Here is a 70,927-nt window from a genome sequence, read left to right as displayed (position 1 = left end):
GTCGCATCTCAAGAGGAGGCGCTCTCCACAGGAAAGGCGAGAGGAACTCCAGGGTCGTGCCACCATTCCAAGAGTCCCCCAGATGTGTCACTCCATTCCAGAGGAACCTGTTTTCCCTGCACTGCCTTGACGTTCAAGCCGAGGATCGACTCCCACCACGTGTGCACGTGGGACAGCCCTGTGGAAAGCCTCGTGGGAAAGCCTCGTGGGAAAGACTCGAGGGAAAACCATAGATCGTTTGATCCATGCGGCGGACTGCGTGACACTGCTGCTACCGCTCTGGAGGAAAGCGCAAGTGCATGCCCGCATTCGAGACGAGGACTGACTCCCCTGGGGAGACTCCAGAAGTACCCCAAATCCATGGCAGCACTGGAGAGGATTCCTCAGGTTCCGGCCCCGACTCCACAGAAGGTCTTAGGCCCCAGCATCGACGGGAGAGGAATCCCGAGACGCCCCCGAGGAACTCGCATGGGGACTGGCCTTTCCTGAGGGAACCAGAGCGGTTCCCTGAGGTCCCCGTCGTAAGTCGAGAGCACCTGCCGCAACTCGAGAAAATCCAGGAGGTTTTGCCCTCCAGGCGAGATGAGGCCCATTTCCGCTGAGGCTTCTCGAGGCCAATCACATCTAACCACTGGAACTTCCAAAGGGTCCTTCACACCATTGCTGCAACTCAAGAAGTTCCCCGACATACCCGTCTCCACTCGAGGGAAAGCACGTGGGGTCCCGCACACATCCAGGGGAGCCCCGTTTCCGACTCCTAACTCGAGATGAGGGATCCTTTCCCTGTTTCGTAGAGAAAGATTTCCCGGCGTTCCCGTCGCATCTCAAGAGGAGGCGCTCTCCACAGGAAAGGCGAGAGGAACTCCAGGGTCGTGCCACCATTCCAAGAGTCCCCCAGATGTGTCAGTACATTCCAGAAGAACCTGTTTTCCCTGCACTGCCTTGACGTTCAAGCCGAGGATCGACTCCCACCACGTGTGCACGTGGGACAGCCCTGTGGGAAAGCCTCGTGGGAAAGCCTCGTGGGAAAGACTCGAGGGAAAACCATAGATCCTTTGATCCACGCGGCGGACTGTGTGACACTGCTGCTACCGCTCTGGAGGAAAGCTCAAGTGTATGCCCGCATTCGAGACGAGGACTGACTCCCCTGTGGAGACTCCAGAAGTACCCCAAGATCCATGTCAGCACTGGAGAGGAATCCTCAGGTTCCGGCCCCGACTCCACACAAGGTGTTAGGCACCGGCATCGACGGTAGAGGAATCCCGAGAGGCCCCCGAGGAACTCGCATGGGGACTGGCCCTTCCTGAGGCCACCAGAGCGGGTCCCTGAGGTCCCCGTCGTAAGTCGAGAGCACCTGCCGCAACTCGAGAAAATCCAGGAGGTTTTGCCCTCCAGGCGAGATGAGGCCCATTTCCGCTGAGGCTTCTCGAGGCCAATCACATCTAACCACTGGACCTTCCAAAGGGTCCTTCACACCCTTGCTGCAACTCAAGAAGTTCCCCGACATACCCGTGTGCACTCGAGAGGAAGCACGTGGTGTCCCGCACACATCCAGGGGAGACCCGTTTCCGCCTCCTAGCTCGAGATGAGGGATCCTTTCCCTGTTTCGTAGGGAAAGAATTCCCGGTGTTCCCGTCGCATCTCAAGAGGAGGCGCTCTCCACAGGAAAGGCGAGAGGAACTCCAGGGTCGTGCCACCATTCCAAGAGTCCCCCAGATGTGTCAGTCCATTCCAGAGGAAACTCTTTTCCCTGCACTGCCTTGACGTTCAAGCCGAGGATCGACTCCCACCACGTGTGCACGTGGGACAGCCCTGTGGGAAAGCCTAGTGGGAAAGCATCGTGGGAAAGACTCGAGGGAAAACCATAGATCCTTTGATCCACGCGGCGGACTGTGTGACACTGCTGCTACCGCTCTGGAGGAAAGCGCAAGTGCATGCCCGCATTCGAGACGAGGACATACTCCCCTGGGGAGACTCCAGAAGTACCCCAAGATCCATGTCAGCACTGGAGAGGAATCCTCAGGTTCCGGCCCCGACTCCACACAAGGTTTTAGGCCCTGGCATCGACGGGAGAGGAATCCCGAGAGGCCCCCGAGGAACTCGCATGTGGACTGGCCTTTCCTGAGGCCACCAGAGCGGGTCCCTGAGGTCCCCGTCGTAAGTCGAGAGCACCTGCCGCAACTCGAGAAAATCCAGGAGGTTTTGCCCTCCAGGCGAGATGAGGCCCATTTCCGCTGAGGCTTCTCGAGGCTAATCATGTCTAACAACTGGAACTTCCAAAGGGTCCTTCACACCCTTGCTGCAACTCAAGAAGTTCCCCGACATACCCGTGTGCACTCGAGAGGAAGCACGTGGTGTCCCGCACACATCCAGGGGAGACCCGTTTCCGCCTCCTAGCTCGAGATGAGGGATCCTTTCCCTGTTTCGTAGGGAAAGAATTCCCGGCGTTCCCGTCGTATCTCAAGAGGAGGCGCTCTCCACAGGAAAGGCGAGAGGAACTCCAGGGTCATGCCACCATTCCAAGAGTCCCCCAGATGTGTCAGTCCATTCCAGAGGAAACTCTTTTCCCTGCACTGCCTTGACGTTCAAGCCGAGGATCGACTCCCACCACGTGTGCACGTGGGACAGCCCTGTGGGAAAGCCTCGTGGGAAAGCCTCGTGGGAAAGACTCGAGGGAAAACCATAGATCCTTTGATCCACGCGGCGGACTGCGTGACACTGCTGCTACCGCACTGGAGGAAAGCGCAAGTGCATGCCCGCATTCGAGACGAGGACTGACTCCCCTGGGGAGACTCCAGAAGTACCCCAAGATCCATGTCAGCACTGGAGAGGAATCCTCAGGTTCCGGTCCCGACTCCACACAAGGTCTTAGGCCCCGGCATCGACGGGAGAGGAATCCCGAGACGCCCCCGAGGAACTCGCATGGGGACTGGCCTTTCCTGAGGCCACCAGAGCGGTTCCCTGAGGTCCCCGTCGTAAGTCGAGAGCACCTGCCGCAACTCGAGAAAATCCAGGAGATTTTGCCCTCCAGGCGCGATGAGGCCCATTTCCGCTGAGGCTTCTCGAGGCCAATCACATCTAACCACTGGAACTTCCAAAGATCCTTCACACCATTGCTGCAACTCAAGAAGTTCCCCGACATACCCGTCTCCACTCGAGAGGAAGCACGTGGGGTCCCGCACACATCCAGGGGAGACCCGTTTCCGCCTCCTAGCTCGAGATGAGGGATCCTTTCCCTGTTTCGTAGGGAAAGAATTCCCGGCGTTCCCGTCGCATCTCAAGTGGAGGCGCTCTCCACAGGAAAGGCGAGAGGAACTCCAGGGTCCTGACACCATTCCAAGAGTCCCCCAGATGTGTCAGTCCATTCCAGAGGAACCTGTTTTCCCTGCACTGCCTTGACGTTCAAGCCGAGGATCGACTCCCACCACGTGTGCACGTGGGACAGCCCTGTGGGAAAGCCTCGTGGGAAAGCCTCTTTGGAAAGACTCGAGGAAAAACAATAGATCCTTTGATCCACGCGGCGGACTGCGTGACACTGCTGCTACCGCTCTGGAGGAAAGCGCAAGTGCATGCCCGCATTCGAGACGAGGACTGCCTCCCCTGGGGAGACTCCAGAAGTACCCCAAGATCCATGTCAGCACTGGAGAGGAATCCTCAGGTTCCGGCCCCGACTCCACACAAGGTCTTAGGCCCCGGCATCGACGGGAGAGGAATCCCGAGAGGCCCCCGAGGAACTCGCATGGGGACTGGCCTTTCCTGAGGCCACCAGAGCGGGTCCCTGAGGTCCCCGTCGTAAGTCGAGAGCACCTGCCGCAACTCGAGAAAATCCAGGAGGTTTTGCCCTCCAGGCGAGATGAGGCCCATTTCCGCTGAGGCTTCTCGAGGCTAATCACGTCTAACCACTGGAACTTCCAAAGGGTCCTTCACACCCTTGCTGCAACTCAAGAAGTTCCCCGACATACCCGTGTGCACTCGAGAGGAAGCACGTGGTGTCCCGCACACATCCAGGGGAGCCCCGTTTCCGCCTCCTAGCTCGAGATGAGGGATCCTTTCCCTGTTTCGTAGGGAAAGAATTCCCGGCGTTCCCGTCGCATCTCAAGAGGAGGCGCTCTCCACAGGAAAGGCGAGAGGAACTCCAGGGTCATGCCACCATTCCAAGAGTCCCCCAGATGTGTCAGTCCATTCCAGAGGAAACTCTTTTCCCTGCACTGCCTTGACGTTCAAGCCGAGGATCGACTCCCACCACGTGTGCACGTGGGACAGCCCTGTGGGAAAGCCTAGTGGGAAAGCATCGTGGGAAAGACTCGAGGGAAAACCATAGATCCTTTGATCCACGCGGCGGACTGTGTGACACTGCTGCTACCGCTCTGGAGGAAAGCGCAAGTGCATGCCCGCATTCGAGACGAGGACATACTCCCCTGGGGAGACTCCAGAAGTACCCCAAGATCCATGTCAGCACTGGAGAGGAATCCTCAGGTTCCGGCCCCGACTCCACACAAGGTTTTAGGCCCTGGCATCGACGGGAGAGGAATCCCGAGAGGCCCCCGAGGAACTCGCATGTGGACTGGCCTTTCCTGAGGCCACCAGAGCGGGTCCCTGAGGTCCCCGTCGTAAGTCGAGAGCACCTGCCGCAACTCGAGAAAATCCAGGAGGTTTTGCCCTCCAGGCGAGATGAGGCCCATTTCCGCTGAGGCTTCTCGAGGCTAATCATGTCTAACAACTGGAACTTCCAAAGGGTCCTTCACACCCTTGCTGCAACTCAAGAAGTTCCCCGACATACCCGTGTGCACTCGAGAGGAAGCACGTGGTGTCCCGCACACATCCAGGGGAGACCCGTTTCCGCCTCCTAGCTCGAGATGAGGGATCCTTTCCCTGTTTCGTAGGGAAAGAATTCCCGGCGTTCCCGTCGTATCTCAAGAGGAGGCGCTCTCCACAGGAAAGGCGAGAGGAACTCCAGGGTCATGCCACCATTCCAAGAGTCCCCCAGATGTGTCAGTCCATTCCAGAGGAAACTCTTTTCCCTGCACTGCCTTGACGTTCAAGCCGAGGATCGACTCCCACCACGTGTGCACGTGGGACAGCCCTGTGGGAAAGCCTCGTGGGAAAGCCTCGTGGGAAAGACTCGAGGGAAAACCATAGATCCTTTGATCCACGCGGCGGACTGCGTGACACTGCTGCTACCGCACTGGAGGAAAGCGCAAGTGCATGCCCGCATTCGAGACGAGGACTGACTCCCCTGGGGAGACTCCAGAAGTACCCCAAGATCCATGTCAGCACTGGAGAGGAATCCTCAGGTTCCGGTCCCGACTCCACACAAGGTCTTAGGCCCCGGCATCGACGGGAGAGGAATCCCGAGACGCCCCCGAGGAACTCGCATGGGGACTGGCCTTTCCTGAGGCCACCAGAGCGGTTCCCTGAGGTCCCCGTCGTAAGTCGAGAGCACCTGCCGCAACTCGAGAAAATCCAGGAGATTTTGCCCTCCAGGCGCGATGAGGCCCATTTCCGCTGAGGCTTCTCGAGGCCAATCACATCTAACCACTGGAACTTCCAAAGATCCTTCACACCATTGCTGCAACTCAAGAAGTTCCCCGACATACCCGTCTCCACTCGAGAGGAAGCACGTGGGGTCCCGCACACATCCAGGGGAGACCCGTTTCCGCCTCCTAGCTCGAGATGAGGGATCCTTTCCCTGTTTCGTAGGGAAAGAATTCCCGGCGTTCCCGTCGCATCTCAAGTGGAGGCGCTCTCCACAGGAAAGGCGAGAGGAACTCCAGGGTCCTGACACCATTCCAAGAGTCCCCCAGATGTGTCAGTCCATTCCAGAGGAACCTGTTTTCCCTGCACTGCCTTGACGTTCAAGCCGAGGATCGACTCCCACCACGTGTGCACGTGGGACAGCCCTGTGGGAAAGCCTCGTGGGAAAGCCTCTTTGGAAAGACTCGAGGAAAAACAATAGATCCTTTGATCCACGCGGCGGACTGCGTGACACTGCTGCTACCGCTCTGGAGGAAAGCGCAAGTGCATGCCCGCATTCGAGACGAGGACTGCCTCCCCTGGGGAGACTCCAGAAGTACCCCAAGATCCATGTCAGCACTGGAGAGGAATCCTCAGGTTCCGGCCCCGACTCCACACAAGGTCTTAGGCCCCGGCATCGACGGGAGAGGAATCCCGAGAGGCCCCCGAGGAACTCGCATGGGGACTGGCCTTTCCTGAGGCCACCAGAGCGGGTCCCTGAGGTCCCCGTCGTAAGTCGAGAGCACCTGCCGCAACTCGAGAAAATCCAGGAGGTTTTGCCCTCCAGGCGAGATGAGGCCCATTTCCGCTGAGGCTTCTCGAGGCTAATCACGTCTAACCACTGGAACTTCCAAAGGGTCCTTCACACCCTTGCTGCAACTCAAGAAGTTCCCCGACATACCCGTGTGCACTCGAGAGGAAGCACGTGGTGTCCCGCACACATCCAGGGGAGCCCCGTTTCCGCCTCCTAGCTCGAGATGAGGGATCCTTTCCCTGTTTCGTAGGGAAAGAATTCCCGGCGTTCCCGTCGCATCTCAAGAGGAGGCGCTCTCCACAGGAAAGGCGAGAGGAACTCCAGGGTCATGCCACCATTCCAAGAGTCCCCCAGATGTGTCAGTCCATTCCAGAGGAAACTCTTTTCCCTGCACTGCCTTGACGTTCAAGCCGAGGATCGACTCCCACCACGTGTGCACGTGGGACAGCCCTGTGGGAAAGCCTAGTGGGAAAGCATCGTGGGAAAGACTCGAGGGAAAACCATAGATCCTTTGATCCACGCGGCGGACTGTGTGACACTGCTGCTACCGCTCTGGAGGAAAGCGCAAGTGCATGCCCGCATTCGAGACGAGGACATACTCCCCTGGGGAGACTCCAGAAGTACCCCAAGATCCATGTCAGCACTGGAGAGGAATCCTCAGGTTCCGGCCCCGACTCCACACAAGGTTTTAGGCCCTGGCATCGACGGGAGAGGAATCCCGAGAGGCCCCCGAGGAACTCGCATGTGGACTGGCCTTTCCTGAGGCCACCAGAGCGGGTCCCTGAGGTCCCCGTCGTAAGTCGAGAGCACCTGCCGCAACTCGAGAAAATCCAGGAGGTTTTGCCCTCCAGGCGAGATGAGGCCCATTTCCGCTGAGGCTTCTCGAGGCTAATCATGTCTAACAACTGGAACTTCCAAAGGGTCCTTCACACCCTTGCTGCAACTCAAGAAGTTCCCCGACATACCCGTGTGCACTCGAGAGGAAGCACGTGGTGTCCCGCACACATCCAGGGGAGACCCGTTTCCGCCTCCTAGCTCGAGATGAGGGATCCTTTCCCTGTTTCGTAGGGAAAGAATTCCCGGCGTTCCCGTCGTATCTCAAGAGGAGGCGCTCTCCACAGGAAAGGCGAGAGGAACTCCAGGGTCATGCCACCATTCCAAGAGTCCCCCAGATGTGTCAGTCCATTCCAGAGGAAACTCTTTTCCCTGCACTGCCTTGACGTTCAAGCCGAGGATCGACTCCCACCACGTGTGCACGTGGGACAGCCCTGTGGGAAAGCCTCGTGGGAAAGCCTCGTGGGAAAGACTCGAGGGAAAACCATAGATCCTTTGATCCACGCGGCGGACTGCGTGACACTGCTGCTACCGCACTGGAGGAAAGCGCAAGTGCATGCCCGCATTCGAGACGAGGACTGACTCCCCTGGGGAGACTCCAGAAGTACCCCAAGATCCATGTCAGCACTGGAGAGGAATCCTCAGGTTCTGGTCCCGACTCCACACAAGGTCTTAGGCCCCGGCATCGACGGGAGAGGAATCCCGAGACGCCCCCGAGGAACTCGCATGGGGACTGGCCTTTCCTGAGGCCACCAGAGCGGTTCCCTGAGGTCCCCGTCGTAAGTCGAGAGCACCTGCCGCAACTCGAGAAAATCCAGGAGATTTTGCCCTCCAGGCGCGATGAGGCCCATTTCCGCTGAGGCTTCTCGAGGCCAATCACATCTAACCACTGGAACTTCCAAAGATCCTTCACACCATTGCTGCAACTCAAGAAGTTCCCCGACATACCCGTCTCCACTCGAGAGGAAGCACGTGGGGTCCCGCACACATCCAGGGGAGACCCGTTTCCGCCTCCTAGCTCGAGATGAGGGATCCTTTCCCTGTTTCGTAGGGAAAGAATTCCCGGCGTTCCCGTCGCATCTCAAGTGGAGGCGCTCTCCACAGGAAAGGCGAGAGGAACTCCAGGGTCCTGACACCATTCCAAGAGTCCCCCAGATGTGTCAGTCCATTCCAGAGGAACCTGTTTTCCCTGCACTGCCTTGACGTTCAAGCCGAGGATCGACTCCCACCACGTGTGCACGTGGGACAGCCCTGTGGGAAAGCCTCGTGGGAAAGCCTCTTTGGAAAGACTCGAGGAAAAACAATAGATCCTTTGATCCACGCGGCGGACTGCGTGACACTGCTGCTACCGCTCTGGAGGAAAGCGCAAGTGCATGCCCGCATTCGAGACGAGGACTGCCTCCCCTGGGGAGACTCCAGAAGTACCCCAAGATCCATGTCAGCACTGGAGAGGAATCCTCAGGTTCCGGCCCCGACTCCACACAAGGTCTTAGGCCCCGGCATCGACGGGAGAGGAATCCCGAGAGGCCCCCGAGGAACTCGCATGGGGACTGGCCTTTCCTGAGGCCACCAGAGCGGGTCCCTGAGGTCCCCGTCGTAAGTCGAGAGCACCTGCCGCAACTCGAGAAAATCCAGGAGGTTTTGCCCTCCAGGCGAGATGAGGCCCATTTCCGCTGAGGCTTCTCGAGGCTAATCACGTCTAACCACTGGAACTTCCAAAGGGTCCTTCACACCCTTGCTGCAACTCAAGAAGTTCCCCGACATACCCGTGTGCACTCGAGAGGAAGCACGTGGTGTCCCGCACACATCCAGGGGAGCCCCGTTTCCGCCTCCTAGCTCGAGATGAGGGATCCTTTCCCTGTTTCGTAGGGAAAGAATTCCCGGCGTTCCCGTCGCATCTCAAGAGGAGGCGCTCTCCACAGGAAAGGCGAGAGGAACTCCAGGGTCATGCCACCATTCCAAGAGTCCCCCAGATGTGTCAGTCCATTCCAGAGGAAACTCTTTTCCCTGCACTGCCTTGACGTTCAAGCCGAGGATCGACTCCCACCACGTGTGCACGTGGGACAGCCCTGTGGGAAAGCCTAGTGGGAAAGCATCGTGGGAAAGACTCGAGGGAAAACCATAGATCCTTTGATCCACGCGGCGGACTGTGTGACACTGCTGCTACCGCTCTGGAGGAACGCGCAAGTGCATGCCCGCATTCGAGACTAGGACAGACTCCCCTGGGGAGACTCCAGAAGTACCCCAAGATCCATGTCAGCACTGGAGAGGAATCCTCAGGTTCCGGCCCCGACTCCACACAAGGTTTTAGGCCCTGGCATCGACGGGAGAGGAATCCCGAGAGGCCCCCGAGGAACTCGCATGTGGACTGGCCTTTCCTGAGGCCACCAGAGCGGGTCCCTGAGGTCCCCGTCGTAAGTCGAGAGCACCTGCCGCAACTCGAGAAAATCCAGGAGGTTTTGCCCTCCAGGCGAGATGAGGCCCATTTCCGCTGAGGCTTCTCGAGGCTAATCACGTCTAACAACTGGAACTTCCAAAGGGTCCTTCACACCCTTGCTGCAACTCAAGAAGTTCCCCGACATACCCGTCTCCACTCGAGAGGAAGCACGTGGGTCCCGAACACATCCAGGGGAGCCCCGTTTCCGCCTCCTAGCTCGAGATGAGGGATCCTTTCCCTGTTTCGTAGGGAAAGAATTCCCGGCGTTCCCGTCGCATCTCAAGAGGAGGCGCTCTCCACAGGAAAGGCGAGAGGAACTCCAGGGTCGTGCCACCATTCCAAGAGTCCCCCAGATGTGTCACTCCATTCAGAGGAACCTGTTTTCCCTGCACTGCCTTGACGTTCAAGCCGAGGATCGACTCCCACCACGTGTGCACGTGGGACAGCCCTGTGGGAAAGCCTCGTGGGAAAGCCTCGTGGGAAAGACTCGAGGGAAAACCATAGATCGTTTGATCCACGCGGCGGACTGCGTGACACTGCTGCTCCCGCTCTGGAGGAAAGCGCAAGTGCATGCCCGCATTCGAGACTAGGACTGACTCCCCTGGGGAGACTCCAGAAGTACCCCAAGATCCATATCAGCACTGGAGAGGAATCCTCAGGTTCCGGCCCCGACTCCACACAAGGTCTTAGGCCCCGGCATCGACGGGAGAGGAATCCCGAGACGCCCCCGAGGAACTCGCATGGGGACTGGCCTTTCCTGAGGCCACCAGAGCGGGTCCCTGAGGTCCCCGTCGAAAGTCGAGAGCACCTGCCGCAACTCGAGAAAATCCAGGAGGTTTTGCCCTCCAGGCGAGATGAGGCCCATTTCCGCTGAGGCTTCTCGAGGCCAATCACATCTAACCACTGGAACTTCCAAAGGGTCCTTCACACCCTTGCTGCAACTCAAGAAGTTCCAGGACATACCCGTCTGCCCTCGAGAGGAAGCACGTGGTGTCCCGCACACATCCAGGGGAGCCCCGTTTCCGCCTCCTAGCTCGAGATGAGGGATCCTTTCCCTGTTTCGTAGGGAAAGAATTCCCGGCGTTCCCGTCGCATCTCAAGAGGAGGCGCTCTCCACAGGAAAGGCGAGAGGAACTCCAGGGTCATGCCACCATTCCAAGAGTCCCCCAGATGTGTCAGTCCATTCCAGAGGAAACTCTTTTCCCTGCACTGCCTTGACGTTCAAGCCGAGGATCGACTCCCACCACGTGTGCACGTGGGACAGCCCTGTGGGAAAGCCTAGTGGGAAAGCATCGTGGGAAAGACTCGAGGGAAAACCATAGATCCTTTGATCCACGCGGCGGACTGTGTGACACTGCTGCTACCGCTCTGGAGGAAAGCGCAAGTGCATGCCCGCATTCGAGACTAGGACAGACTCCCCTGGGGAGACTCCAGAAGTACCCCAAGATCCATGTCAGCACTGGAGAGGAATCCTCAGGTTCCGGCCCCGACTCCACACAAGGTTTTAGGCCCTGGCATCGACGGGAGAGGAATCCCGAGAGGCCCCCGAGGAACTCGCATGTGGACTGGCCTTTCCTGAGGCCACCAGAGCGGGTCCCTGAGGTCCCCGTCGTAAGTCGAGAGCACCTGCCGCAACTCGAGAAAATCCAGGAGGTTTTGCCCTCCAGGCGAGATGAGGCCCATTTCCGCTGAGGCTTCTCGAGGCTAATCACGTCTAACAACTGGAACTTCCAAAGGGTCCTTCACACCCTTGCTGCAACTCAAGAAGTTCCCCGACATACCCGTCTCCACTCGAGAGGAAGCACGTGGGTCCCGAACACATCCAGGGGAGCCCCGTTTCCGCCTCCTAGCTCGAGATGAGGGATCCTTTCCCTGTTTCGTAGGGAAAGAATTCCCGGCGTTCCCGTCGCATCTCAAGAGGAGGCGCTCTCCACAGGAAAGGCGAGAGGAACTCCAGGGTCGTGCCACCATTCCAAGAGTCCCCCAGATGTGTCAGTCCATTCCAGAGGAACCTGTTTTCCCTGCACTGCCTTGACGTTCAAGCCGAGGATCGACTCCCACCACGTGTGCACGTGGGAGAGCCCTGTGGGAAAGCCTCGTGGGAAAGCCTCGTGGGAAAGACTCGAGGGAAAACCATAGATCCTTTGATCCACGCGGCGGACTGCGTGACACTGCTGCTACCGCTCTGGAGGAAAGCGCAAGTGCATACCCGCATTCGAGACGAGGACTGACTCCCCTGGGGAGACTCCAGAAGTACCCCAAGATCCATGTCAGCAGTGGAGAGGAATCCTCAGGTTCCGGTCCCGACTCCACAGAAGGTCTTAGGCCCTGGCATCGACGGGAGAGGAATCCCGAGACGCCCCCGAGGAACTCGCATGGGGACTGGCCTTTCCTGAGGCCACCAGAGCGGTTCCCTGAGGTCCCCGTCGTAAGTCGAGAGCACCTGCCGCAACTCGAGAAAATCCAGGAGATTTTGCCCTCCAGTCGCGATCAGGCCCATTTCCGCTGAGGCTTCTCGAGGCCAATCACATCTAACCACTGGAACTTCCAAAGATCCTTCACACCATTGCTGCAACTCAAGAAGTTACCCGACATACCCGTCTCCACTCGAGAGGAAGCACGTGGGGTCCCGCACACATCCAGGGGAGCCCCGTTTCCGCCTCCTAGCTCGAGATGAGGGATCCTTTCCCTGTTTCGTAGGGAAAGAATTCCCGGCGTTGCCGTCGCATCTCAAGAGGAGGCGCTCTCCACAGGAAAGGCGAGAGGAACTCCAGGGTCGTGCCACCATTCCAAGAGTCCCCCAGATGTGTCAGTCCATTTCAGAGGAACCTGTTTTCCCTGCACTGCCTTGACGTTCAAGCCGAGGATCGACTTCCACCACGTGTGCACGTGGAACAGCCCTGTGGGAAAGCCTCGTGGGAAAGCCTCGTGGGAAAGACTCGAGGGAAAACCATAGATCCTTTGATCCACGCGGCGGACTGCGTGACACTGCTGCTACCGCTCTGGAGGAAAGCGCAAGTGCATGCCCGCATTCGAGACGAGGATTGACTCCCCTGGGGAGACTCCAGAAGTACCCCAAGATCCATGTCAGCACTGGAGAGGAATCCTCAGGTTCCGGCCCCGACTCCACACAAGGTCTTAGGCCCCGGCATCGACGGGAGAGGAATCCCGAGAGGCCCCCGAGGAACTCGCATGGGGACTGGCCTGTCCTGAGGCCACCAGAGCGGGTCCCTGAGGTCCCCGTCGTAAGTCGAGAGCACCTGCCGCAACTCGAGAAAATCCAGGAGGTTTTGCCCTCCAGGCGAGATGAGGCCCATTTCCGCTGAGGCTTCTCGAGGCCAATCACATCTAACCACTGGAACTTCCAAAGGGTCCTTCACACCCTTGCTGCAACTCAAGAAGTTCCCCGACATACCCGTCTGCCCTCGAGAGGATGCACGTGGTGTCCCGCACACATCCAGGGGAGCCCCGTATCCGCCTCCTAGCTCGAGATGAGGGATCCTTTCCCTGTTTCGTAGGGAAAGAATTCCCGGCGTTCCCGTCGCATCTCAAGAGGAGGTGCTCTCCACAGGAAAGGCGAGAGGAACTCCAGAGTCATGCCACCATTCCAAGAGTCCCCCAGATGTGTCAGTCCATTCCAGAGAAACCTGTTTTCCCTCCACTGCCTTGACGTTCAAGCCGAGGATCGACTCCCACCACGTGTGCACGTGGGACAGCCCTGTGGGAAAGCCTCGTGGGAAAGCCTCGTGGGAAAGACTCGAGGGAAAACCATAGATCCTGTGATCCACGCGGCGGACTGCGTGACACTGCTGCTACCGCTCTGGAGGAAAGCGCAAGTGCATGCCCGCATTCGAGACGAGGACTGACTCCCCTGGGGAGACTCCAGAAGTACCCCAAGATCCATGTCAGCACTGGAGAGGAATCCTCAGGTTCCGGCCCCGACTCCACACAAGGTCTTAGGCCCCGGCATCGACGGGAGAGGAATCCCGAGACGCCCCCGAGGAACTCGCATGGGGACTGGCCTTTCCTGAGGCCACCAGAGCGGTTCCCTGAGGTCCCCGTCGTAAGTCGAGAGCACCTGCCGCAACTCGAGAAAATCCAGGAGGTTTTGCCCTCCAGGCGCGATGAGGCCCATTTCCGCTGAGGCTTCTCGAGGCTAATCACGTCTAACAACTGGAACTTCCAAAGGGTCCTTCACACCCTTGCTGCAACTCAAGAAGTTCCCCGACATACCCGTGTGCACTCGAGAGGAAGCACGTGGTGTTCCGCACACATCCAGGGGAGACCCGTTTCCGCCTCCTAGCTCGAGATGAGGGATCCTTTCCCTGTTTCGTAGGGAAAGAATTCCCGGCGTTCCCGTCGCATCTCAAGAGGAGGCGCTCTCCACAGGAAAGGCGAGAGGAACTCCAGGGTCATGCCACCATTCCAAGAGTCCCCCAGATGTGTCAGTCCATTCCAGAGGAAACTCTTTTCCCTGCACTGCCTTGACGTTCAAGCCGAGGATCGACTCCCACCACGTGTGCACGTGGGACAGCCCTGTGGGAAAGCCTAGTGGGAAAGCATCGTGGGAAAGACTCGAGGGAAAACCATAGATCCTTTGATCCACGCGGCGGACTGTGTGACACTGCTGCTACCGCTCTGGAGGAAAGCGCAAGTGCATGCCCGCATTCGAGACTAGGACAGACTCCCCTGGGGAGACTCCAGAAGTACCCCAAGATCCATGTCAGCACTGGAGAGGAATCCTGAGGTTCCGGCCCCGACTCCACACAAGGTTTTAGGCCCTGGCATCGACGGGAGAGGAATCCCGAGAGGCCCCCGAGGAACTCGCATGTGGACTGGCCTTTCCTGAGGCCACCAGAGCGGGTCCCTGAGGTCCCCGTCGTAAGTCGAGAGCACCTGCCGCAACTCGAGAAAATCCAGGAGGTTTTGCCCTCCAGGCGAGATGAGGCCCATTTCCGCTGAGGCTTCTCGAGGCTAATCACGTCTAACAACTGGAACTTCCAAAGGGTCCTTCACACCCTTGCTGCAACTCAAGAAGTACCCCGACATACCCGTCTCCACTCGAGAGGAAGCACGTGGGTCCCGAACACATCCAGGGGAGCCCCGTTTCCGCCTCCTAGCTCGAGATGAGGTATCCTTTCCCTGTTTCGTAGGGAAAGAATTCCCGGTGTTCCCGTTGCATCTCAAGAGGAGGCGCTCTCCACAGGAAAGGCGAGAGGAACTCCAGGATCGTGCCACCATTGCAAGAGTCCCCCAGATGTGTCAGTCCATTCCAGAGGAACCTGTTTTCCCTGCACTGCCTTGACGTTCAAGCCGAGGATCGACTCCCACCACGTGTGCACGTGGGAGAGCCCTGTGGGAAAGCCTCGTGGGAAAGCCTCGTGGGAAAGACTCGAGGGAAAACCATAGATCCTTTGATCCACGCGGCGGACTGCGTGACACTTCTGCTACCGCTCTGGAGGAAAGCGCAAGTGCATGCCCGCATTCGAGACGAGGACTGACTCCCCTGGGGAGACTCCAGAAGTACCCCAAGATCCATGTCAGCACTGGAGAGGAATCCTCAGGTTCCGGCCCCGACTCCACACAAGGTCTTAGGCCCCGGCATCGACGGGAGACGAATCCCCAGAGGCCCCCGAGGAACTCGCATGGGGACTGGCCTTTCCTGAGGCCACCAGAGCGGGTCCCTGAGGTCCCCGTCGTAAGTCGAGAGCACGTGCCGCGACTCAAGAAAATCCAGGAGGTTTTGCCCTCCAGGCGAGATGAGGCCCATTTCCGCTAAGGCTTCTCGAGGCCAATCACATCTAACCACTGGAACTTCCAAAGGGTCCTTCACACCATTGCTGCAACTCAAGAAGTTCCCCGACATACCCGTCTCCACTCGAGAGGAAGCACGTGGTGTCCCGCACACATCCAGGGGAGCCCCGTTTTGGCCTCCTAGCTCGAGATGAGGGATCCTTTCCCTGTTTCGTAGGGAAAGAATTCCCGGCGTTCCCGTCGCATCTCAAGAGGAGGCGCTCTCCACAGGAAAGACGAGAGGAACTCCAGGGTCGAGACACCATTCCAAGAGTCCCCCAGATGTGTCAGTCCATTCCAGAGGAACCTGTTTTCCCTGCACTGCCTTGACGTTCAAGCCGAGGATCGACTCCCACCACGTGTGCAAGTGGGACAGCCCTGTGGGAAAGCCTCGTGGGAAAGCCTCGTGGGAAAGACTCGAGGGAAAACCATAGATCCTTTGATCCACGCGGAGGACAGCGTGAAACTGCTGCTACCGCTCTGGAGGAAAGAGCAAGTCCATGCCCGCATTCGAGACGAGGACTGACTCCCCTGGGGAGACTCCAGAAGTACCCCAAGTTCCATGTCAGCACTGGAGAGGAATCCTCAGGTTCCGGCCCCGACTCCACACAAGGTCTTAGGCTCCGGCATCGACGGGAGAGGAATCACGAGAGGCCCCCGAGGAACTCGCATGGGGACTGGCCTTTCCTGAGGCGACCAGAGCGGGTCCCTGAGGTCCCCGTCGTAAGTCGAGAGCACCTGCCGCAACTCGAGAAAATCCAGGAGGTTTTGCCCTCCAGGCGAGATGAGGCCCATTTCCACTGAGGCTTCTCGAGGCTAATCACGTCTAACCACTGGAACTTCCAAAGGGTCCTTCACACCCTTGCTGCAACTCAAGAAGTTCCCCGACATACCCGTCTCCACTCGAGAGGAAGCACGTGGGGTCCCGCACACATCCAGGGGATCCCCGTTTCCGCCTCCTAGCTCGAGATGAGGGATCCTTTCCCTGTTTCGCAGGGAAAGAATTCCCGGCGTTCCCGTCGCATCTCAAGAGGAGGCGCTCTCCACAGGAAAGGCGTGAGGAACTCCAGGGTCGTGCCACCATTCCAAGAGTCCCCCAGATGTGTCAGTCCATTCCAGAGGAACCTGTTTTCCCTGCACTGCCTTGACGTTCAAGCCGAGGATCGACTCCCACCACGTGTGCACGTGGGACAGCCCTGTGGGAAAGCCTCGTGGGAAAGCCTCGTGGGAAAGACTCGAGGGAAAAAGATAGATCCTTTGATCCACACGGCGGACTGCGTGACACTTCTGCTACCGCTCTGGAGGAAAGCGCAAGTGCATGCCCGCATTCGAGACGAGGACTGACTCCCCTGGGGAGACTCCAGAAGTACCCCAAGATCCATGTCAGCACTGGAGAGGAATCCTCAGGTTCCGGCCCCGACTCCACACAAGGTCTTAGGCCCCGGCATCCACGGGAGAGGAATCCCGAGAGGCCCCCGAGGAACTCGCATGGGGACTGGCCTTTCCTGAGGCCACCAGAGCGGGTCCCTGAGGTCCCCGTCGTAAGTCGAGAGCACCTGCCGCAACTCGAGAAAATCCAGGAGGTTTTGCCCTCCAGGCGAGATGAGGCCCGTTTCCGCTGAGGCTTCTCGAGGCCAATCACATCTAACCACTGGAACTTCCAAAGGGTCCTTCACACCATTGCTGCAACTCCAGAATTTCCCCGACATACCCGTCTCCACTCGAGAGGAAGCACGTGGGGTCCCGCACACATCCAGTGGAGCCCCGTTTCTGCCTCCTAGCTCGAGATGAGGGATCCTTTCCCTGTTTCCTAGGGAAAGAATTCCCGGCGTTCCCGTTGCATCTCAAGAGGAGGCGCTCTCCACAGGAAAGGCGAGAGGAACTCCAGGGTCGAGACACCATTCCAAGAATCCCCCAGATGTGTCAGTCCATTCCAGAGGAACCTGTTTTCCCTGCACTGCCTTGACGTTCAAGCCGAGGATCGACTCCCACCACGTGTGCACGTGGGACAGCCCTGTGGGAAAGCCTCGTGGGAAAGCCTCGTGGGAAAGACTCGAGGGAAAACCATAGATCCTTTGATCCACGCGGCGGACTGCGTGACACTGCTGCTACCGCTCTGGAGGAAAGCGCAAGTGCTTGCCCGCATTCGAGACGAGGACTGACTCCCCTGGGGAGACTCCAGAAGTACCCCAAGATCCATGTCAGCACTGGAGAGGAATCCTCAGGTTCCGGCCCCGACTCCACACAAGGTCTTAGGCCCCGGCATCGACGGGAGAGGAATCCCGAGAGGCCCCCGAGGAACTCGCATGGGGACTGGCCTTTCCTGAGGCCACCAGAGCATGTCCCTGAGGTCCCCGTCGTAAGTCGAGAGCACCTGCCGCAACTCGAGAAAATCCAGGAGGTTTTGCCCTCCAGGCGAGATGAGGCCCATTTCCGCTGAGGCTTCTCGAGGCTAATCACTTCTAACCACTGGAACTTCCAAAGGGTCCTTCACACCCTTGCTGCAACTCAAGAAGTTCCCCGACATACCCGTCTCCACTCGAGAGGAAGCACGTGGGGTCCCGCACACATCCAGGGGAGCCCCGTTTCCGCCTCCTAGCTCGAGATGAGGGATCCTTTCCCTGTTTCGTAGGGAAAGAATTCCCGGCGTTCCCGTCGCATCTCAAGAGGAGGCGCTCTCCACAGGAAAGGCGAGAGGAACTCCAGGGTCGTGTCACCATTCCAAGAGTCCCCCAGATGTGTCAGTCCATTCCAGAGGAACCTGTTTTCCCTGCACTGCCTTGACGTTCAAGCTGAGGATCGACTCCCACCACGTGTGCCCGTGGGACAGCCCTGTGGGAAAGCCTCGTGGGAAAGCCTCGTGGGAAAGACTCGAGGGAAAACCATAGATCCTTTGATCCACGCGGTGGACTGCGTAACACTGCTGCTACCGCTCTGGAGGAAAGCGTAAGTGCATGCCCGCATTCGAGACGAGGACTGACTCCCCTGGGGAGACTCCAGAAGTACCCCAAGATCCATGTCAGCACTGGAGAGGAATCGTCAGGTTCCGGCCCCGACTCCACACAAGGTCTTAGGCACCGGCATCGACGGGAGAGGAATCCCGAGAGGCCCCCGAGGAACTCGCATGGGGACTGGCCTTTCCTGAGGCCACCAGAGCGGGTCCCTGAGGTCCCGGTCGTAAGTCGAGAGCACCTGCCGCAACTCGAGAAAATCCAGGAGGTTTTGCCCTCCAGGCGAGATGAGGCCCATTTCCGCTGAGGCTTCTCGAGGCTAATCACGTCTAACCACTGGAACTTCCAAAGGGTCCTGCACACACTTGCTGCAACTCAAGAAGTTCCCCGACATACCCGTCTCCACTCGAGAGGAAGCACGAGCGTCCCGAACACATCCAGGGGAGCCCCGTTTCCGCCTCCTAGCTCGAGATGAGGGATCCTTTCCCTGTTTCGTAGGGAAAGAATTCCCGGCGTTCCCGTCGCATCTCAAGAGGAGGCGCTGTCCACAGGAAAGGCGAGAGGAACTCCAGGGTCGTGCCACCATTCCAAGAGTCCCCCAGATGTGTCAGTCCATTCCAGAGGAAACTGTTTTCCCTGCACTGCCTTGACGTTCAAGCCGAGGATCGACTCCCACCACGTGTGCACGTGGGACAGCCTTGTGGGAAAGCCTCGTGGGAAAGCCTCGTGGGAAAGACTCGAGGGAAAACCATAGATCCTTTGATCCACGCGGCGGACTGCGTGACACTGCTGCTACCGCTCTGGAGGAAAGCGCAAGTGCATGCCCGCATTCGAGACGAGGACTGACTCCCCTGGGGAGACTCCAGAAGTACCCCAAGATCCATGTCAGCACTGGAGAGGAATCCTCAGGTTCCGGTCCCGACTCCACACAAGGTCTTAGGCCCCGGCATCGACGGGAGAGGAATCCCAAGACGCCCCCGAGGAACTCGCATGGGGACTGGCCTTTCCTGAGGCCACCACAGCTGTTCCCTGAGGTCCCCGTCGTAAGTCGAGAGCACCTGCCGCAACTCGAGAAAATCCAGGAGATTTTGCCCTCCAGGCGCGATGAGGCCCATTTCCGCTGAGGCTTCTCGAGGCCAATCACATCTAACCACTGGAACTTCCAAAGATCCTTCACACCATTGCTGCAACTCAAGAAGTTACCCGACATACCCGTCTCCACTCGAGAGGAAGCACGTGGGGTCCCGCACACATCCAGGGGAGCCCCGTTTCCGCCTCCTAGCTCGAGATGAGGGATCCTTTCCCTGTTTCGTAGGGAATGAATTCCCGGCGTTCCCGTCGCATCTCAAGAGGAGGCGCTCTCCACAGGAAAGGCGAGAGGAACTCCAGGGTCGTGCCACCATTCCAAGAGTCCCCCAGATGTGTCACTCCATTCCAGAGGAACCTGTTTTCCCTGCACTGCCTTGACGTTCAAGCCGAGGATCGACTCCCACCACGTGTGCACGTGGGACAGCCCTGTGGAAAGCCTCGTGGGAAAGCCTCGTGGGAAAGACTCGAGGGAAAACCATAGATCCTTTGATCCATGCGGCGGACTGCGTGACACTGCTGCTACCGCTCTGGAGGAAAGCGCAAGTGCATGCCCGCATTCGAGACGAGGACTGACTCCCCTGGGGAGACTCCAGAAGTACCCCAAATCCATGTCAGCACTGGAGAGGATTCCTCAGGTTCCGGCCCCGACTCCACACAAGATCTTAGGCCCCGGCATCGACGGGAGAGGAATCCCGAGACGCCCCCGAGGAACTCGCATGGGGACTGGCCTTTCCTGAGGCCACCAGAGCGGTTCCCAGAGGTCCCCGTCGTAAGTCGAGAGCACCTGCCACAACTCGAGAAAATCCAGGAGGTTTTGCCCTCCAGGCGAGATGAGGCCCATTTCCGCTGAGGCTTCTCCAGGGCAATCACATCTAACCACTGGAACTTCCAAAGGGTCCTTCACACCATTGCTGCAACTCAAGAAGTTCCCCGACATACCCGTCTCCACTCGAGGGGAAGCACGTGGGGTCCCGCACACATCCAGGGGGCCCCGTTTCCGACTCCTAACTCGAGATGAGTGATCCTTTCCCTGTTTCGTAGGGAAAGATTTCCCGGCGTTCCCGTCGCATCTCAAGAGGAGGCGCTCTCCACAGGAAAGGCGAGAGGAACTCCAGGGTCGTGCCACCATTCCAAGAGTCCCCCAGATGTGTCAGTCCATTCCAGAGGAACCTGTTTTCCCTGCACTGCCTTGACGTTCAAGCCGAGGATCGACTCCCACCACGTGTGCACGTGGGACAGCCCTGTGGTAAAGCCTCGTGGGAAAGAATCGTGGGAAAGACTCGAGGGAAAACCATAGATCCTTTGATCCACGCGGCGGAATGCGTGACACTGCTGCTACCGCTCTGGAGGAAAGCACAAGTGTATGCCCGCATTCGAGACGAGGACTGACTCCCCTGGGGAGACTCCAGAAGTACCCCAAGATCAATGTCAGCACTGGAGAGGAATCCTCAGGTTCCGGCCCCGACTCCACACAAGGTCTTAGGCCCCGGCATCGACGGGAGAGGAATCCCGAGAGGCCCCCGTGGAACTCGCATGGGGACTGGCCTTTCCTGAGGCCACCAGAGCGGGTCCCTGAGGTCCCCGTCGTAAGTCGAGAGCACCTGCCGCAACTCGAGAAAATCCAGGAGGTTTTGCCCTCCAGGCGAGATGAGGCCCATTTCCGCTGAGGCTTCTCGAGGCTAATCACGTCTAACAACTGGAACTTCCAAAGGGTCCTTCACACCCTTGCTGCAACTCAAGAAGTTCCCCGACATACCCGTCTCCACTCGAGAGGAAGCACGTGGGTCCCGCACACATCCAGGGGAGCCCCGTTTCCGCCTCCTAGCTCGAGATGAGGGATCCTTTCCCTGTTTCGTAGGGAAAGAATTCCCGGCGTTCCCGTCGCATCTCAAGAGGAGGCGCTCTCCACAGGAAAGGCGAGAGGAACTCCAGGGTCGTGCCACCATTCCAAGAGTCCCCCAGATGTGTCAGTCCATTCCAGAGGAACCTGTTTTCCCTGCACTGCCTTGACGTTCAAGCCAAGGATCGACTCCCACCACGTGTGCAAGTGGGACAGCCCTGTGGGAAAGCCTCGTGGGAAAGCCTCGTGGGAAAGACTCGAGGGAAAACCATAGATCCTTTGATGCACGCGGCGGACTGCGTGACACTGCTGCTACCGCTCTGGAGGAAAGCGCAAGTACATGCCCGCATTCGAGACGAGGACTGACTCCCCTGGGGAGACTCCAGAAGTACCCCAAGATCCATGTCAGCACTGGAGAGGAATCCTCAGGTTCCGGCCCCCACTCCACACAAGGTCTTAGGCCCCGGCATCGACGGGAGAGGAATCCCGAGAGGCCCCCGAGGAACTCGCATGTGGACTGGCCTTTCCTGAGGCCACCAGAGCGGGTCCCTGAGGTCCCCGTCGTAAGTCGAGAGCACCTGCCGCAACTCGAGAAAATCCAGGAGGTTTTGCCCTCCAGGCGAGATGAGGCCCATTTCCGCTGAGGCTTCTCGAGGCCAATCACATCTAACCACTGGAACTTCCAAAGGGTCCTTCACACCATTGCTGCAACTCAAGAAGTTCCCCGACATACCCGTCTCCACTCGAGGGGAAGCACGTGGGGTCCCGCACACATCCAGGGGAGCCCCGTTTCCGACTCCTAACTCGAGATGAGTGATCCTTTCCCTGTTTCGTAGGGAAAGATTTCCCGGCGTTCCCGTCGCATCTCACGAGGAGGCGCTCTCCACAGGAAAGGCGAGAGGAACTCCAGGGTCGTGCCACCATTCCAAGAGTCCCCCAGATGTGTCAGTCCATTCCAGAGGAACCTGTTTTCCCTGCACTGCCTTGACGTTCAAGCCGAGGATTGACTCCCACCACGTGTGCACGTGGGACAGCCCTGTGGGAAAGCCTCGTGGGAAAGAATCGTGGGAAAGACTCGAGGGAAAACCATAGATCCTTTGATCCACGCGGCGGAATGCGTGACACTGCTGCTACCGCTCTGGAGGAAAGCACAAGTGTATGCCCGCATTCGAGACGAGGACTGACTCCCCTGGGGAGACTCCAGAAGTACCCCAAGATCAATGTCAGCACTGGAGAGGAATCCTCAGGTTCCGGCCCCGACTCCACACAAGGTCTTAGGCCCCGGCATCGACGGGAGAGGAATCCCGAGAGGCCCCCTTGGAACTCGCATGGGGACTGGCCTTTCCTGAGGCCACCAGAGCGGGTCCCTGAGGTCCCCGTCGTAAGTCGAGAGCACCTGCCGCAACTCGAGAAAATCCAGGAGGTTTTGCCCTCCAGGCGAGATGAGGCCCATTTCCGCTGAGGCTTCTCGAGGCTAATCACGTCTAACAACTGGAACTTCCAAAGGGTCCTTCACACCCTTGCTGCAACTCAAGAAGTTCCCCGACATACCCGTCTCCACTCGAGAGGAAGCACGTGGGTCCCGCACACATCCAGGGGAGCCCCGTTTCCGCCTCCTAGCTCGAGATGAGGGATCCTTTCCCTGTTTCGTAGGGAAAGAATTCCCGGCGTTCCCGTCGCATCTCAAGAGGAGGCGCTCTCCACAGGAAAGGCGAGAGGAACTCCAGGGTCCTGCCACCATTCCAAGAGTCCCCCAGATGTGTCAGTCCATTCCAGAGGAACCTGTTTTCCCTGCACTGCCTTGACGTTCAAGCCAAGGATCGACTCCCACCACGTGTGCAAGTGGGACAGCCCTGTGGGAAAGCCTCGTGGGAAAGCCTCGTGGGAAAGACTCGAGGGAAAACCATAGATCCTTTGATGCACGCGGCGGACTGCGTGACACTGCTGCTACCGCTCTGGAGGAAAGCGCAAGTACATGCCCGCATTCGAGACGAGGACTGACTCCCCTGGGGAAACTCCAGAAGTACCCCAAGATCCATGTCAGCACTGGAGAGGAATCCTCAGGTTCCGGCCCCCACTCCACACAAGGTCTTAGGCCCCGGCATCGACGGGAGAGGAATCCCGAGAGGCCCCCGAGGAACTCGCATGTGGACTGGCCTTTCCTGAGGCCACCAGAGCGGGTCCCTGAGGTCCCCGTCGTAAGTCGAGAGCACCTGCCGCAACTCGAGAAAATCCAGGAGGTTTTGCCCTCCAGGCGAGATGAGGCCCATTTCCGCTGAGGCTTCTCGAGGCCAATCACATCTAACCACTGGAACTTCCAAAGGGTCCTTCACACCATTGCTGCAACTCAGGAAGGTCCCCGACATACCCGTCGGCACTCGAGAGGAAGCACGTGGGGTCCCGCACACATCCAGGGGAGCCCCGTTTCCGCCTCCTAGCTCGAGATGAGGGATCCTTTCCCTGTTTCGTAGGGAAAGAATTCCCGGCGTTCCCGTCGCATCTCAAGAGGAGGCGCTCTCCACAGGAAAGGCGAGAGGAACTCCAGAGTCATGCCACCATTCCAAGAGTCCCCCAGATGTGTCAGTCCATTCCAGAGGAACCTGTTTTCCCTGCACTGCCTTGACGTTCAAGCCGAGGATCGACTCCCACCTCGTGTGCACGTGGGACAGCCCTGTGGGAAAGCCTCGTGGGAAAGCCTCGTGGGAAAGATTCGAGGGAAAAACATAGATCCTTTGATCCACGCGGCGGACTGCGTGACACTGCTGCTCCCGCTCTGGAGGAAAGCGCAAGTGCATGCCCGCATTCGAGACGAGGACTGACTCCCCTGGGGAGACTCCAGAAGTACCCCAAGATCCATATCAGCACTGGAGAGGAATCCTCAGGTTCCGGCCCCGACTCCCCACAAGGTCTTAGGCCCCGGCATCGACGGGAGAGGAATCCCGAGACGCCCCCGAGGAACTCGCATGGGGACTGGCCTTTCCTGAGGCCACCAGAGCGGGTCCCTGAGGTCCCCGTCGTAAGTCGAGAGCACCTGCCGCAACTCGAGAAAATCCAGGAGGTTTTGCCCTCCAGGCGAGATGAGGCCCATTTCCGCTGAGGCTTCTCGAGGCTAATCACGTCTAACAACTGGAACTTCCAAAGGGTCCTTCACACCCTTGCTGCAACTCAAGAAGTTCCCCGACATACCCGTCTCCACTCGAGAGGAAGCACGTGGGTCCCGCACACATCCAGGGGAGCCCCGTTTCCGCCTCCTAGCTCGAGATGAGGGATCCTTTCCCTGTTTCGTAGGGAAAGAATTCCCGGCGTTCCCGTCGCATCTCAAGAGGAGGCGCTCTCCACAGGAAAGGCGAGAGGAACTCCAGGGTCGTGCCACCATTCCAAGAGTCCCCCAGATGTGTCAGTCCATTCCAGAGGAACCTGTTTTCCCTGCACTGCCTTGACGTTCAAGCCAAGGATCGACTCCCACCACGTGTGCAAGTGGGACAGCCCTGTGGGAAAGCCTCGTGGGAAAGCCTCGTGGGAAAGACTCGAGGGAAAACCATAGATCCTTTGATGCACGCGGCGGACTGCGTGACACTGCTGCTACCGCTCTGGAGGAAAGCGCAAGTACATGCCCGCATTCGAGACGAGGACTGACTCCCCTGGGGAGACTCCAGAAGTACCCCAAGATCCATGTCAGCACTGGAGAGGAATCCTCAGGTTCCGGCCCCCACTCCACACAAGGTCTTAGGCCCCGGCATCGACGGGAGAGGAATCCCGAGAGGCCCCCGAGGAACTCGCATGTGGACTGGCCTTTCCTGAGGCCACCAGAGCGGGTCCCTGAGGTCCCCGTCGTAAGTCGAGAGCACCTGCCGCAACTCGAGAAAATCCAGGAGGTTTTGCCCTCCAGGCGAGATGAGGCCCATTTCCGCTGAGGCTTCTCGAGGCCAATCACATCTAACCACTGGAACTTCCAAAGGGTCCTTCACACCATTGCTGCAACTCAGGAAGGTCCCCGACATACCCGTCGGCACTCGAGAGGAAGCACGTGGGGTCCCGCACACATCCAGGGGAGCCCCGTTTCCGCCTCCTAGCTCGAGATGAGGGATCCTTTCCCTGTTTCGTAGGGAAAGAATTCCCGGCGTTCCCGTCGCATCTCAAGAGGAGGCGCTCTCCACAGGAAAGGCGAGAGGAACTCCAGAGTCATGCCACCATTCCAAGAGTCCCCCAGATGTGTCAGTCCATTCCAGAGGAACCTGTTTTCCCTGCACTGCCTTGACGTTCAAGCCGAGGATCGACTCCCACCACGTGTGCACGTGGGACAGCCCTGTGGGAAAGCCTCGTGGGAAAGCCTCGTGGGAAAGATTCGAGGGAAAAACATAGATCCTTTGATCCACGCGGCGGACTGCGTGACACTGCTGCTCCCGCTCTGGAGGAAAGCGCAAGTGCATGCCCGCATTCGAGACGAGGACTGACTCCCCTGGGGAGACTCCAGAAGTACCCCAAGATCCATATCAGCACTGGAGAGGAATCCTCAGGTTCCGGCCCCGACTCCCCACAAGGTCTTAGGCCCCGGCATCGACGGGAGAGGAATCCCGAGACGCCCCCGAGGAACTCGCATGGGGACTGGCCTTTCCTGAGGCCACCAGAGCGGGTCCCTGAGGTCCCCGTCGTAAGTCGAGAGCACCTGCCGCAACTCGAGAAAATCCAGGAGGTTTTGCCCTCCAGGCGAGATGAGGCCCATTTCCGCTGAGGCTTCTCGAGGCCAATCACATCTAACCACTGGAACTTCCAAAGGGTCCTTCACACCCTTGCTGCAACTCAAGAAGTTCCAGGACATACCCGTCTGCCCTCGAGAGGAAGCACGTGGTGTCCCGCACACATCCAGGGGAGCCCCGTTTCCGCCTCCTAGCTCGAGATGAGGGATCCTTTCCCTGTTTCGTAGGGAAAGAATTCCCGGCGTTCCCGTCGCATCTCAAGAGGAGGCGCTCTCCACAGGAAAGGCGAGAGGAACTCCAGAGTCATGCCACCATTCCAAGAGTCCCCCAGATGTGTCAGTCCATTCCAGAGGAACCTGTTTTCCCTGCACTGCCTTGACGTTCAAGCCGAGGATCGACTCCCACCACGTGTGCACGTGGGACAGCCCTGCGGGAAAGCCTCGTGGGAAAGCCTCGTGGGAAAGACTCGAGGGAAAACCATAGATCCTTTGATCCACGCGGCGGACTGCGTGACACTGCTGCTACCCCTCTGGAGGAAAGCGCAAGTGCATGCCCGCATTCGAGACGAGGACTGACTCCCCTGGGGAGACTCCAGAAGTACCCCAAGATCCATGTCAGCACTGGAGAGGAATCCTCAGGTTCCGGCCCCGACTCCACACAAGGTCTTAGGCCCCGGCATCGACGGGAGAGGAATCCCGAGACGCCCCCGAGGAACTCGCATGGGGACTGGCCTTTCCTGAGGCCACCAGAGCGGTTCCCTGAGGTCCCCGTCGTAAGTCGAGAGCACCTGCCGCAACTCGAGAAAATCCAGGAGGTTTTGCCCTCCAGGCGAGATGAGGCCCATTTCCGCTGAGGCTTCTCGAGGCCAATCACATCTAACCACTGGAACTTCCAAAGGGTCCTTCACACCATTGCTGCAACTCAAGAAGTTCCCCGACATACCCGTCTCCACTCGAGGGGAAGCACGTGGGGTCCCGCACACATCCAGGGGAGCCCCGTTTCCGACTCCTAACTCGAGATGAGGGATCCTTTCCCTGTTTCCTAGGGAAAGATTTCCCGGCGTTCCCGTCGCATCTCAAGAGGAGGCGCTCTCCACAGGAAAGGCGAGAGGAACTCCAGGGTCGTGCCACCATTCCAAGAGTCCCCCAGATGTGTCAGTCCATTCCAGAGGAACCTGTTTTCCCTGCACTGCCTTGACGTTCAAGCCGAGGATCGACTCCCACCACGTGTGCACGTGGGACAGCCCTGTGGGAAAGCCTCGTGGGAAAGCCTCGTGGGAAAGACTCGAGGGAAAACCATAGATCCTTTGATCCACGCGGCGGACTGCGTGACACTGCTGCTACCGCTCTGGAGGAAAGCACAAGTGTATGCCCGCATTCGAGACGAGGACTGACTCCCCTGGGGAGACTCCAGAAGTACCCCAAGATCCATGTCAGCACTGGAGAGGAATCCTCAGGTTCCGGCCCCGACTCCACACAAGGTCTTAGGCCCCGGCATCGACGGGAGAGGAATCCCGAGAGGCCCCCGAGGAACTCGCATGGGGACTGGCCTTTCCTGAGGCCACCAGAGCGGGTCCCTGAGGTCACCGTCGTAAGTCGAGAGCACCTGCCGCAACTCGAGAAAATCCAGGAGGTTTTGCCCTCCAGGCGAGATGAGGCCCATTTCCGCTGAGGCTTCTCGAGGCTAATCACGTCTAACAACTGGAACTTCCAAAGGGTCCTTCACACCCTTGCTGCAACTCAAGAAGTTCCAGGACATACCCGTCTGCCCTCGAGAGGAAGCACGTGGTGTCCCGCACACATCCAGGGGAGCCCCGTTTCCGCCTCCTAGCTCGAGATGAGGGATCCTTTCCCTGTTTCGTAGGGAAAGAATTCCCGGCGTTCCCGTCGCATCTCAAGAGGAGGCGCTCTCCACAGGAAAGGCGAGAGGAACTCCAGAGTCATGCCACCATTCCAAGAGTCCCCCAGATGTGTCAGTCCATTCCAGAGGAACCTGTTTTCCCTGCACTGCCTTGACGTTCAAGCCAAGGATCGACTCCCACCACGTGTGCACGTGGGACAGCCCTGTGGGAAAGCCTCGTGGGAAAGCCTCGTGGGAAAGACTCGAGGGAAAACCATAGATCCTTTGATCCACGCGGCGGACTGCGTGACACTGCTGCTACCGCTCTGGAGGAAAGCGCAAGTGCATGCCCGCATTCGAGACGAGGACTGACTCCCCTGGGGAGACTCCAGAAGTACCCCAAATCCATGTCAGCACTGGAGAGGAATCCTCAGGTTCCGGCCCCGACTCCACACAAGGTCTTAGGCCCCGGCATCGACGGGAGAGGAATCCCGAGAGGCCCCCGAGGAACTCGCATGGGGACTGGCCTTTCCTGAGGCCACCAGAGCGGTTCCCTGAGTTCTCCGTCGTAAGTCGAGAGCACCTGCCGCAACTCGAGAAAATCCAGGAGGTTTTGCCCTCCAGGCGAGATGAGGCCCATTTCCACTGAGGCTTCTCGAGGCCAATCACATCTCACCACTGGAACTTCCAAAGGGTCCTTCACACCCTTGCTGCAACTCAAGAAGTTCCCCGACATACCCGTCTCCACTCGAGGGGAAGCACGTGGGGTCCCGCACACATCCAGGGGAGCCCCGTTTCCGCCTCCTAGCTCGAGATGAGGGATCCTTTCCCTGTTTCGTAGGGAAAGAATTCCCGCCGTTCCCGTCGCATCTCAAGAGGAGGCGCTCTCCACAGGAAAGGCGAGAGGAACTCCAGAGTCGTGCCACCATTCCAAGAGTCCCCCAGATGTGTCAGTCCATTCCAGAGGAACCTGTTTTCCCTGCACTGCCTTGACGTTCAAGCCGAGGATCGACTCCCACCACGTGTGCACGTGGGACAGCCCTGTGGGAAAGCCTCGTGGGAAAGCCTCGTGGGAAAGACTCGAGGGAAAACCATAGATCCTTTGATCCACGCGGCGGACTGCGTGACACTGCTGCTACCGCTCTGGAGGAAAGCACAAGTGTATGCCCGCATTCGAGACGAGGACTGACTCCCCTGGGGAGACTCCAGAAGTACCCCAAGATCCATGTCAGCACTGGAGAGGAATCCTCAGGTTCCGGCCCCGACTCCACACAAGGTCTTAGGCCCCGGCATCGACGGGAGAGGAATCCCGAGAGGCCCCCGAGGAACTCGCATGGGGACTGGCCTTTCCTGAGGCCACCAGAGCGGGTCCCTGAGGTCACCGTCGTAAGTCGAGAGCACCTGCCGCAACTCGAGAAAATCCAGGAGGTTTTGCCCTCCAGGCGAGATGAGGCCCATTTCCACTGAGGCTTCTCGAGGCCAATCACATCTAACCACTGGAACTTCCAAATTGTCCTTCACACCCTTGCTGCAACTCAAGAAGTTCCCCGACATACCCGTCTCCACTCGAGGGGAAGCACGTGGGGTCCCGCACACATCCAGGGGAGCCCCGTTTCCGCCTCCTAGCTCGAGATGAGGGATCCTTTCCCTGTTTCGTAGGGAAAGAATTCCCGCCGTTCCCGTCGCATCTCAAGAGGAGGCGCTCTCCACAGGAAAGGCGAGAGGAACTCCAGGGTCGTGCCACCATTCCAAGAGTCCCCCAGATGTGTCAGTCCATTCGAGAGGAACCTGTTTTCCCTGCACTGCCTTGACGTTCAAGCCGAGGATCGACTCCCACCACGTGTGCACGTGGGACAGCCCTGTGGGAAAGCCTCGTGGGAAAGCCTCGTGGGAAAGACTCGAGGGAAAACCATAGATCCTTTGATCCACGCGGTGGACTGCGTGACACTGCTGCTACCGCTCTGGAGGAAAGCGCAAGTGCATGCCCGCATTCGAGACGAGGACTGACTCCCCTGGGGAGACTCCAGAAGTACCCCAAGATCCATGTCAGCACTGGAGAGGAATCCTCAGGTTCCGGCCCCGACTCCACACAAGGTCTTAGGCCCCGGCATCGACGGGAGAGGAATCCCGAGAGGCCCCCGAGGAACTCGCATGGGGACTGGCCTTTCCTGAGGCCACCAGAGCGGGTCCCTGAGGTCCCCGTCGAAAGTCGAGAGCACCTGCCGCAACTCGAGAAAATCCAGGATGTTTGGCCCTCCAGGCGAGATGAGGCCCATTTCCGCTGAGGCTTCTCGAGGCCAATCACATCTAACCACTGGAACTTCCAAAGGGTCCTTCACACCACTGCTGCAACTCAAGAAGTTCCCCGACATACCCGTCTGCCCTCGAGAGGATGCACGTGGTGTCCCGCAAACATCCAGGGGAGCCCCGTTTCCGCCTCCTAGCTCGAGATGAGGGATCCTTTCCCTGTTTCGTAGGGAAAGAATTCCCGGCGTTCCCGTCGCATCTCAAGAGGAGGCGCTCTCCACAGGAAAGGCGAGAGGAACTCCAGAGTCATGCCACCATTCCAAGAGTCCCCCAGATGTGTCAGTCCATTCCAGAGGAACCAGTTTTCCCTGCACTGCCTTGACGTTCAAGCCGAGAATCGACTCCCACCACGTGTGCACGTGGGACAGCCCTGTGGGAAAGCCTCGTGGGAAAGCCTCGTGGGAAAGACTCGAGGGAAAACCATAGATCCTTTGATCCACGCGGCGGACTGCGTGACACTGCTGCTACCGCTCTGGAGGAAAGCGCAAGTGCATGCCCGCATTCGAGACGAGGACTGACTCCCCTGGGGAGACTCCAGAAGTACCCCAAATCCATGTCAGCACTGGAGAGGAATCCCCAGGTTCCGGCCCCGACTCCACACAAGGTCTTAGGCCCCGGCATCGACGGGAGAGGAATCCCGAGAGGCCCCCGAGGAACTCGCATGGGGACTGGCCTGTCCTGAGGCCACCAGAGCGGGTCCCTGAGGTCCCCGTCGTAAGTCGAGAGCACCTGCCGCAACTCGAGAAAATCCAGGAGGTTTTGCCCTCCAGGCGAGATGAGGCCCATTTCCGCTGAGGCTTCTCGAGGCCAATCACATCTAACCACTGGAACTTCCAAAGGGTCCTTCACACCCTTGCTGCAACTCAAGAAGTTCCCCGACATACCCGTCTGCCCTCGAGAGGATGCACGTGGTGTCCCGCACACATCCAGGGGAGCCCCGTATCCGCCTCCTAGCTCGAGATGAGGGATCCTTTCCCTGTTTCGTAGGGAAAGAATTCCCGGCGTTCCCGTCGCATCTCAAGAGGAGGTGCTCTCCACAGGAAAGGCGAGAGGAACTCCAGAGTCATGCCACCATTCCAAGAGTCCCCCAGATGTGTCAGTCCATTCCAGAGGAACCTGTTTTCCCTCCACTGCCTTGACGTTCAAGCCGAGGATCGACTCCCACCACGTGTGCACGTGGGACAGCCCTGTGGGAAAGCCTCGTGGGAAAGCCTCGTGGGAAAGACTCGAGGGAAAACCATAGATCCTTTGATCCACGCGGCGGACTGCGTGACACTGCTGCTACCGCTCTGGAGGAAAGCGCAAGTGCATGCCCGCATTCGAGACGAGGACTGACTCCCCTGGGGAGACTCCAGAATTACCCCAAGATCCATGTCAGCACTGGAGAGGAATCCTCAGGTTCCGGCCCCGACTCCACACAAGGTCTTAGGCCCCGGCATCGACGGGAGAGGAATCCCGAGACGCCCCCGAGGAACTCGCATGGGGACTGGCCTTTCCTGAGGCCACCAGAGCGGGTTCCTGAGGTCCCCGTCGTAAGTCGAGAGCACCTGCCGCAACTCGAGAAAATCCAGGAGGTTTTGCCCTCCAGGCGAGATGAGGCCCATTTCCACTGAGGCTTCTCGAGGCTAATCACGTCTAACCACTGGAACTTCCAAAGGGTCCTTCACACCCTTGCTGCAACTCAAGAAGTTCCCCGACATACCCGTCTCCACTCGAGAGGAAGCACGTGGGTCCCACACACATCCAGGGGAGCCCCGTTTCCGCCTCCTAGCTCGAGATGAGGGATCCTTTCCCTGTTTCGTAGGGAAAGAATTCCCGGCGTTCCCGTCGCATCTCAAGAGGAGGCGCTCTCCACAGGAAAGGCGAGAGGAACTCCAGGGTCGTGCCACCATTCCAAGAGTCCCCCAGATGTGTCAGTCCATTCCAGAGGAACCTGTTTTCCCTGCACTGCCTTGACGTTCAAGCCGAGGATCGACTCCCACCACGTGTGCACGTGGGACAGCCCTGTGGGAAAGCCTCGTGGTAAAGCCTCGTGGGAAAGACTCGAGGGAAAACCATAGATCCTTTGATCCACGCGGCGGACTGCGTGACACTTCTGCTACCGTTCTGGAGGAAAGCGCAAGTGCATGCCCGCATTCGAGACGAGGACTGACTCCCCTGGGGAGACTCCAGAAGTACCCCAAGATCCATGTCAGCACTGGAGAGGAATCCTCAGGTTCCGGCCCCGACTCCACACAAGGTCTTAGGCCCCGGCATCGACGGGAGAGGAATCCCCAGAGGCCCCCGAGGAACTCGCATGGGGACTGGCCTTTCCTGAGGCCACCAGAGCGGGTCCCTGAGGTCCCCGTCGTAAGTCGAGAGCACCTGCCGCAACTCGAGAAAATCCAGGAGGTTTTGCCCTCCAGGCGAGATGAGGCCCATTTCCGCTGAGGCTTCTCAAGGCCAATCACATCTAACCACTGGAACTTCCAAAGGGTCCTTCACATCATTGCTGCAACTCAAGAAGTTCCCCGACATACCCGTCTCCACTCGAGAGGAAGCACGTGGGGTCCCGCACACTTCCAGGGGAGCCCCGTTTCCGCCTCCTAGCTCGAGATGAGGGATCCTTTCCCTGTTTCGTAGGGAAAGAATTCCCGGCGTTCCCGTCGCATCTCAAGAGGAGGCGCTCTCCACAGGAAAGGCGAGAGGAACTCCAGGGTCGTGCCACCATTCCAAGAGTCCCCCAGATGTGTCAGTCCATTCCAGAGGAAGCTGTTTTCCCTGCACTGCCTTGACTTTCAAGCCGAGGATCGACTCCCACCACGTGTGCACGTGGGACAGCCCTGTGGGAAAGCCTCGTGGGAAAGCTTCGTGGGAAAGACTCGAGGGAAAACCATAGATCCTTTGATCCACGCGGAGGAATGCGTGACACTGCTGCTACCGCTCTGGAGGAAAGCGCAAGTGCATGCCCGCATTCGAGACGAGGACTGACTCCCCTGGGGAGACTCCAGAAGTACCCCAAGATCCATGTCAGCACTGGAGAGGAATCCTCAGGTTCCGGCCCCGACTCCACACAAGGTCTTAGGCCCCGGCATCGACGGGAGAGGAATCCCGAGAGGCCCCCATGGAACTCGCATGGGGACTGGCCTTTCCTGAGGCCACCAGAGCGGGTCCCAGAGGTCCCCGTCGTAAGTCGAGAGCACCTGCCGCAACTCGAGAAAATCGAGGAGGTTTTGCCCTCCAGGCGAGATGAGGCCCATTTCCGCTGAGGCTTCTCGAGGCTAATCACGTCTAACCACTGGAACTTCCAAAGGGTCCTTCACACCCATGCTGCAACTCAAGAAGTTCCCCGACATACCCGTCTCCACTCGAGAGGAAGCACGTGGGGTCCCGCACAGATCCAGGGGAGCCCCGTTTCTGCCTCCTAGCTCTAGATGAGGGATCCTTTCCCTGTTTCGTAGGGAAAGAATTCCCGGCGTTCCCGTCGCATCTCAAGAGGAGGCGCTCTCCACAGGAAAGGCGAGAGGAACTCCAGGGTCATGACACCATTCCAAGAGTCCCCCAGATGTGTCAGTCCATTCCAGAGGAAACTGTTTTCCCTGCACTGCCTTGACGTTCAAGCCGAGGATCGACTCCCACCACGTGTGCACGTGGGACAGCCCTGTGGGAAAGCCTCGTGGGAAAGCCTCGTGGGAAAGACTCGAGGGAAAACCATAGATCCATTGATCCACGCGGCGGACTGCGTGACAATTCTGCTACCGCTCTTTAGGAAAGCGTAAGTGCATGCTCGCATTCGAGACGAGGACTGACTCCCCTGGGGAGACTCCAGAAGTACCCCAAGATCCATGTCAGCACTGGAGAGGAATCCTCAGGTTCCGGCCCCGACTCCACACAAGGTCTTAGGCCCCGGCATCGACGGGAGAGGAATCCCGAGAGGCCCCCGAGGAACTCGCATGGGGACTGGCCTTTCCTGAGGCCACCAGAGCGGGTCCCTGAGGTCCCCGTCGTAAGTCGAGAGCACCTGCCGCAACTCGAGAAAATCCAGGAGGTTTTGCCCTCCAGGCGAGATGAGGCCCATTTCCACTGAGGCTTCTCGAGGCTAATCACGTCTAACCACTGGAACTTCCAAAGGGTCCTTCACACCCTTGCTGCAACTCAAGAAGTTCCCCGACATACCCGTCTCCACTCGAGAGGAAGCACGTGGGTCCCGTACACATCCAGGGGAGCCCCGTTTCCGCCTCCTAGCTCGAGATGAGGGATCCTTTCCCTGTTTCGTAGGGAAAGAATTCCCGGTGTTCCCGTTGCATCTCAAGAGGAGGCGCTCTCCACAGGAAAGGCGAGAGGAACTCCAGGGTCGTGCCACCATTCCAAGAGTCCCCCAGATGTGTCAGTCCATTCCAGAGGAACCTGTTTTCCCTGCACTGCCTTGACGTTCAAGCCGAGGATCGACTCCCACCACGTGTGCACGTGGGAGAGCCCTGTGGGAAAGCCTCGTGGGAAAGCCTCGTGGGAAAGACTCGAGGGAAAACCATAGATCCTTTGATCCACGCGGCGGACTGCGTGACACTTCTGCTACCGCTCTGGAGGAAAGCGCAAGTGCATGCCCGCATTCGAGACGAGGACTGACTCCCCTGGGGAGACTCCAGAAGTACCCCAAGATCCATGTCAGCACTGGAGAGGAATCCTCAGGTTCCGGCCCCGACTCCACACAAGGTCTTAGGCCCCGGCATCGACGGGAGAGGAATCCCCAGAGGCCCCCGAGGAACTCGCATGGGGACTGGCCTTTCCTGAGGCCACCAGAGCGGGTCCCTGAGGTCCCCGTCGTAAGTCGAGAGCACGTGCCGCGACTCAAGAAAATCCAGGAGGTTTTGCCCTCCAGGCGAGATGAGGCCCATTTCCGCTGAGGCTTCTCGAGGCCAATCACATCTAACCACTGGAACTTCCAAAGGGTCCTTCACACCATTGCTGCAACTCAAGAAGTTCCCCGACATACCCGTCTCCACTCGAGAGGAAGCACGTGGTGTCCCGCACACATCCAGGGGAGCCCCGTTTTGGCCTCCTAGCTCGAGATGAGGGATCCTTTCCCTGTTTCGTAGGGAAAGAATTCCCGGCGTTCCCGTCGCATCTCAAGAGGAGGCGCTCTCCACAGGAAAGGCGAGAGGAACTCCACGGTCGTGCCACCATTCCAAGACTCCCCCGGATGTGTCAGTCCATTCCAGAGGAACCTGTTTTCCCTGCACTGCCTTGACGTTCAAGCCGAGGATCGACTCCCACCACGTGTGCACGTGGGACAGCCCTATGGGAAAGCCTCGTGGGAAAGCCTCGTGGGAAAGACTCGAGGGAAAACCATAGATCCTTTGATCCACGCGGCGGTCTGCGTGACACTGCTGCTACCGCTCTGGAGGAAAGCGCAAGTGCATGCCCGCATTCGAGACGTGGACTGACTCCCCTGGGGAGACTCCAGAATTACCCCAAGATCCATGTCAGCACTGGAGAGCAATACTCAGGTTCCAGCCCCGACTGCACACAAGGTCTTAGGCCCCGGCATCGACGGGAGAGGAATCCCGAGAGGCCCCCGAGGAACTCGCATGGGGACTGGCCTTTCCTGAGGCCACCAGAGCGGGTCCCTGAGGTCCCCGTCGTAAGTCGAGAGCACCTGCCGCAACTCGAGAAAATCCAGGAGGTTTTGCCCTCCAGGCGAGATGAGGCCCATTCCCGCTGAGGCTTCTCGAGGCTAATCACTTCTAACCACTGGAACATCCAAAGGGCCCTTCTCACCCTTGCTGCAACTCAAGAAGTTCCCCGACATACCCGTCTCCACTCGAGAGGAAGCACGAGGGTCCCGCACACATCCAGGGGAGCCCCGTTTCCGACTCCTAGCTCGAGATGAGGGATCCTTTCCCTGTTTCGTAGGGAAAGAATTCCCGGCGTTCCCGTCGCATCTCAAGAGGAGGCGCTCTCCACAGGAAAGGCGAGAGGAACTCCAGGGTCGTGCCACCATTCCCAGAGTCCCCCAGATGTGTCAGTCCATTCCAGAGGAACCTGTTTTCCCTGCACTGCCTTGACGTTCAAGCCGAGGATCGACTCCCACCACGTGTGCACGTGGGACAGCCCTGTGGGAAAGCCTCGTGGGAAAGCCTCGTGGGAAAGACTCGAGGGAAAACCATAGATCCTTTGATCCACGCGGCGGACTGCGTGACACTGCTGCTACCGCTCTGGAGGAAAGCGAAAGTGCATGCCCGCATTCGAGACGAGGACTGACTCCCCTGGGGAGACTCCAGAAGTACCCCAAGATCCATGTCAGCACTGGAGAGGAATCCTCAGGTTCCGGCCCCGACTCCACACAAGGTCTTAGGCCCCGGCATCGACGGGAGAGGAATCCCGAGAGGCCCCCGAGGAACTCGCATGGGGACTGGCCTTTCCTGACGCCACCAGAGCGGGTCCCTGAGGTCCCCGTCGTAAGTCGAGAGCACCTGCCGCAACTCGAGAAAATCCAGGAGGTTTTGCCCTCCAGGCGAGATGAGGCCCATTTCCGCTGAGGCTTCTCGAGGCTAATCATGTCTAACCACTGGAACTTCCAAAGGGTCCTTCACACCCTTGCTGCAACTCAAGCAGTTCCGCGACATACCCGTCTCCACTCGAGAGGAAGCACGAGGGTCCCGCACACATCCAGGGGAGCCCCGTTTCCGCCTCCTAGCTCGAGATGAGGGATCCTTTCCCTGTTTCGTAGGGAAAGAATTCCCGGCGATCCCGTCGCATCTCAAGAGGAGGCCCTCTCCACAGGAAAGGCGAGAGGAACTCCACGGTCGTGCCACCATTCCAAGACTCCCCCGGATGTGTCAGTCCATTCCAGAGGAACCTGTTTTCCCTGCACTGCCTTGACGTTCAAGCCGAGGATCGACTCCCACCACGTGTGCACGTGGGACAGCCCTGTGGGAAAGCCTCGTGGGAAAGCCTCGTGGGAAAGACTCGAGGGAAAACCATAGATCCTTTGATCCACGCGGCGGACTGCGTGACACTGCTGCTACCGCTCTGGAGGAAAGCGCAAGTGCAGGCCCGCATTCGAGACGAGGACTGACTCCCCTGGGGAGACTCCAGAAGTACCCCAAGATCCATGTCAGCACTGGAGAGGAATCCTCAGGTTCCGGCCCCGACACCACACAAGGTCTTAGGCCACGGCATCGATGGGAGAGGAATCCCGAGAGGCCCCCGAGGAACTCGCATGGGGACTGGCCTTTCCTGAGGCCACCAGAGCGGGTCCCTGAGGTGCCCGTTGTAAGTCGAGAGCACCTGCCGCAACTCGAGAAAATCCAGGAGGTTTTGTCCTCCAGGCGAGATGAGGCACATTTCCGCTGAGGCTTCTCGAGGCTAATCACGTCTAACCACTGGAACTTCCAAAGGGTCCTTCACACCCTTGCTGCAACTCAAGCAGTTCCTCGACAAAGAAGTCTCCACTCGAGAGGAAGCACGAGGGTCCCGCACACATCCAGGGGAGCCCCGTTTCCGCCTCCTAGCTCGAGATGAGGGATCCTTTCCCTGTTTCCTAGGGAAAGAATTCCGGGCGTTCCCGTCGCATCTCAAGAGGAGGCGCTCTCCACAGGAAAGACGAGAGGAACTCCAGGGTCGTGCCACCATTCCAAGAGTCCCCCAGATGTGTCAGTCCATTCCAGAGGAACCTGTTTTCCCTGCACTTCCTTGACGTTCAAGCCGAGGATCGACTCCCACCACGTGTGCACGTGGGACAGCCCTGTGGGAAAGCCTCGTGGGAAAGCCTCGTGGGAAAGACTCGAGGGAAAACCATAGATCCTTTGATCCACGCGGCGGACTGCGTGACACTGCTGCTACCGCTCTGGAGGAAAGCGCAAGTGCATGCCCGCATTCGAGACGAGGACTGACTCCCCTGGGGAGACTCCAGAAGTACCCCAAGATCCATGTCAGCACTGGAGAGGAATCCTCAGGTTCCCGCCCCGACTCCACACAAGGTCTTAGGCCCCGGCATCGACGGGAGAGGAATCCCGAGAGGCCCCCGAGGAACTCGCATGGGGACTGGCCTTTCCTGACGACCCAAGAGCGGGTCCCTGAGGTCCCCGTCGTAAGTCGAGAGCACCTGCCGCAACTCGAGAAAATCCAGGAGGTTTTGCCCTCCAGGCGAGATGAGGCCCATTTCCGCTAAGGCTTCTCGAGGCTAATCACATCTAACCACTGGAACTTCCAAAGGGTCCTTCACACCCTTGCTGCAACTCAAGCAGTTCCGCGACATACCCGTCTCCACTCGAGAGGAAGCACGAGGGTCCCGCACACATCCAGGGGAGCCCCGTTTACGCCTCCTAGGTCGAGATGAGGGATCCTTTCCCTGTTTCGTAGGGAAAGAATTCCCGGCGTTCCCGTCGCATCTCAAGAGGAGGCGCTCTCCACAGGAAAGTCTAGAGGAACTCCAGGGTCGTGCCACCATTCCAAGAGTCCCCCAGATGTGTCAGTCCATTCCAGAGGAACCTGTTTTCCCTGCACTGCCTTGAGTTCAAGCCGAGGATCGACTCCCACCACGTGTGCACGTGGGACAGCCCTGTGGGAAAGCCTCGTGGGAAAGCCTCGTGGGAAAGACTCGAGGGAAAACCATAGATCCTTTGATCCACGCGGCGGACTGCGTGACACTGCTGCTACCGCTCTGGAGGAAAGCGCAAGTGCATGCCCGCATTCGAGACGAGGACTGACTCCCCTGGGGAGACTCCAGAAGTACCCCAAGATCCATGTCAGCACTGGAGAGGAATCCTCAGGTTCCGGCCCCGACTCCACACAAGGTCTTAGGCCCCGGCATCGACGGGAGAGGAATCCCGAGAGGCCCCCGAGGAACTCGCATGGGGACTGGCCTTTCCTGAGGCCACCAGAGCGGGTCCCTGAGGTCCCCGTCGTAAGTCGAGAGCACCTGCCGCAACTCGAGAAATTCCACGAGGTTTTGCCCTCCAGGCGAGTTGAGGCACATTTCCGCTGAGGCTTCTCGAGGCTAATCACGTCTAACCACTGGAACTTCCAAAGGGTCCTTCACACCCTTGCTGCAACTCAAGAAGTTCCCCAACATACCCGTCTCCACTCGAGAGGAAGCACGTGGGGTCCCGCACACATCCAGGGGAGCCCCGTTTCCGCCTCCTAGCTCGACATGAGGGATCCTTTCCCTGTTTCGTAGGGAAAGAATTCCCGGCGTTCCCGTCGCATCTCAAGAGGAGGCGCTCTCCACAGGAAAGGCGAGGGGAACTCCACGGTCGTGCCACCATTCCAAGACTCCCCCGGATGTGTCAGTCCATTCCAGAGGAACCTGTTTTCCCTGCACTGCCTTGACGATCAAGCCGAGGATCGACTCCCACCACGTGTGCACGTGGGACAGCCCTGTGGGAAAGCCTCGTGGGAAAGCCTCGTGGGAAAGACTCGAGGGAAAACCATAGATCCTTTGATCCACGCGGCGGACTGCGTGACACTGCTGCTACCGCTCTGGAGGAAAGCGCAAGTGCATGCCCGCATTCGAGACGAGGACTGACTCCCAGGGGAGACTCCAGAAGTACCCCAAGATCCATGTCAGCACTGGAGAGGAATCCTCAGGTTCCGGCCCCGACTCCACACAAGGTCTTAGGCCCCGGCATCGACGGGAGAGGAATCCCGAGAGGCCCCCGAGGAACTCGCATGGGGACTGGCCTTTCCTGACGCCACCAGAGCGGGTCCCTGAGGTCCCCGTCGTAAGTCGAGAGCACCTGCCGCAACTCGAGAAAATCCAGGAGGTTTTGCCCTCCAGGCGAGATGAGGCCCATTTCCGCTGAGGCTTCTCGAGGCTAATCACGTCTAACCACTGGAACTTCCAAAGGGTCCTTCACACCCTTGCTGCAACTCAAGCAGTTCCGCGACATACCCGTCTCCACTCGAGAGGAAGCACGAGGGTCCCGCACACATCCAGGGGAGCCCCGTTTCCGCCTCCTAGCTTGAGATGAGGGATCCTTTCCCTGTTTGGTAGGGAAAGAATTCCCGGCGTTCCCGTCGCATCTCAAGAGGAGGCGCTCTCCACACGAAAGGCGAGAGGAACTCCAGGGTCGTGCCACCATTCCAAGAGACCCCAGATGTGTCAGTCCATTCCAGAGGAACCTGTTTTCCATGTACTGCCTTGACGTTCAAGCCGAAGATAGACTCCCACCACGTGTGCACGTGGGACAGCCCTGTGGGAAAGCCTCGTGGGAAAGCCTCGTGGGAAAGACTCGAGGGAAAACCATAGATCCTTTGATCCACGCGGCGGACTGCGTGACAGTGCTGCTACCGCTCTGGACGAAAGCGCAAGTGCAGGCCCGCATTCGAGACGAGGACTGACTCCCCTGGGGAGACTCCAGAATTACCCAAAGATCCATGTCAGCACTGGAGAGGAATCCTCAGGTTCCAGCCCCGACTCCACACAAGGTCTTAGGCCCCGGCATCGACGGGAGAGGAATCCCGAGAGGCCCCCGAGGAACTCGCATGCGGACTGGCCTTTCCTGAGGCCTCCAGAGCGGGTCCCTGAGGTCCCCGTCGTAAGTCGAGAGCACCTGCCGCAACTCGAGAAAATCCAGGAGGTTTTCCCTCCAGGCGAGATGAGGCCCATTTCCGCTGAGGCTTCTCGAGGCTAATCACATCTAACCACTGGAACTTCCAAAGGGTCCTTCACACCCTTGCTGCAACTCAAGCAGTTCCGCGACATACCCGTCTCCACTCGAGAGGAAGCACGTGGGTTCCCGCACACATCCAGGGGAGCCCCGTTTCCGCCTCCTAGCTCGAGATGAGGGATCCTTTCCCTGTTTCGTAGGGAAAGAATTCCCGGCGTTCCCGTCGCATCTCAAGAGGAGGCGCTCTCCACAGGTAAGGCGAGAGGAACTCCAGGGTCGTGGCACCATAGCAAGAGACCAACAGATGTGTCAGTCCATTCCAGAGGAACCTGTTTTCCCTGCACTGCCTTGACGTTCAAGCCGAGGATCGACTCCCACCACGTGTGCACGTGGGACAGCCCTGTGGGAAAGCCTCGTGGGAAAGCCTCGTGGGAAAGACTCGAGGGAAAACCATAGATCCTTAGATCCACGCGGCAGACTGCGTGACACTGCTGCTACCGCTCTGGAGGAAAGCGCAAGTGCATGCCCGCATTCGAGACGAGGACTGACTCACCTGGGGAGACTCCAGAAGTACCCCAAGATCCATGTCAGCACTGGAGAGGAATCCTCAGGTTCCGGGACCGACTCCACACAAGGTCTTAGACCCCAGCATCGACGGGAGAGGAATCCCAAGAGGCCCCCGAGGAAGTCGCATGGGGACTGGCCTTTCCTGAGGCCACCAGAGCGGGTCCCTGAGGTCCCCGTCGTAAGTCGAGAGCACCTGCCGCAACTCGAGAAAATCCAGGAGGTTTTGCGCTCCAGGCGAGATGAGGTCCATTTCCGCTGAGGCTTCTCGAGGCTAATCACATCTAACAACTATAACTTCCAAAGGGTCCTTCACACCCTTGCTGCAACTCAAGAAGTTCCCCGACATACCCGTCTCCACTCGAGAGGAAGCACGAGGGTCCCGCACACATCCAGAGGAGCCCCGTTTCCGCCTCCTAGCTCGAAATGAGAGATCCTTTCCCTGTTTCGTAGGGAAAGAATTCCCGGCGTTCCCGTCGCATCTCAAGAGGAGGCGCTCTCCACAGGAAAGGCGAGAGGAACTCCAGGGTCGTGCCACCATTCCAAGAGTCCCCCAGATGTGTCAGTCCATTCCAGAGGAACCTGTTTTCCCTGCACTTCCTTGACGTTCAAGCCGACGATCGACTCCCACCACGTGTGCACTTGGGACAGCCCTGTGGGAAAGCCTCGTGGGAAAGCCTCGTGGGAAAGAATCGAGGGAAAAACATAGATCCTTTGATCCACGCGGTTGACTGCGTGACACTGCTGCTACCGCTCTGGAGGAAAGCACAAGTGCATGCCCGCATTCGAGACGAGGACTGACTCCCCTGGGGAGACTCCAGAAGTAGCCCAAGATACATGTCAGCACTGGAGAGGAATCCTCAGGTTCCGGCCCCGACTCCACACTAGGTCCTAGGCCCCGGCATCGACCGGAGAGGAATCCCGAGAAGCCCCCGAGGAACTCGCATGGGGACTGGCCTTTCCTGAGGCCACCAGAGCGGGTCCCTGAGGTCCCCGTCGTAAGTCGAGAGCACCTGCCGCAACTCGAGAAAATCCAGGAGGTTTTGCCCTCCAGGCGAGATGAGGCCCATTTCCGCTGAGGCTTCTCGAGGCTAATCACATTAAAACACTGGAACTTTCAAAGGGTCTTTCACACCCTTGCTGCAACTCAAGAAGTTCCACGACATACCCGTCTCCACTCGAGAGGAAGCACGAGGGTCCCGCACACATCCAGGGGAGCCCCGTTTCCGCCTTCTAGCTCGAGATGAGGGATCCTTTCCCTGTTTCGTAGGGAAAGAATTCCCGGCGTTCCCGTCGCATCTCAAGAGGAGGCACTCTCCACAGGAAAGGCGAGAGGAACTCCAGGGTCGTGTCACCATTCCAAGAGACCCCCAGATGTGTCAGTCCATTCCAGAGGAACCTGATTTCCCTGCACTGTCTTGACTTTCAAGCCGAAGATCGAGTCCCACCAAGTTTGCACGTGGTACAGCCCGTGGGAAAGCCTCGTGGGAAAGCCTCAGGGAAAGACTCGAGGGAAAACCATAGATCCTTTGATCCACGCGGCGGACTGCGTGACACTGCTGCTACCGCTCTGGAGGAAAGCACAACTGCATGCCCGCATTCGAGACGAGGACTGACTCACCTGGGGAGACTCCAGAAGTACCCCAAGATCCATGTCAGCACTGGAGAGGAATATTCAGGTTCCGGCCCCGACACCACACTATGTCCTAGGCCCCGGCATCGACGGGAGAGGAATCCCGAGAGGCCCCCGAGGAACTCGCATGGGGACTGGCCTTTCCTGAGGCCACCAGAGCGGGTCCCTGAGATCCCCGTCGTAAGTCGAAAGCACCTGCCGCAACTCGAGAAAATCCAGGAGGTTTTGCCCTCCAGGCGAGATGAGGCCCATTTCCGCTGAGGCTTCTCGAGGCTAATCACATCTAACCACTGGAACTTCCCAAGGGTCCTTCACACCCTTACTGCAACTCAAGAAGTTCCCCGACATACCCGTCTCCACTCGAGAGGAAGCACGAGGGTCAAGCACACATCCAGGGGAGCCCCGTTTCCGCCTCCTAGCTCGAGATGAGGGATCCTTTCCCTGTTTCGTAGGGAAAGAATTCCCGGCGTTCCCGTCGCATCTCAAGAGGAGGGGCTCTCCACAGGAAAGGCGAGAGGAACTCCAGGGTCGTGCCACCATTTCAAGTGTCCCCCAGATGTGTCAGTCCATTCCAGAGGAACCTGTTATCCCTGCACTGCCTTGACGTTCAAGCCGAGGATCGACTCCCACCACGTGTGCACGTGGGACAGCCCTGTGGGAAAGCCTCGTGGTAAAGCCTCGTGGGAAAGACTCGAGGGAAAACCATAGATCCTTTGATCCACGCGGCGGACAGCGTGACACTGCTGCTACCGCTCTGGAGGAAAGCGCAAGTGCATGTCCGCATTCGAGACGAGGACTGTCTCCCCTGGGGAGACTCCAGAAGTACCCCAAGATCCATGTCAGCACTGGAGAGGAATCCTCAGGTTCCGGCCCCGACTCCACACAAGGTCTTAGGCCCCGGCATCGACGGGAGAGGAATCCCGAGAGGCCCCCGAGGAACTCAAATGCGGACTGGCCTTTCCTGAGGCCTCCAGAGCGGGTCCCTGAGGTCCCCGTCGTAAGTCGAGAGCACCTGCCGCAACTCGAGAAAATCCAGGAGGTTTTGCCCTCCAGGCGAGATGAGGCCCATTACCGCTGAGGCTTCTCGAGGCTAATCACATCTAACCACTGGAACTTCCAAAGGGTCCTTCACACCCTTGCTGCAACTCAAGCAGTTCCGCGACATACCCGTCTCCACTCGAGAGGAAGCACGTGGGGTCCCGCACACATCCAGGGGAGCCCCGTTTCCGCCTCCTAGCTCGAGATGAGGGATCCTTTCCCTGTTTCGTAGGGAAAGAATTCCCGGCGTTCCCGTCGCATCTCAAGAGGAGGCGCTCTCCACAGGAAAGGCGAGAGGAACTCCAGGGTCGTGCCACCATTCCAAGAGTCCCCCAGATGTGTCAGTCCATTCCAGAGGAACCTGTTTTCCCTGCACTGCCTTGACATTCAAGCCGAGGATCGACTCCCACCACGTGTGCACGTGGGACAGCCCTGTGGGAAAGCCTCGTGGGAAAGCCTCGTGGGAAAGACTCGAGGGAAAACCATAGATCCTTTGATCCACGCGGCGGACTGCGTGACACTGCTGCTACCGCTCTGGAGGAAAGCGCAAGTGCATGCCCGCATTCGAGACGAGGACTGACTCCCCTGGGGAGACTCCAGAATTACCCCAAGATCCATGTCAGCACTGGAGAGGAATCCTCAGGTTCTGGCCCCGACTCCACACAAGGTCTTAGGCCCCGGCATTGACGGGAGAGGAATCCCGATAGGCCCCCGAGGAACTCGCATGGGGACTGGCCTTTCCTGAGGCCACCAGAGCGGGTCCCTGAGGTCCCCGTCGTAAGTCGAGAGCACCTGCCACAACTCGAGAAAATCCACGAGGTTTTGCCCTTCAGGCGAGATGAGGCCCATTTCCGCTGAGGCTTCTGGAGGCTAATCACATCTAACCACTGGAACATACAAAGGGTCCTTCTCACCCTTGCTGCAACTCAAGAAGTTCCCCGACATACCCGTCTCCACTCGAGAGGAAGCACGAGGGTCAAGCACACATCCAGGGGAGCCCCGTTTCCGCCTCCTAGCTCGAGATGAGGGATCCTTTCCCTGTTTCGTAGGGAAAGAATTCCCGGCGTTCCCGTCGCATCTCAAGAGGAGGCGCTCTCCACAGGAAAGGCGAGAGGAACTCCAGGGTCGTGCCACCATTCCAAGGGTCCCCCAGATGTGTCAGTCCATTCCAGAGGAACCTGTTTTTCCTGCACTGCCTTGACGTTCAAGCCGAGGATCGACTCCCACCACGTGTGCACGTGGGACAGCCCTGTGGGAAAGCCTCGTGGGAAAGCCTCGTGGGAAAGACTCGAGGGAAAACCATAGATCCTTTGATCCACGCGGCGGACAGCGTGACACTGCTGCTACCGCTCTGGAGGAAAGCGCAAGTGCATGCCCGCATTCGAGACGAGGACTGTCTCCCCTGGGGAGACTCCAGAAGTACCCCAAGATCCATGTCAGCACTGGAGAGGAATCCTCAGGTTCCGGCCCCGACTCCACACAACGTCTTAGGCCCCGGTATCGACGGGAGAGGAATCCCGAGAGGCCCCCGAGGAACTCGCATGGGGACTGGCCTTTCCTGAGGCCTCCAGAGCGGGTCCCTGAGGTCCCCGTCGTAAGTCGAGAGCACCTGCCGCAACTCGAGAAAATCCAGGAGGTTTTGCCCTCCAGGCGAGATGAGGCCCATTTCCGCTGAGGCTTCTCGAGGCTAATCACATCTAACCACTGGAACTTCCAAAGTGTCCTTCACACCCTTGCTGAAACTCAAGCAGTTCCGCGACATACCCGTCTCCACTCGAGAGGAAGCACGTGGGTTCCCGCACACATCCAGGGGAGCCCCGTTTCCGCCTCCTAGCTCGAGATGAGGGATCCTTTCCCTGTTTCGTAGGGAAAGAATTCCCGGCGTACCCGTCGCATCTCAAGAGGAGGCGCTCTCCACAGGTAAGGCGAGAGGAACTCCAGGGTCGTGGCACCATAGCAAGAGACCACCAGATGTGTCAGTCCATTCCAGAGGAACCTGTTTTCCCTGCACTGCCTTGACGTTCAAGCCGAGGATCGACTCCCACCACGTGTGCACGTGGGACAGCCCTGTGGGAAAGCCTCGTGGGAAAGCCTCGTGGGAAAGACTCGAGGGAAAACCATAGATCCTTTGATCTACGCGGCGGACTGCGTGACACTGCTGCTACCGCTCTGGAGGAAAGCGCAAGTGCATGCCCGCATTCGAGACGAGGACTGACTCCCCTGGGGAGACTCCAGAAGTACCCCAAGATCCATGTCAGCACTGGAGAGGAATACTCAGGTTCCGGCCCCGACTCCACACAAGGTCTTAGGCCCCGGCATCCACGGGAGAGGAATCCCGAGAGGCCCCCGAGGAACTCGCATGGGGACTGGCATTTCCTGAGGCCACCAGAGCGGGTCCCTGAGGTCCCCGTCGTAAGTCGAGAGCACCTGTCGCAACTCGAGAAAATCCAGGAGGTTTTGCCCTCCAGCCGAGATGAGGCCCAATTCGCTGAGGCTTCTCGAGGCTAATCACATCTAACCACTGGAACTTTCAAAGGGTCCTTCACACCCTTGCTGCAACTCAAGAAGTTCCCCGACATATCCGTCTCCACTCGAGAGGAAGCACGAGGGTCCCGCACACATCCAGGGGAGCCCCGTTTCCGCCTCCTAGCTCGAGATGAGGGATCCTTTCCCTGTTTCGTAGGGAAAGAATTCCCGGCGTTCCCGTCGCATCTCAAGAGGAGGCGCTCTCCACAGGAAAGGCGAGAGGAACTCCAGGGTCGTGCCACCATTCCAAGGGTCCCCCAGATGTGTCAGTCCATTCCAGAGGAACCTGTTTTTCCTGCACTGCCTTGACGTTCAAGCCGAGGATCGACTCCCACCACGTGTGCAAGTGGGACAGCCCTGTGGGAAAGCCTCGTGGGAAAGCCTCGTGGGAAAGACTCGAGGGAAAACCATAGATCCTTTGATCCACGCGGCGGACAGCGTGACACTGCTGCTACCGCTCTGGAGGAAAGCGCAAGTGCATGCCCGCATTCGAGACGAGGACTGTCTCCCCTGGGGAGACTCCAGAAGTACCCCAAGATCCATGTCAGCACTGGAGAGGAATCCTCAGGTTCCGGCCCCGACTCCACACAAGGTCTTAGGCCCCGGTATCGACGGGAGAGGAATCCCGAGAGGCCCCCGAGGAACTCGCATGGGGACTGGCCTTTCCTGAGGCCTCCAGAGCGGGTCCCTGAGGTCCCCGTCGTAAGTCGAGAGCACCTGCCGCAACTCGAGAAAATCCAGGAGGTTTTGCCCTCCAGGCGAGATGAGGCCCATTTCCGCTGAGGCTTCTCGAGGCTAATCACATCTAACCACTGGAACTTCCAAAGTGTCCTTCACACCCTTGCTGAAACTCAAGCAGTTCCGCGACATTCCCGTCTCCACTAGAGAGGAAGCACGTGGGGTCCCGCACACATCCAGGGGAGCCCCGTTTCCGCCTCCTAGTTCGAGATGAGGTACCTTTCCCTGTTTCGTAGGGAAAGAATTCCCGGCGTTCCCGTCGCATCTCAAGAGGAGGCGCTCTCCACAGTAAAGGCGAGAGGAACTTCAGGGTCGTGCCACCATTCCAAGAGTCCCCCAGATATGTCAGTCCATTCCAGAGGAACCTGTTTTCCCTGCACTGCCTTGACGTTCAAGCCGAGGATCGACTCCCACCACGTGTGCACGTGGGACAGCCTTGTGGGAAAGCCTCGTGGGAAAGCCTCGTGGGAAAGACTCGAGGGAAAACCATAGATCCTTTGAACCACGCGGCGGGCTGCGTGACACGGCTGCTACCGCTCTGGAGGAAAGCGCAAGTGCATGCCCGCATTCGAGACGAGGACTGACTCCCCTGGGGAGACTCCAGAATTACCCCAAGGTCCATGTCAGCACTGGAGAGGAATCCTCAGATTCCGGCCCCGACTCCACATAAGGTCTTAGGCCCCGGCATCGATGGGAGATGAATCCCGAGAGGCCCCCGAGGAACTCGCATGGGGACTGGCCTTTCCTGAGGCCACCAGAGCGGGTCCCTGAGGTCCCCGTCGTAAGTCGAGAGCACCTGCCGCAACTCGAGAAAATCCAGGAGGTTTTGCCCTCCAGGCGAGATGAGGCCCATTTCCGCTGAGGCTTCTCGAGGCTAATCACGTCTAACCACTGGAACTTCCTAAGGGTCTTTCACACCATTGCTGCAACTCAAGAAGTTCCCCGACATACCGGTCTACACTCGAGAGGAAGCACGTGGGGTCCCGCACACATCCAGGGGAGCCCCGTTTCCGCCTCCTAGCTCGAGATGAGGGATCCTTTCCCTGTTTCGTAGGGAAAGAATTCCCGGCGTTCCCGTCGCATCTCAAGAGGAGGCGCTCTCCACAGGAAAGGCGAGAGGAACTCCAGGATCGTGCCACCATTCCAAGAGTCCCCTAGATGTGTCAGTACATTCAAGAGGAACCTGTTTTCCCTGCACTGCCTTGACGTTCAAGCCGAGGATCGAGTCCCACCACGTGTGCACGTGGGACAGCCCTGTGGGATAGCCTCGTGGGAAAGACTCGAGGGAAAACCATAGATCCTTTGATCCACGCGGCAGACTGAGTGACACGGCTGCTACCGCTCTGGAGGAAAGCGCAAGTGCATGCCCGCATTCGAGACGAGGACTGACTCCCCTGGGGAGACTCCAGAAGTAGCCCAAGATCCTTGTCAGCACTGGAGAGGAATCCTCAGGTTCCGGCCCCGACTCCACACAAAGTCTTGGCCCCGGCATCGACGGGAGAGGAATCCCGAGAGGCCCCCGAGGAACTCGCATGGGGACTGGCCTTTCCTGAGGCCACCAGAGCGGGTCCCTGTGGTCCCCGTCGTAAGTCGAGAGCACCTGCCGCAACTCGAGAAAATCCAGGAGGTTTTGCCCTCCAGGCGAGATGAGGTCCATTTCCGCTGAGGCTTCTCGAGGCTAATCACATCTAACCTCTGGAACTTCCAAAGGGTCCTTCACACCCTTACTGCAACTCAAGAAGTTCCCCGACATATCCGTCTCACTCGAGAGGAAGCACGTGGGGTCCCGCACACATCCAGGGGAGCCCCGAATTCTCCTCGTAGCTCGAGATGAGGGATCCTTTCCCTGTTTCGTAGGGAAAGAATTCCCGGCGTTCCCGTCGCATCTCAAGAGGAGGCGCTCTCAACAGGAAAGGGGAGAGGATCTCCAGAGTCCTGCCACCATTCCAAGAGACCCCCAGATGTGTCAGTCCATTACAGAGGAACCTCTTTTCCCTGCACTGCCTTGACGTTCAAGCCGAGGATCGACTCCCACCACGTGTGCATGTGGGACAGCCCTGTGGGAAAGCCTGGTGGGAAAGCCTCTTGGGAAAGACTCGAGGGAAAACCATAGATCCTTTGATCCACGCGGCGGACTGCGTGACACTGCTGCTACCGCTCTGGAGGAAAGCGCAAGTGCATGCCCGCGTTCGAGACGAGGACTGACTCCCCTAGGGAGACTCCAGAAGTACCCCAAGGTCCATGTAAGAACTGGAGAGGAATCCTCAGGTTCCGGCCCCGACTCCACACAAGGTCTTAGGCCCCGGCATCGACGGGAGAGGAATCCCGAGAGGCCCCCGAGGAACTCGCATGTGGACTGGCCTTTCCTGAGGCCACCAGAGCGGGTCCCTGAGGTCCCCGTCGTAAGTCGAGAGCACCTGCCACAACTCGAGAAAATCCAGGAGGTTTTGCCCTCAAGGCGAGATGAGGCCCATTTCCGCTGAGGCTTCTCGAGGCCAATCACATGTAACCACTCGAAATTCCAAAGGGTCCTTCACACCCTTGCTGTAACTCAACCAGTTCCACGACATACCCATCTCCACTCTAGAGGAAGCACGTGGGGTCCCGCACACATCCAGGGGAGCCCCGTTTCCGCCTCCTAGCTCGAGATGAGGGATCCTTTCCCTGTTTAGTAGGGAAAGAATTCCCGGCGGTCCCGTCGCATCTCAAGAGGAGGCGCTCTCCACAGGAAAGGCGAGAGGAACTCCAGGGTCGTGGCACCATTCCAAGAGACCCCCAGATGTGTCAGTCCATTCCAGAGGAACCTGTTTTCCCTGCACTGCCTTGACGTTCAAGCCGAGGATCGACTCCCACCACGTGTGCACGTGGGACAGCCCTGTGGAAAGCCTCGTGGGAAAGCCTCGTGGGAAAGACTCGAGGGAAAACCATAGATCCTTTGATCCACGCGGCGGACTGCGTGACACTGCTGCTACCGCTCTGGAGGAAAGCGCAAGTGCATGCCCGCATTCGAGACGAGGACTGACTCCCCTGGGGAGACTCCAGAAGTACCCCAAGATCCATGTCAGCCCTGGAGAGGAATCCTCAGGTTTCGGCCCCGACTCCACACATGGTCTTAGTCCCCGGCATCGACGGGAGAGGAATCCCGAGAGGCCCCCGAGGAACTCGCATGGGGACTGGCCTTTTCTGCGGCCACCAGAACGGGTCCCTGAGGTCCCCGTCGTAAGTTGAGAGCACATGCCGCAAGTCGAGAAAATCAGGAGGTTTTGCCCTCCAGGCGAGATGAGGCCCATTTCCGCTGAGGCTTCTCGAGGCTAATCACATCTAACCACTGGAACTTCCAAAGGGTCCTTCACACCCTTGCTGCAACTCAAGCAGTTCCGCGACATTCCCGTCTCCACTAGAGAGGAAGCACGTGGGGTCCCGCACACATCCAGGGGAGCCCCGTTTCCGCTTCCTAGTTCGAGATGAGGGACCTTTCCCTGTTTCGTAGGGAAAGAAATCCCGGCGTTCCCGTCGCATCTCAAGAGGAGGCGCTCTCCACAGTAAAGGCGAGAGGAACTTCAGGGTCGTGCCACCATTCCAAGAGTCCCCCAGATATGTCAGTCCAGTCCAGAGGAACCTGTTTTCCCTGCACTGCCTTGACGTTCAAGCCGAGGATCGACTCCCACCACGTGTGCACGTGGGACAGCCTTGTGGGAAAGCCTCGTGGGAAAGCCTCGTGGGAAAGACTCGAGGGAAAACCATAGATCCTTTGATCCACGCGGCAGACTGAGTGACACGGCTGCTACCGCTCTGGAGGAAAGCGCAAGTGCATGCCGGCATTCGAGACGAGGACTGACTCCCCTGGGGAGACTCCAGAAGTACCCCAAGGTCCATGTCAGCACTGGAGAGGAATCCTCAGGTTCCGGCCCCGACTCCACACAAGGTCTTAGGCCCCGGCATCGACGGGAGATGAATCCCGAGAGGCCCCCGAGGAACTCGCATGGGGACTGGCCTTTCCTGAGGCCACCAGAGCGGGTCCCTGAGGTCCCCGTCATAAGTCGAGAGCACCTGCTGCAACTCGAGAAAATCCAGGAGGTTTTGCCCTCCAGGCGAGATGAGGCCCATTTCCGCTGAGGCTTCTCGAGGCTAATCACATCTAACCACTGGAACATCCAAAGGGTCCTTCTAACCCTTGCTGCAACTCAAGAAGTTCCCCGACATACCCGTCTCCACTCGAGAGGAAGCACGAGGGTCCCGCACACATCCAGGTGAGCCCCGTTTCCGCCTCCTAGCTCGAGATGAGTGTTCCTTTCCCTGTTTCGTTGGGAAAGAATTCCCGACGTCCCGTCGCATCTCAAGAGGAGGCGCTCTCCACAGGAAGGGCGAGAGGAACTCCAGGGTCGTGCCACCATTGCAAGAGTCCCCCAGATGTGTCAGTCCATTCCAGAGGAACCTCTTTTCCCTGCACTGCCTTGACGTTCAAGCCGAGGATCGACTCCCACCACGTGTGCATGTGGGACAGCCCTGTGGGAAAGCCTGGTGGGAAAGCCTCTTGGGAAAGACTCGAGGGAAAACCATCGATCCTTTGATCCACGCGGCGGACTGCGTGACACTGCTGCTACCGCTCTGGAGGAAAGCGCAAGTGCATGCCCGCGTTCGAGACGAGGACTGACTCCCCTGGGGAGACTCCAGAAGTACCCCAAGGTCCATGTAAGAACTGGAGAGGAATCCTCAGGTTCCGGCCCCGACTCCACACAAGGTCTTAGGCCCCGGCATCGACGGGAGAGGAATCCCGAGAGGCCCCCGAGGAACTCGCATGTGGACTGGCCTTTCCTGAGGCCACCAGAGCGGGTCCCTGAGGTCCCCGTCGTAAGTCGAGAGCACCTGCCACAACTCGAGAAAATCCAGGAGGTTTTGCCCTCAAGGCGAGATGAGGCCCATTTCCGCTGAGGCTTCTCCAGGCCAATCACATGTAACCACTCGAAATTCCAAAGGGTCCTTCACACCCTTGCTGTAACTCAACCAGTTCCGCGACATACCCATCTCCACTCTAGAGGAAGCACGTGGGGTCCCGCACACATCCAGGGGAGCCCCGTTTCCGCCTCCTAGCTCGAGATGAGGGATCCTTTCCCCGTTTAGTAGGGAAAGAATTCCCGGCGGTCCCGTCGCATCTCAAGAGGAGGCGCTCTCCACAGGAAAGGAGAGAGGAACTCCAGGGTCGTGGCACCATTCCAAGAGACCCCCAGATGTGTCAGTCCATTCCAGAGGAACCTGTTTTCCCTGCACTGCCTTGACGTTCAAGCCGAGGATCGACTCCCACCACGTGTGCACGTGGGACAGCCCTGTGGAAAGCCTCGTGGGAAAGCCTCGTGGGAAAGACTCGAGGGAAAACCATAGATCCTTTGATCCACGCGGCGGACTGCGTGACACTGCTGCTACCGCTCTGGAGGAAAGCGCAAGTGCATGCCCGCATTCGAGACGAGGACTGACTCCCCTGGGGAGACTCCAGAAGTACCCCAAGATCCATGTCAGCACTGGAGAGGAATCCTCAGGTTTCGGCCCCGACTCCACACATGGTCTTAGTCCCCGGCATCGACGGGAGAGGAATCCCGAGAGGCCCCCGAGGAACTCGCATGGGGACTGGCCTTTTCTGCGGCCACCAGACCGGGTCCCAGAGGTCCCCGTCGTAAGTTGAGAGCACTTGCCGCAAGTCGAGAAAATCAGGAGGTTTTGCCCTCCAGGCGAGATGAGGCCCATTTCCGCTGAGGCTTCTCGAGGCTAATCACATCTAACCACTGGAACTTCCAAAGGGTCCTTCACACCCTTGCTGCAACTCAAGCAGTTCCGCGACATTCCCGTCTCCACTAGAGAGGAAGCACGTGGGATCCCGCACACATCCAGGGGAGCCCCGTTTCCGCCTCCTAGTTCGAGATGAGGGACCTTTCCCTGTTTCGTAGGGAAAGAATTCCCGGCGTTCCCGTCGCATCTCAAGAGGAGGCGCTCTCCACAGGAAAGGCGAGAGGAACTTCAGGGTCGTGCCACCATTCCAAGAGTCCCCCAGATATGTCAGTCCATTCCAGAGGAACCTGTTTTCCCTGCACTGCCTTGACGTTCAAGCCGAGGATCGACTCCCACCACGTGTGCACGTGGGACAGCCTCGTGGGAAAGCCTCGTGGGAAAGCCTCGTGGGAAAGACTCGAGGGAAAACCATAGATCCTTTGATCCAAGCGGCAGACTGAGTGACACGGCTGCTACCGCTCTGGAGGAAAGCGCAAGTGCATGCCCGCATTCGAGACGAGGACTGACTCCCCTGGGGAGACTCCAGAAGTACCCCAAGGTCCATGTCAGCACTGGAGAGGAATCCTCAGATTCCGGCCCCGACTCCACATAAGGTCTTAGGCCCCGGCATCGACGGGAGATGAATCCCGAGAGGCCCCCGAGGAACTCGCATGGGGACTGGCCTTTCCTGAGGCCACCAGAGCGGGTCCCTGAGGTCCCCGTCATAAGTCGAGAGCACCTGCTGCAACTCGAGAAAATCCAGGAGGTTTTGCCCTCCAGGCGAGATGAGGCCCATTTCCGCTGAGGCTTCTCGAGGCTAATCACATCTAACCACTGGAACATCCAAAGGGTCCTTCTCACCCTTGCTGCAACTCAAGAAGTTCCCCGACATACCCGTCTCCACTCGAGAGGAAGCACGAGGGTCCCGCACACATCCAGGTGAGCCCCGTTTCCGCCTCCTAGCTCGAGATGAGGGTTCCTTTCCCTGTTTCGTAGGGAAAGAATTCCCGACGTCCCGTCGCATCTCAAGAGGAGGCGCTCTCCACAGGAAGGGCGAGAGGAACTCCAGGGTCGTGCCACCATTGCAAGAGTCCCCCAGATGTGTCAGTCCATTCCAGAGGAACCTCTTTTCCCTGCACTGCCTTGACGTTCAAGCCGAGGATCGACTCCCACCACGTGTGCATGTGGGACAGCCCTGTGGGAAAGCCTGGTGGGAAAGCCTCTTGGGAAAGACTCGAGGGAAAACCATCGATCCTTTGATCCACGCGGCGGACTGCGTGACACTGCTGCTACCGCTCTGGAGGAAAGCGCAAGTGCATGCCCGCGTTCGAGACGAGGACTGACTCCCCTGGGGAGACTCCAGAAGTACCCCAAGGTCCATGTAAGAACTGGAGAGGAATCCTCAGGTTCCGGCCCCGACTCCACACAAGGTCTTAGGCCCCGGCATCGACGGGAGAGGAATCCCGAGAGGCCCCCGAGGAACTCGCATGTGGACTGGCCTTTCCTGAGGCCACCAGAGCGGGTCCCTGAGGTCCCCGTCGTAAGTCGAGAGCACCTGCCACAACTCGAGAAAATCCAGGAGGTTTTGCCCTCAAGGCGAGATGAGGCCCATTTCCGCTGAGGCTTCTCCAGGCCAATCACATGTAACCACTCGAAATTCCAAAGGGTCCTTCACACCCTTGCTGTAACTCAACCAGTTCCGCGACATACCCATCTCCACTCTAGAGGAAGCACGTGGGGTCCCGCACACATCCAGGGGAGCCCCGTTTCCGCCTCCTAGCTCGAGATGAGGGATCCTTTCCCCGTTTAGTAGGGAAAGAATTCCCGGCGGTCCCGTCGCATCTCAAGAGGAGGCGCTCTCCACAGGAAAGGCGAGAGGAACTCCAGGGTCGTGGCACCATTCCAAGAGACCCCCAGATGTGTCAGTCCATTCCAGAGGAACCTGTTTTCCCTGCACTGCCTTGACGTTCAAGCCGAGGATCGACTCCCACCACGTGTGCACGTGGGACAGCCCTGTGGAAAGCCTCGTGGGAAAGCCTCGTGGGAAAGACTCGAGGGAAAACCATAGATCCTTTGATCCACGCGGCGGACTGCGTGACACTGCTGCTACCGCTCTGGAGGAAAGCGCAAGTGCATGCCCGCATTCGAGACGAGGACTGACTCCCCTGGGGAGACTCCAGAAGTACCCCAAGGTCCATGTCAGCACTGGAGAGGAATCCTCAGGTTCCGGCCCCGACTCCACACAAGGTCTTAGGCCCCGGCATCGACGGGAGAGGAATCCCGAGAGGCCCCCGAGGAACTCGCATGGGGACTGGCCTTTTCTGCGGCCACCAGACCGGGTCCCAGAGGTCCCCGTCGTAAGTTGAGAGCACTTGCCGCAAGTCGAGAAAATCAGGAGGTTTTGCCCTCCAGGCGAGATGAGGCCCATTTCCGCTGAGGCTTCTCGAGGCTAATCACATCTAACCACTGGAACTTCCAAAGGGTCCTTCACACCCTTGCTGCAACTCAAGCAGTTCCGCGACATTCCCGTCTCCACTAGAGAGGAAGCACGTGGGATCCCGCACACATCCAGGGGAGCCCCGTTTCCGCCTCCTAGTTCGAGATGAGGGACCTTTCCCTGTTTCGTAGGGAAAGAATTCCCGGCGTTCCCGTCGCATCTCAAGAGGAGGCGCTCTCCACAGGAAAGGCGAGAGGAACTTCAGGGTCGTGCCACCATTCCAAGAGTCCCCCAGATATGTCAGTCCATTCCAGAGGAACCTGTTTTCCCTGCACTGCCTTGACGTTCAAGCCGAGGATCGACTCCCACCACGTGTGCACGTGGGACAGCCTCGTGGGAAAGCCTCGTGGGAAAGCCTCGTGGGAAAGACTCGAGGGAAAACCATAGATCCTTTGATCCAAGCGGCAGACTGAGTGACACGGCTGCTACCGCTCTGGAGGAAAGCGCAAGTGCATGCCCGCATTCGAGACGAGGACTGACTCCCCTGGGGAGACTCCAGAAGTACCCCTAGGTCCATGTCAGCACTGGAGAGGAATCCTCAGATTCCGGCCCCGACTCCACATAAGGTCTTAGGCCCCGGCATCGACGGGAGATGAATCCCGAGAGGCCCCCGAGGAACTCGCATGGGGACTGGCCTTTCCTGAGGCCACCAGAGCGGGTCCCTGAGGTCCCCGTCATGAGTCGAGAGCACCTGCTGCAACTCGAGAAAATCCAGGAGGTTTTGCCCTCCAGGCGAGATGAGGCCCATTTCCGCTGAGGCTTCTCGAGGCTAATCACATCTAACCACTGGAACATCCAAAGGGTCCTTCTCACCCTTGCTGCAACTCAAGAAGTTCCCCGACATACCCGTCTCCACTCGAGAGGAAGCACGAGGGTCCCGCACACATCCAGGTGAGCCCCGTTTCCGCCTCCTAGCTCGAGATGAGGGTTCCTTTCCCTGTTTCGTAGGGAAAGAATTCCCGACGTCCCGTCGCATCTCAAGAGGAGGCGCTCTCCACAGGAAGGGCGAGAGGAACTCCAGGGTCGTGCCACCATTGCAAGAGTCCCCCAGATGTGTCAGTCCATTCCAGAGGAACCTGTTTTCCCTGCACTGCCTTGACGTTCAAGCCGAGGATCGACTCCCACCACGTGTGCACGTGGGACAGCCCTGTGGGAATGCCTCGTGGGTAAGCCTCGTGGGAAAGACTCGAGGGAAAACCATAGATCCTTTGATCCACGCGGCGGACTGCGTGACACTGCTGCTACCGCTCTGGGGGAAAGCGCAAGTGCATGCCCGCATTCGAGACGAGGACTGACACCCCTGGGGAGACTCCAGAAGTAGCCCAAGATCCATGTCAGCACTGGAGAGGAATCCTCAGGTTCCGGCCCCGACTCCACACAAGGTCTTAGGCCCCGGCATTGACAGGAGAGGAATCCCAAGAGGCCCCCGAGGAACTCGCATGGGGACTGGCCTTTCCTGAGGCCACCAGAGCGGGTCCCTGAGGTCCCCGTCGTAAGTCGAGAGCACCTGCCGCAACTCGAGAAAATCCAGGAGGTTTTGCCCTCCAGGCGAGATGAGGCCCATTTCCGCTGAGGCTTCTCGAGGCTAATCACGTCTAACCACTGGAACTTCCTAAGGGTCTTTCACACCATTGCTGCAACTCAAGAAGTTCCCCGACATACCGGTCTACACTCGAGAGGAAGCACGTGGGGTCCCGCACACATCCAGGGGAGCCCCGTTTCCGCCTCCTAGCTCGAGATGAGGGATCCTTTCCCTGTTTCGTAGGGAAAGAATTCCCGGCGTTCCCGTCGCATCTCAAGAGGAGGCGCTCTCCACAGGAAAGGCGAGAGGAACTCCAGGATCGTGCCACCATTCCAAGAGTCCCCTAGATGTGTCAGTCCATTCCAGAGGAACCTGTTTTCCCTGCACTGCCTTGACGTTCAAGCCGAGGATCGAGTCCCACCACGTGTGCACGTGGGACAGCCCTGTGGGATAGCCTCGTGGGAAAGACTCGAGGGAAAACCATAGATCCTTTGATCCACGCGGCGGACTGCGTGACACTGCTGCTACCGCTCTGGAGGAAAGCGCAAGTGCATGCCCGCATTCGAGACGAGGACTGACTCCCCTGGGGAGACTCCAGAAGTACCCCAAGACCCATGTCAGCACTGGAGAGGAATCCTCAGGTTCCGGCCCCGACTCCACACAAGGTCTTAGGCCCCGGCATCGACGGGAGAGGAATCCAGAGAGGCCCCCGAGGAACTCGCATGGGGACTGGCCTTTCCTGAGGCCAACAGAGCGGGTCCCTGAAGTCCCAGTCGTAAGTCGAGAGCACCTGCCGCAACTCGAGAAAATCCAGGAGGTTTTGCCCTCCAGGCGAGATGAGGCCCATTTCCGCTGAGGCTTCTCGAGGCTAATCACATCTAACCACTGGAACTTCCAAAGGGACCTTCACACAATTGCTGCAACTCAAGAAGTTCCCCGACATACCCGTCTCCACTCGAGAGGAAGCACGTGGGGTCCCGCACACATCCAGGGGAGCCCCGTTTCCGCCTCCTAGCTCGAGATGAGGGATCCTTTCCCTGTTTCGTAGGGAAAGAATTCCCGGCGTTCCCGTCGCATCTCAAGAGGAGGCGCTCTCCACAGGAAAGGCGAGAGGAACTCCAGGATCTTGCCACCATTCCAAGAGTCCCCCAGATGTGTCAGTCCATTTCAGAGGAACCTGTTTTCCCTGCACTGCCTTGACGTTCAAGCCGAGGATCGACTCCCACCACGTGTGCACGTGGGACAGCCCTGTGGGAAAGCCTCGTGGGAAAGCCTCGTGGGAAAGACTCGAGGGAAAACCATAGATCTTTGATCCACGCGGCGGACTGCGTGACACTGCTGCTACCGCTCTGGAGGAAAGCGCAAGTGCATGCCGCATTCGAGACGAGGACTGACTCCCCTGGGGAGACTCCAGAAGTACCCTAAGATCCATGTCAGCACTGGAGAGGAATCCTCAGGTTCCGGCCCCGACTCCACACAAGGTCTTAGGCCCCGGCATCGACGGGAGAGGAATCCCGAGAGGCCCCCGAGGAACTCTCATGCGGACTGGCCTTTCCTGAGGCCACCAGAGCGGGTCCCTGAGGTCCCCGTCGTAAGTCGAGAGCACCTGCCGTAACTCGAGAAAATCCAGAAGGTTTTGCCCTCCAGGCGAGATGAGGCCAATTTCCGCTGAGGCTTCTCGAGGCCAATCACATCTAACTACTGGAACTTCCAAACGGTCCTTCACACCCTTGCTGCAACTCAAGCAGTTCCGCGACATTCCCGTCTCCACTAGAGAGGAAGCACGTGGGGTCCCGCACACATCCAGGGGAGCCCCGTTTCCGCCTCCTAGTTCGAGATGAGGGACCTTACCCTGTTTCGTAGGGAAAGAATTCCCGGCGTTCCCGTCGCATCTCAAGAGTAGGCGCTCTCCACAGGAAAGGCGAGAGGAACTTCAGGGTCGTGCCACCATTCCAAGAGTCCCCCAGATATGTCAGTCCATTCCAGAGGAACCTGTTTTCCCTGCACTGCCTTGACTTTCAAGCCGAGGATCGACTCCCACCACGTGTGCACGTGGGACAGCCTTGTGGGAAAACCTCGTGGGATAGCCTCGTGGGAAAGACTCGAGGGAAAACCATAGATCCTTTGATCCACGCGGCAGACTGAGTGACACGGCTGCTACCGCTCTGGAGGAAAGTGCAAGTGCATGCCCGCATTCGAGACGAGGACTGACTCCCCTGGGGAGACTCCAGAAGAAGCCCAAGATCCTTGTCAGCACTGGAGAGGAATCCTCAGGTTCCGGCCCCGACTCCACACAAGGTCTTAGGCCCCGTCATCGACGGGAGAGGAATCCAGAGAGGCCCCCGAGGAACTCGCATGGGGACTGGCCTTTCCTGAGGCCACCAGAGCGGGTCCCTGAGGTCCCCGTCGTAAGTCGAGAGCACCTGCCGCAACTCGAGAAAATCCAGGAGGTTTTGCCCTCCAGGCGAGATGAGGCCCATTTCCGCTGAGGCTTCTCGAGGCTAATCACATCTAACCTCTGGAACTTCCAAAGGGTCCTTCACACCCTAATTGCAACTCAAGAAGTTCCCCGACATATCCGTCTCACTCGAGAGGAAGCACGTGGGGTCCCGCACACATCCAGGGGAGCCCCGATTTCTCCTCGTAGCTCGAGATGAGGGATCCTTTCCCTGTTTCGTAGGGAAAGAATTCCCGGCGTTCCCGTCGCATCTCAAGAGGAGGCGCTCTCAACAGGAAAGGGGAGAGGATCTCCAGAGTCGTGCCACCATTCCAAGAGACCCCCAGATATGTCAGTCCATTACAGAGGAACCTCTTTTCCCTGCACTGCCTTGACTTTCAAGCCGAGGATCGACTCCCACCACGTGTGCATGTGGGACAGCCCTGTGGGAAAGCCTCGTGGGAAAGCCTCTTGGGAAAGACTCGAGGGAAAACCATAGATCCTTTGATCCACGCGGCGGACTGCGTGACACTGCTGCTACCACTCTGGAGGAAAGCGCAAGTGCATGCCCGCGTTCGAGACGAGGACTGTCTCCCCTGGGGAGACTCCAGAAGTACCCCAAGGTCCATGTCAGAACTGGAGAGGAATCCTCAGGTTCCGGCCCCGACTCCACACAAGGTCTTAGGCGGGAGAGGAATCCCGAGAGGCCCCCGAGGAACTCGCATGTGGACTGGCCTTTCCTGAGGCCACCAGAGCGGGTCCCTGAGGTCCCCGTCGTAAGTCGAGAGCACCTGACGCAACTCGTGAAAATCCAGGAGGTTTTGCCCTCAAGGCGAGATGAGGCCCATTTCCGCTGAGGCTTCTCGAGGCCAATCACATCTAACCACTCGAAATTCCAAAGGGTCCTTCACACCCTTGCTGTAACTCAAGCAGTTCCGCGACATACCCATCTCCACTCTAGAGGAAGCACGTGGGGTCCCGCACACATCCAGGGGAGCCCCGTTTCCGCCTCCTAGCTCGAGATGAGGGATCCTTTCCCTGTTTCGTAGGGAAAGAATTCCCGGCGGTCCCGTCGCATCTCAAGAGGAGGCGCTCTCCACAGGAAAGGCGAGAGGAACTCCAGGGTCGTGGCACTATTCCAAGAGACCCCCAGATGTGTCAGTCCATTCCAGAGGAATCTGTTTTCCCTGCACTGCCTTGACGTTCAAGCCGAGGATCGACTCCCACCACGTGTGCACGTGGGACAGCCCTGTGGGAAAGCCTCGTGGGAAAGCCTCGTGGGAAAGACTCGAAGGAAAACCATAGATCCTTTGATCCACACGGCGGACTGCGTGACACTGCTGCTACCGCTCTGGAGGAAAGCGCAAGTGCATGCCCGCATTCGAGACGAGGACTGACTCCCCTGGGGAGACTCAAGAAGTACCCCAAGATCCATGTCAGCACTGGAGAGGAATCCTCAGGTTTCGGCCCCGACTCCACACATGGTCTTAGTCCCCGGCATCGACGGGAGAGGAATCCCGAGAGGCCCCCGAGGAACTCGCATGGGGACTGGCCTTTTCTGCGGCCACCAGAACGGGTCCCTGAGGTCCCCGTCGTAAGTTGAGAGCACATGCCGCAAGTCGAGAAAATCAGGAGGTTTTGCCCTCCAGGCGAGATGAGGCCCATTTCCGCTGAGGCTTCTCGAGGCTAATCACATCTAACCACTGGAACTTCCAAAGGGTCCTTCACACCCTTGCTGCAACTCAAGCAGTTCCGCGACATTCCCGTCTCCACTAGAGAGGAAGCACATGGGGTCCCGCACACATCCAGGGGAGCCCCGTTTCCGCCTCCTAGTTCGAGATGAGGGACCTTTCCCTGTTTCGTAGGGAAAGAATTCCCGGCGTTCCCGTCGCACCTCAAGAGGAGGCGCTCTCCACAGGAAAGGCGAGAGGAACTTCAGGGTCGTGCCACCATTCCAAGAGTCCCCCAGATATGTCAGTCCATTCCAGAGGAACCTGTTTTCCCTGCACTACCTTGACGTTCAAGCCGAGGATCGACTCCCACCACGTGTGCACGTGGGACAGCCTTGTGGGAAAGCCTCGTGGGAAAGCCTCGTGGGAAAGACTCGAGGGAAAACCATAGATCCTTTGATCCACGCGGCAGACTGAGTGACACGGCTGCTACCGCTCTGGAGGAAAGCGCAAGTGCATGCCGGCATTCGAGACGAGGACTGACTCCCCTGGGGAGACTCCAGAAGTACCCCAAGGTCCATGTCAGCACTGGAGAGGAATCCTCAGATTCCGGCCCCGACTCCACACAAGGTCTTAGGCCCCGGCATCGACGGGAGAGGAATCCCGAGAGGCCCCCGAGGAACTCGCATGGGGACTGACCTTTCCTGAGGCCACCAGAGCGGGTCCCTGAGGTCCCTGTCTTAAGTCGAGAGCACCTGCCGCAACTCGAGAAAATCCAGGAGGTTTTGCCCTCAAGGCGAGATGAGGCCCATTTCCGTTGAGGCTTCTCGAGGCCAATCACATCTAACCACTCGAAATTCCAAAGGGTCCTTCACACCCTTGCAGCAACTCAAGCAGTTCCGCGACATACCCATCTCCACTCTAGAGGAAGCACGTGGGGTCCCGCACACATCCAGGGGAGCCCCGTTTCCGCCTCCTAGCTCGAGATGAGGGATCCTTTCCCTGTTTCGTAGGGAAAGAATTCCCGGCGGTCCCGTCGCATCTCAAGAGGAGGTGCTCTCCACAGGAAAGGCGAGAGGAACTCCAGGGTCGTGGCACCATTCCAAGAGACCCCCAGATGTGTCAGTCCATTCCAGAGGAACCTGTTTTCCCTGCACTGCCTTGACGTTCAAGCCGAGGATCGACTCCCACCACGTGTGCACGTGTGACAGCCCTGTGGGAAAGCCTCGTGGGAAAGCCTCGTGGGAAAGACTCGAGGGAAAACCATAGATCCTTTGATCCACGCGGCGGACTGCGTGACACTGCTGCTACTGCTCTGGAGGAAAGCGCAAGTGCATGCCCGCATTCGAGACGAGGACTGACTCCCCTGGGGAAACTCCAGAAGTACCCCAAGATCCATGTCAGCACTGGAGAGGAAACCTCAGGTTCCGGCCCCGACTCCACACAAGGTCTTAGGCCCCGGCATCGACGGGAGAGGAATCCCGAGAGGCCCCCGAGGAACTCTCATGGGGACTGGCCTTTCCTGAGGCCACCAGAGCGGGTCCCTGAGGTCCCCGTCGTAAGTCGAGAGCACCTGCCGCAACTCGAGAAAATCCAGGAGGTGTTGCCCTCCAGGCGAGATGAGGCCCATTTCCGCTGAGGCTTCTCGAGGCCAATCACATCTAACTACTGGAACTTCCAAAGGGTCCTTCACACCCTTGCTGCAACTCAAGCAGTTCCGCGACATACCCATCTCCACTCTAGAGGAAGCACGTGGGGTCCCGCACACATCCAGGGGAGCCCCGTTTCCGCCTCCTAGCTAGAGATGAGGGATCCTTTCCCTGTTTCGTAGGGAAAGAATTCCCGGAGGTCCCGTTGCAACTCAAGAGGAGGCGCTCTCCACAGGAAAGGAGAGAGGAACTACAGGGTCGTGGCACCATTCCAAGAGACCCCCAGATGTGTCAGTCCATTCCAGAGGAACCTGTTTTCCCTGCACTGCCTTGACGTTCAAGCCGAGGATCGACTCCCACCACGTGTGCACGTGTGACAGCCCTGTGGGAAAGCCTCGTGGGAAAGCCTCGTGGGAAAGACTCGAGGGAAAACCATAGATCCTTTGATCCACGCGGCGGACTGCATGACACTGCTGCTACCGCTCTGGAGGAAAGCGCAAGTGCATGCCCGCATTCGAGACGGGGACTGACTCCCCTGGGGAAACTCCAGAAGTACCCCAAGATCCATGTCAGCACTGGAGAGGAATCCTCAGGTTCCGGCCCGACTCCACACAAGGTCTTAGGCCCCGGCATCGACGGGAGAGGATTCCCGAGAGGCCCCCGAGGAACTCTCATGGGGACTGGCCTTTCCTGAGGCCACCAGAGCGGGTCCCTGAGGTCCCCGTCGTAAGTCGAGAGCACCTGCCGCAACTCGAGAAAATCCAGAAGTTTTTGCCCTCCAGGCGAGATGAGGCCCATTTCCGCTGAGGCTTCTCGAGGCCAATCACATCTAACTACTGGAACTTCCAAAGGGTCCTTCACACCCTTGCTGCAACTCAAGCAGTTCCGCGACATTCCCGTCTGCACTAGAGAGGAAGCACGTGGGTCCCGCACACATCAAGGGGAGCCCCGTTTCCGCCTCCTAGTTCGAGATGAGGGACCTTTCCCTGTTTCGTAGGGAAAGAATTCCCGGCGTTCCCGTCGCATCTCAAGAGGAGGCGCTCTCCACAGGAAAGGCGAGAGGAACTTCAGGGTCGTGCCACCATTCCAAGAGTCCCCCAGATATGTCAGTCCATTCCAGAGGAACCTGTTTTCCCTGCACTGCCTTGACGTTCAAGCCGAGGATCGACTCCCTCCACGTGTGCACGTGGGACAGCCCTGTGGGAAAGCCCCGTGGGAAAGCCTCGTGGGAAAGACTCGAGGGAAAACCAAGGATCCTTTGATCCACGCGGCGGACTGCGTGACACTGCTGCTACCGCTCTGGAGGAAATCGCAAGTGCATGCCGCATTCGAGACGAGGACTGACTCCCCTGGGGAGACTCCAGAAGTACCCTAAGATCCATGTCAGCACTGGAGAGGAATCCTCAGGTTCCGGCCCCGACTCCACACAAGGTCTTAGGCCCCGGCATCGACGGGAGAGGAATCCCGAGAGGCCCCCGAGGAACTCTCATGCGGACTGGCCTTTCCTGAGGCCACCAGAGCGGGTCCCTGAGGTCCCCGTCGTAAGTCGAGAGCACCTGCCGCAACTCGAGAAAATCCAGAAGGTTTTGCCCTCCAGGCGAGATGAGGCCCATTTCCGCTGAGGCTTCTCGAGGCTAATCACATCTAACCTCTGGAACTTCCAAAGGGTCCTTCACACCCTTACTGCAAATCAAGAAGTTCCCCGACATATCCGTCTCACTCGAGAGGAAGCACGTGGGGTCCCGCACACATCCAGGGGAGCCCCGATTTCTCCTCGTAGCTCGAGATGAGGGATCCTTTCCCTGTTTCGTAGGGAAAGAATTCCCGGCGTTCCCGTCGCATCTCAAGAGGAGGCGCTCTCAACAGGAAAGGGGAGAGGATCTCCAGAGTCGTGCCACCATTCCAAGAGACCCCCAGATGTGTCAGTCCATTACAGAGGAACCTCTTTTCCCTGCACTGCCTTGACGTTCAAGCCGAGGATCGACTCCCACCACGTGTGCATGTGGGACAGCCCTGTGGGAAAGCCTGGTGGGAAAGCCTCTTGGGAAAGACTCGAGGGAAAACCATAGATCCTTTGATCCACGTGGCGGACTGCGTGACACTGCTGCTACCGCTCTGGAGGAAAGCGCAAGTGCATGCCCGCGTTCGAGACGAGGACTGACTCCCCTGGGGAGACTCCAGAAGTACCCCAAGGTCCATGTAAGAACTGGAGAGGAATCCTCAGGTTCCGGCCCCGACTCCACACAAGGTCTTAGGCCCCAGCATCGACGGGAGAGGAATCCCGAGAGGCCCCCGAGGAACTCGCATGTGGACTGGCCTTTCCTGAGGCCACCAGAGCGGGTCCCTGAGGTCCCCGTCGTAAGTCGAGAGCACCTGCCACAACTCGAGAAAATCCAGGAGGTTTTGCCCTCAAGGCGAGATGAGGCCCATTTCCGCTGAGGCTTCTCGAGGCCAATCACATGTAACCACTCGAAATTCCAAAGGGTCCTTCACACCCTTGCTGTAACTCAACCAGTTCTGCGACATACCCATCTCCACTCTAGAGGAAGCACGTGGGGTCCCGCACACATCCAGGGGAGCCCGTTTCCGCCTCCTAGCTCGAGATGAGGGATCCTTTCCCTGTTTAGTAGGGAAAGAATTCCCGGCGGTCCCGTCGCATCTCAAGAGGAGGCGCTCTCCACAGGAAAGGCGAGAGGAACTCCAGGGTCGTGGCACCATTCCAAGAGACCCCCAGATGTGTCAGTCCATTCCAGAGGAACCTGTTTTCCCTGCACTGCCTTGACGTTCAAGCCGAGGATCGACTCCCACCACGTGTGCACGTGGGACAGCCCTGTGGAAAGCCTCGTGGGAAAGCCTCGTGGGAAAGACTCGAGGGAAAACCATAGATCCTTTGATCCACGCGGCGGACTGCGTGACACTGCTGCTACCGCTCTGGAGGAAAGCGCAAGTGCATGCCCGCATTCGAGACGAGGACTGACACCCCTGGGGAGACTCCAGAAGTACCCCAAGATCCATGTCAGCACTGGAGAGGTATCCTCAGGTTTCGGCCCCGACTCCACACATGGTCTTAGTCCCCGGCATCGACGGGAGAGGAATCCCGAGAATCCCACGAGGAACTCGCATGGGGACTGGCCTTTTCTGCGGCCACCAGACCGGGTCCCTGAGGTCCCAGTCGTAAGTTGAGAGCACTTGCCGCAAGTCGAGAAAATCAGGAGGTTTTGCCCTCCAGGCGAGATGAGGCCCATTTCCGCTGAGGCTTCTCGAGGCTAATCACATCTAACCACTGGAACTTCCAAAGGGTCCTTCACACCCTTGCTGCAACTCAAGCAGTTCCGCGACATTCCCGTCTCCACTAGAGAGGAAGCACGTGGGGTCCCGCACACATCCAGGGGAGCCCCGTTTCCGCCTCCTAGTTCGAGATGAGGGACCTTTCCCTGTTTCGTAGGGAAAGAATTCCCGGCGTTCCCGTCGCATCTCAAGAGGAGGCGCTCTCCACAGTAAAGGCGAGAGGAACTTCAGGGTCGTGCCACCATTCCAAGAGTCCCCCAGATATGTCAGTCCATTCCAGAGGAACCTGTTTTCCCTGCACTGCCTTGACGTTCAAGCCGAGGATCGACTCCCACCACGTGTGCACGTGGGACAGCCTTGTGGGAAAGCCTCGTGGGAAAGCCTCGTGGGAAAGACTCGAGGGAAAACCATAGATCCTTTGATCCACGCGGCAGACTGAGTGACACGGCTGCTACCGCTCTGGAGGAAAGCGCAAGTGCATGCCCGCATTCGAGACGAGGACTGACTCCCCTGGGGAGACTCCAGAAGTACCCCAAGGTCCATGTCAGCACTGGAGAGGAATCCTCAGATTCCGGCCCCGACTCCACATAAGGTCTTAGGCCCCGGCATCGACTGGAGATGAATCCCGAGAGGCCCCCGAGGAACTCGCATGGGGACTGGCCTTTCCTGAGGCCACCAGAGCGGGTCCCTGAGGTCCCCGTCATAAGTCGAGAGCACCTGCTGCAACTCGAGAAAATCCAGGAGGTTTTGCCCTCCAGGCGAGATGAGGCCCATTTCCGCTGAGGCTTCTCGAGGCTAATCACATCTAACCACTGGAACATCCAAAGGGTCCTTCTCACCCTTGCTGCAACTCAAGAAGTTCCCCGACATACCCGTCTCCACTCGAGAGGAAGCACGAGGGTCCCGCACACATCCAGGTGAGCCCCGTTTCCGCCTCCTAGCTCGAGATGAGGGTTCCTTTCCCTGTTTCGTTGGGAAAGAATTCCCGACGTCCCGTCGCATCTCAAGAGGAGGCGCTCTCCACAGGAAAGGCGAGAGGAACTCCAGGGTCGTGCCACCATTGCAAGAGTCCCCCAGATGTGTCAGTCCATTCCAGAGGAACCTGTTTTCCCTGCACTGCCTTGACGTTCAAGCCGAGGATCGACTCCCACCACGTGTGCACGTGGGACAGCCCTGTGGGAATGCCTCGTGGGTAAGCCTCGTGGGAAAGACTCGAGGGAAAACCATAGATCCTTTGATCCACGCGGCGAACTGCGTGACACTGCGGCTACCGCTCTGGGGGAAAGCGCAAGTGCATGCCCGCATTCGAGACGAGGACTGACACCCCTGGGGAGACTCCAGAAGTAGCCCAAGATCCATGTCAGCACTGGAGAGGAATCCTCAGGTTCCGGCCCCGACTCCACACAAGGTCTTAGGCCCCGGCATTGACAGGAGAGGAATCCCAAGAGGCCCCCGAGGAACTCGCATGGGGACTGGCCTTTCCTGAGGCCACCAGAGCGGGTCCCTGAGGTCCCAGTCGTAAGTCGAGAGCACCTGCCGCAACTCGAGAAAATCCAGGAGGTCTTGCCCTCCAGGCGAGATGAGGCCCATTTCCGCTGAGGCTTCTCGAGGCTAATCACATCTAACCACTGAAACTTCCAAAGGGTCCTTCACACCCTTGCTGCAACTCAAGAAGTTCCCCGACATACCCGTATCCACTCGAGAGGAAGCACGAGGGTCCCGCACACATCCAGGGGAGCCCCGTTTCCTCCTCCTAGCTCGAGATGAGGGATCCTTTCCCTGTTTCTTAGGGAAAGAATTCCCAGCGTTCCCGTCGCATCTCAAGAGGAGGCGCTCTCCACAGGAAAGGCGAGAGGAACTCCGGGATCGTGCCACCATTCCAAGAGTCCCCCAGATGTGTCAGTCCATTCCAGAGGAACCTGTTTTCCCTGCACTGCCTTGACTTTCAAGCCGAGGATCGACTCCCACCCCGTGTGCACGTGGGACAGCCCTGTGGGAAAGCCTCGTGGGAAAGCCTCGTGGGAAAGACTCGAGGGAAAACCATAGATCCATTGATCCACGTGGCGGACTGCGTGACACTGCTGCTACCGCTCTGGAGGAAAGGGCAAGTGCATGCCCGCATTCGAGACGAGGACTGACTCCCCTGGGGAGACTCCAGAAGTACCCCAAGATCCATGTCAGCACTGGAGAGGAATCCTCAGGTTCCGGCCACGACTCCACACAAGATCCTAGGCCCCAGCATCGACGGGAGAGGAATCCCGAGAGGCCCCCGAGGAACTCGCATGGTGACTGGCCTTTCCTGAGGCCACCAGAGCGGGTCCCTGAGGTCCCCGTCGTAAGTCGAAAGCATCTGCCGCAACTCGAGAAAATCCAGGAGGTTTTGCCCTCCAGGCGAGATGAGGCCCATTTCCCGCTGAGGCTTTTCGAGGCTAATCACATCTAACCACTGGAACTTCCAAAGGGTCAATCACACCCTTGCTGCAACTCAAGAAGTTCCCCGACATACCCGTCTCCTCTCGAGAGAAAGCACGAAGGTCGCGCACACATCCGGGGGAGACCCGTTTCCGTCGCCTAGCTCGAGATGAGGGATCCTTTCCCTGTTTAGTAGGGAAAGAATTCCCGGCGTTCCCGTCGCATCTCAAGAGGAGGCGCTCTCCACAGGAAAGGCGAGAGGAACTCCAGGGTCGTGCCACCATTCCAAGAGTCCCCCAGATGTGTCAGTCCATTCCAGAGGAATCTGTTTTCCCTGCACTGCCTTGACGTTCAAGCCGAGGATCGACTCCCTCCACGTGTGCAAGTGGGACAGCCCTGTGGGAAAGCCTCGTGAGAAAGCCTCGTGAGAAAGACTCGAGGGAAAACCATAGATCCTTTGATCCACGTGGCGGACTGCGTGACACTGCTGCTACCGCTCTGGAGGAAAGCGCAAGTGCATGCCCGCATTCGAGACGAGGACTGACTCCCCTGGGGAGACTCCAGAAGTACCCCAAGATCCATGTCAGCACTGGAGAGGAATCCTCAGGTTCCGGCCCCGACTCCACACAAGGTCTTAGGCCCCGGCATCGACGGGAGAGGAATCCCGAGAGGCCCGCGATGAACTCGCATGGGGACTGGTCTTTCCTGAGGCCACCAGAGCGGGTCCCAGAGGTCCCCGTCGTAAGTCGAGAGCACCTGCCACACCTCGAGAACTTCCAGGATGTTTTGCCCTCCAGGCAAGATGAGGCCCATTTCCGCTGAGGCTTCTCGAGGCTAATCACATCTAACCACTGGAACTTCCAAAGGGTCCTTTACACCCTTGCTGCAAGTCCAGAAGTTCCCCGACATACCCATCTCCACTCGAGAGGAAGCACGAGGGTCCCGCACACATCCAGGGGAGCCCCGTATCCGCCTCCTAGCTCGAGATGAGGGATCCTTTCCCTGTTTCGTAGGGAAAGAATTCCCGGCATTCCCGTCGCATCTCAAGAGGAGGCGCTCTCAACTGGAAAGGCAGAGGAACTCCAGGGTCGTGCCACCATTCCAAGAGTCCCCCAGATGTGTCAGTCCATTCCAGAGGAACGTAATTTCCCTGCACTGCCTCGACGTTCATGCCGAGGATCGACTCCCACCACGGTGGCACGTGGGCCAGCCCTGTGTGAAAGCATCGTGGGAAAGCCTTGAGGGAAAAACATAGATCCCTTGATCCACTGGGCGGACTGCGTGACACTGCTGCTACCACTCTGGAGGAAAGCGCAAGTGCATGCCCGCATTCGAGACGAGGACTGACTCCCCTGGGGAGACTCCAGAAGTAACCCAAGATCCATGTCAGCACTGGAGAGGAATCCTCAGGTTCCGGCCCCGACTCCACACAAGGTCTTAGGCCGCGGCATCGACGGGAGAGGAATACCGAGAGGCCCGCGTTGAACTCGCATGGGGACTGGCCTTTCCTGAGGCCACCAGAGCGGGTCCCCGAGGTCCCCGTCGTAAGTCGAGAGCACCTGCCACAACTCGAGAAAATCCAGGAGGTTTTGCCCTCCAGGCGAGATGTGGCCCATTTCCGCTGAGGTTTCTCGAGGCTAATCACATCTAACCACTGGAACTTCCAAAGAGTCCTTCACACCCTTGCTGCAACTCAAGAAGTTCCCCGACATACCCGTGTCCACTCGAGAGGAAGCACGAGGGTCCCGTACACATCCAGGGGAGCCCCGTTTCCGACTCCTAGCTCGAGATGAGGGATCCTTTCCCTGTTTCGTAGGGAAAGAATTCCCGGCGTTCCCGTCGCATCTCAAGAGGAGGCGCTCTCCACAGGAAAGGCGAGAGGAACTCCAGGGTCATGCCACCATTCCAAGAGTCCCCCAGATGTGTCAGTCCATTTAAGAGGAACCTGTTTCCCTGCACTGCCTTGACGTTCAAGTCGAGGATCGACCCCCACCACGTGTGAACGTGGGACAGCCTTTGGGAAAGCCTCGTGGGAAAGCCTCGTGGGAAAGACTCGAGGGAAAACCATAGATCCTTTGATACACGCGGCGGACTGCGTGACACTGCTGCTACCGCTCTGGAGGAAAGCGCAAGTGCATTCCCGCATTCGAGACGAGGACTGACTCCCCTGGGGAGACTCCAGAAGTACCCCAAGATCCATATCAGCACTGGAGAGTAATCCTCAGGTTCCGGCCTCGACTCCACACAAGGTCTTAGGACCCGGCATCGACGGGAGAGGAATCCCGAGAGGCCCCCGAGGAACTCGCATGGGGACTGGCCTTTCCTGAGGCCACCATAGCGGATCCCTGAGGTCCCCGTCGTAAGTCGAGAGCACATGCCGCAACTCGAGAAAATCCATGAGGTTTTGCCCTCCAGGCGAGATGAGGCCCATTTCCGCTGAGGCTTCTCGAGGCTAATCACATCTAACCACTGGAACTTCCAAAGGGTCCTTCACACCCTTGCTGCAACTCAAGCAGTTCCACGACATACCCGTCTCCACTCGAGAG

This window comes from Ovis canadensis, chromosome 26 (assembly GCF_042477335.2).
Source record: "Ovis canadensis isolate MfBH-ARS-UI-01 breed Bighorn chromosome 26, ARS-UI_OviCan_v2, whole genome shotgun sequence".
NCBI classification, from domain to species: domain Eukaryota; kingdom Metazoa; phylum Chordata; class Mammalia; order Artiodactyla; family Bovidae; genus Ovis; species Ovis canadensis.
Note: the sequence above shows the minus strand (reverse complement) of the source record.